This window comes from Terrapene carolina, unplaced genomic scaffold (assembly GCF_002925995.2).
Source record: "Terrapene carolina triunguis isolate 2854851 unplaced genomic scaffold, T_m_triunguis-2.0 Scaffold96, whole genome shotgun sequence".
Lineage (NCBI taxonomy): Eukaryota > Metazoa > Chordata > Testudines > Emydidae > Terrapene > Terrapene triunguis.
Genome location: NW_020664447.1, coordinates 2,997,276 through 3,069,364, shown reverse-complemented (window position 1 = coordinate 3,069,364; position 72,089 = coordinate 2,997,276). Strand labels below are relative to the sequence as shown.

The window sequence follows — 72,089 nt, the reverse complement described above, 5'->3', positions numbered from 1 at the left end:
TGGCTAAAATATTAGCAGGACAGCACTGCAACTGCCACTCTCATGTTCTGCCTCTGAGTCATTTTGCACCATAGAGGATTGTGAGATGGGGTTGGGTTTGCTTTAATTAGTTGGACAAAAATGTGATTATTACCAAGTGCAAAAACTTTGTCTTATTGGCTCAGCAGCAAAACTTGATCTTTGCAGTGCAGCAAAGTTCTTTCTAATATTGCTTTGGCTTTCTAGTGGGCCTATCGCCATCGTGTCTGGGCACCAGATATCAGATGCTGAATTTTTTGAACTTTTCCCAGCACCAACTGCTGCTGTTCATCAGATGAAACAGCACATGAAGCAAACTTCTCCTTTAAATACGCTCGGGGCATTTTAGTTATTTAGCTTTATTCCCACACACTCAATTTTAGGAGAAAAGTAGCATATTCCTTTTCCAGTGTGGCTGCTTCTTCCTCACTCTCATATTCTGGCTGTGATCTCTCTCTAGGATAACTACTGAGATAATGCCACCTTTTAGTTTTACAGGTCACCATTTTATTCTGTTAAATCATTTGAGTCCCTGCATTCTACTTAACTTCCTCGTTTTCAAGGGAAGGCCCTCTGATACCATGGTGATGAGTGCAGTGCAAATTCCTAGGCAGATTAGATTAAGATATGAGAAATTTTAAGATGTCATAAAAAACAAAACAGGAAAAAACCCACTTGTCTAGTTTCAGGCTTGTTACAAACCTGCGCCCAGTTGCAAGCAAACTTGGGGTGGTTAATGTTGTTCTTCATTGAACTCCAATTTTCACGTCACTTTCATGCAAAACCAGACGAAACTTGATGGTTTTACCTGAGTTCTGGGCTTCAGTCATGCCTGAAATGGTTTGTTTTAAATGTTTAAGAGAGTAAGAGGGAGTTGTGAATCCTTCAGGAACTGGAACCAAAGAACCGTTTTGCACGCTGAACCAAAGCTACTGAGTTTCCCCTAACTCTGGTTACTATAGCAATTGGAGTCAAAAACAGTGTGTCAGTCAGAAGGCATAAGGGTAGTTTGGGTCATAGAGACACTGAGACTGTATGTTGGGAGTGGGAAAGGAGGCTGGCAAGACTCACTAGGACATGGTAAACCCCACCCCAGTTACACTCTTTTGTTATAAAGGCTCCTGGTAGGCCAAATTTTGCTTACTCAGGCAAAACGCAGTGAAGTCAAGACAGAGCGCTGGTCACACTACGAGTTTAGGTTGAATTTAGCAGAGTTAGATCGATTTAACCCTGCACCCATCCACACGACGAAGCCATTTTTGTCGATTTAAGAGGCTCTTAAAATCAAGCCTCTGTACTTCTCCCTGACGAGGGGATTAGCGCTGAAATCGACCCTGCTGGGTTGAATTTGGGGTAGTGTGAACACAATTCAACGGTATTGGCCTCCGGGAGCTATCCCAGAGTGCTCCATTGTGACCGCTCTGGACAGCACTCATTGAGGCTGGCCAGGCGCACCCATGTCTGCCCAGGCGCTCCCGACCAACCTAACTGAGGTCGGCCAGGAGCACCCATGGGACGACGGCTAGCAGTTGTATTGTACCATCTGCCATCCGCAAGGCAAGGCAAAGGGATGCTGCTGTGTAGCACTGCAGTACCACGTCTGCCAGCAGCACCCAGGAGACATACAGTGACAGTGAGCTGAGCGGGCTCCATGCTTGCCGTGGTATGTCGTCTGCACGGTAACCCAGGAAAAAAGGCAAGAAATGATTTTTTGCTGTTGCTTTCATGGAGGGAGGGAGGAAGGGAGGCCTGACGACATGTACCCAGAACCACCTGTGACAATGTTTTTGCCCCATCAGGCATTGGGAGCTCAACCCAGAATTCCAATGGGCGGCGGGAACTGTGGGATAGCTACCCTCTCTGAAAGTCGACGCTAGCCTCGGTACTGTGGACGCACACCGCCAACTTAATGTGCTTAGTGGGGACACACACAATCGACTGTATCGGATCGATTTCTAAAAAATCGACTTCTATTAAATCGACATAATTTCATAGTGTAGACATACCCAGAAAGAGCTCTGGGAGCAAAAGTTGGCTCTTGGGCCTTTTGATACCATCCGCTATGTGTGATCTTTCAGCAGAGGAAAAAGGAATTGTCCTGTGATAAGTGAGCATTTCAGATTTGCATCTGCATTGATAATGTTCTTCCTCTCTTTGATAATGTGAACCACAGTAGTAAAAATTGCTTTAATGATTTTCTTAAGGCACTTAAAATTGAGAAAAAGGTGTAGTGGTTTGAGCACGAGGCATTTCAGTGGTCTAATCCTGGTTCTGACACTTAATCCCTTGGTGGCTTTGGGCAAGTCACTTAACATTTCTTACTGTTTCCCTGTCAGTAAAGTAGGGGTAATAATATTTGCTCATAGGGGTATTGGAAGTAGAGATGGATTTGAGCCACATTTTTCCAGAGTCTGGTGTTTATTCAGGTCTGGCATTAGAGTTCAGGCTGTGTTGCAAAGATAAACGAGTTGATAGTTGAAAAGCGAGAAGATTTTTGGCTGAAGATTATTCAAAAAACTCCCACTGACTTTAATGGGCTTGGGTCCTAAAAGCACTAGGTATCTGCTAAGTGATCCTGTTCATTCAGATTTACAGACTCCCTTCTCCCTAGTGCTTTACTTCTCCCTCTGTCCCCTCACCTCAGGAAGCAGAGCATGGATTATAAAGGAGTTAATTTTGCTCATTCTTGACAGTTCTGCCTGAGTGTACACACGTTTTTGTTTAAGCATTGTGAGATTCCTAATTATGAACATTTTAAAGCACTGTAAAAGCTGTTCTGGATTTCTTCTGATTTTTTCCTCTCTTGGGGCTTGATCAGTCAATAGAGCATTTCCATTGTCTTCAATGGGAATTGGACTGGACTTCGATCCTTTCTGAATCAAAAAAAACCCCAAAGTGCATAAAGGTTATACAGTATAATTGCAGGTCTGGAGGCTTTTCTGGTGGCTATCTCTCTTTTTTAGGGCCTGATCCATATCCCATTAAAGTCAAGACTCCCAAAGACCTCAGTGTGAATTGGACTGGGCCTTTTGTCTAGAGCTTCGCAGGACCTGTTGACCCAAGCCTGCCCAAACAATTGGTTGCAGTTCTACTTTTTCTTTTGAAGAAAAACTTTCCATGGGAGGATTCAATTTGTCAATTCTGTACAAGCAAAACTTGCTCTCATAAACCACCAACAATAATTTCATGGTATCAGAGGAGCAGGAGTGCCGCCAGCTTTTCTGCCGCCCTAGGCGGCGGAAGGTTCCGCCCCGAAATGCCGCCCCCCACAGAGGCGGCGGAAGGTCCCGCCGCCGAAATACTGCCGCGGTCACCGCCCCCCAAATTGTAGTGCCCTAGGCGACCGCCTCGGTCGCCTAATGGGTTGCGCCGGCCCTGCAGAGGAGTGACATACAGTGAGAGTCTTGCTGCTCCCCAGAAAAAAATGGCAGCTATCTTGTGTACAACTATCACTTTACTATTTTTTTACCTTCAAGATTAAAAACTTTCAAGATGAGGCTTACAAGGTTTATGGTAGAGCAGAAAATATACATAGAAGAAGCAAATTAAAATTCCATAAATATATTTGCTGGCCAAAATTTACGCATCCTGTATTCCTAGGGTATCTAATTAGAACTACGAAGAAAATAGCCCTGGAAAGGATAGGCATTTTGTTCAAATAATTTTTAAAAATTGAGCTAAATAATGGCCATTTTATACTGCACACAGTATAATTGTTCTCCTTGTATTGGGGAGTAGTTATAAATTATCTAGTATCCCATTCGGTTTTGTTGCCATGCAGAGTTCCAAACAATTGTGAATGTAGTTACTGGGCACGTAAATTCACTGCTTTCTGACAGCTATACCGTTATTGCAGCTACTAACTAACCTTCTGCATAAAAAAAATGAAATTCCTATGAAAGAATGGGCATTTATCTAAGTGCTGACATTGAAACATTCTGAATAACTCTTTGAATCATTTGTACTATTATGGGTAGAAAATGTAATTATTGTAATCAGCCTTGAGTCTGAGGCCATGTTGTAAAAAAAAAAAAAGAAAAAAAAGAGAAAAAACCCCAGATCTGAACAACGAAAATGAACCTTGATAATGGAACAGCCTTGAATTCCACTTCATTTATCACACTAATGGATGTCAAGATGACCTCAATCAAACATTTTGTTTTGCAGTTTCCAGCAATGGAAAAGGCTTGCTTTTTTTCCCCCCTGAAAAAAATGTTATTTAAATTGTTTCTTTATAAAATGATCCTAGTAATTACATTAGAGTAGAAGGTCAAAGTCAATATGAAATACTATCCACCAACCCTTTGATGAGTCTAGCATGGGATCTTTACTGACACAGTCTTGCATATCTCAATAATCCCAGTGACGTACTTGTTTTTTCCCCTCTTCCTATTCTTTGTATTTTTAAAAACAGAAATCATATTTCTTAGTGTTTTTTTATTTTCTTATTACTTCAATTTCCCTGTAATTTTTCACCTAGTATTTTAAATAAGCTAATTGGCTATCAGACATGTCTGGGTTTCCCAGACCATAGCCATGAAAGAAAACATCAAAATCAGAAACCAGCTAGACCCTTCATAATATGAATGCCCTACTGAGCTGGCTTGCATCACTTGGGCCTGCCAAAAGAACCATGTCGATATCACTTTGTGCCTGACTTCAGTGGGGTTTCATGAGGGCATAGGGGGTCTGTCCGTGCAGTTCTCTTTGCAGGATCAAGGCCTAGGTTATTATTAGAGATGGGCCTAAACCAGAAGTCCAAAGCCAGACAACTCAAAGCATTGTGAGGATTAGTAGTATTTAAATCTAGATCTGAATTTTGCAACTGTTTTTTCCTCTGTAATGGACAAAACTAAAGACCCAGATTCAAACACGTCCAAAGTTCAAGGATGGGGAAGACTAACATTTGGATCCAAATTTAAATGAGGATGGTTTGGGCCTGTTTCTAGTGGCTATTACCCTGTGCTGTATTTCTCAAGGCTGTGTCCTTTAGAAATGGATAAATATACTTCTGGAAATGCGGCATAACAGTTTCAGATACTTTGGGGCTGAACCTAACTGATAAATTCTACAAGGTACAAATTTTTAGGCTCCGATATTATAGATTTATACAGATATGTAACTTTATGCATTGTGAGTAGCCTAATTGACTTCCTAAGACTACTCACAGAGCATAAAGTTAAGCATGTGTATAAGTCCACAGAACTGTGGCCTTAGACTCTAAGAAGTATGTCTACCTATATGTCTTTGTAAATTGCCTAGCCCAGTGGGACCCTGAACCTGGTGACGTTGGGAGCTATCACAATAATAATAATAATAATTAATAATTAATAATATCATAAGAAAATGTTGAGATCTTTGATATTTTCCAAATGAGGTCTACAGGTTAAGGTTGGTTTATTCCCAGGCCTACTCAGGTACGTAAATGATAAGGGAAATTGCATGAGCAATCTCCAGCCAGGCACAATCTAATTCATAACCTACCCTGAGTGCAATAGTACTGCTGAGATTGCTAGCTTCCCCATTTGGGCCAGGAAGGGTGCAGTCTTCCTCTCACAGCAAACATTGGGCATAAACCCTGTGCAGGGGGAGCATATTCTGCACTCTGGCCTGGGTGCTCCCATTCCTGGAAGAATTCCAGTTGAGTCACCTAGAGAGCTTCTGGGGACACTTGGTGGTGCAGACTAGAGCTCTTTGACATCTGGCTGTGGCTTAACAGATGTGATCATCAATCTTTCCACCATCTTTGTGGGGTAGGTATGTCTTATAGCAGTTTTAGAAATAAATAAATGGAGACAGAGAGTGGTTAAGAGTGTAGTTTTCAAAAGTGGCTCCTGATTTAGGTGCAGCCATTTTTCAAGGGTCTAAGTTGAACACCCAAAAGTGAAGGCACCCAAAATCAGTCGCTGCTTTGAATATTGTGGCCTGAGTGATTTGTGAAAAGCCACAGAGCAAAGGGATGGCAGAACACACGAATGAGTAGAATCCAGTCCCCTGCTCTTTTCCATCATCTGCTAGCTGTCTATCAGCATAGTATTTGAGCACGTCTAACCTCTCCTCCGTGCCCCTTCCCAGAAATAAGAAAAATTGTCAAACAACATGTGGGTATCTTGTGCTATGTTATCAGCTCCAATTTATTTTGTTACCTGATTTAGTGAGGTGATGACATTTTCACCAGAACATCCTGGTTGCTCCATAGGAGAGCCTGAAAGTGGCATTAATATAATATTAATTCACAGGGAAATAGAACAAGAAAGAGGATAAACAAACTGTAATTTAAGCCAGGTAGTGTTACCTGTCTGAGTCAAGTGGGTACAGAATTTATGCCCTGAGATATAAATAAGTCATTCCCTAGGTTTTCAGGTGTCATCACACACCACAGGAGCCACCACCACCAGGGCCCTGCGCTGGGACCCAGTGAAGAGGGAGGTCCCAGATCCCCCTACACTAGCTGCCACCCCCAGGGAGCAGCCCACTTCCCCGACTCTGACCATTAGGCCATACAGCCCGAGTGAGAAGGCAATTGTATTGACTCTGGCCCTTAGGCCACACAACCGTATTGAGGAGGTCAGTCATACTGACTGTGGCCACTAGGCCATACAGCCCGAGTGAGAGAGCAATTATATGGACTTCAGCCATTAGGCTGTACTGCCCTGATGACAAGGGCGACCATAGATTCTAGGACTGGAAGGGACCTCGAGAGGTCATCGAGTCCAGTCCCCTGCCCGCATGGCAGGACCAAATACTGTCTAGACCATCCCTGATAGACATTTATCTAACCTACTCTTAAATATCTCCAGAGATGGAGATTCCACAACCTCCCTAGGCAATTTATTCCAGTGTTTAACCACCCTGACAGTTAGGAACTTTTTCCTAATGTCCAACCTAGACGTCCCTTGCTGCAGTTTAAGCCCATTGCTTCTTGTTCTATCCTTAGAGGCTAAGGTGAACAAGTTTTCTCCCTCCTCCTTATGACACCCTTTTAGATACCTGAAAACTGCTACCATGTCCCCTCTCAGTCTTCTCTTTTCCAAACTAAACAACCCCAATTCTTTCAGCCTTCCTTCATAGGTCATGTTCTCAAGACCTTTAATCATTCTTGTTGCTCTTCTCTGGACCCTTTCCAATTTCTCCACATCTTTCTTGAAATGCGGTGCCCAGAACTGGACACAATACTCCAGCTGAGGCCTAACCAGAGTAGAGTAGAGTGGAAGAATGACTTCTCGTGTCTTGCTCACAACACACCTGTTAATACATCCCAGAATCATGTTTGCTTTTTTTGCAACAGCATCACACTGTTGACTCATATTTAGCTTGTGGTCCACTATAACCCCTAGATCCCTTTCTGCCATACTCCTTCCTAGACAGTCTCTTCCCATTCTGTATGTGTAAAACTGATTTTTTCTTCCTAAGTGGAGCACTTTGCATTTGTCTTTGTTAAACTTCATCCTGTTTACCTCAGACCATTTCTCCAATTTGTCCAAATCATTTTGAATTATGACCCTGTCCTCCAAAGCAGTTGCAATCCCTCCCAGTTTGGTATCATCCGCAAACTTAATAAGCGTACTTTCTATGCCAATATCTAAGTCGTTAATGAAGATATTGAACAGAGCCAGTCCCAAAACAGACCCCTGCGTAACCCCACTTGTTATGCCTTTCCAGCAGGATTGGGAACCATTAATAACAACTCTCTTAGTACAGTTATCCAGCCAGTTATGCACCCACCTTATAGTAGCCCCATCTAAATTGTATTTGCCTAGTTTATCTGACTCTGGCCATTGGTCTGTACTGCCCTGTGGGCTAAGGGCAGGCTAGCGGACTTAACCGTGGGGCCGTGACGCCCTTGCCCTGCCCCAAGGCGGAACGGGGTATACTTGTGCCATGATACTGCAATTTAATATAATCAAATCAAATAAAAAAACCTAACAACAACCCACTAAACAAACAAGCAAAGAACCCTCGTAAGCACTGGTTAGGCTGGCAGCCAGTAACTACTGAGGACCATGAACACTCAGCTATGCAACACACCTAGCTTCAGTGTTCCTGGTCCCCCACTCCATTAGCCTGTTTATCCACCTGTGGGAGTTGTGCCCCTAACTCCCTTAGGCTGTTTTGAAATCCCCAGCCATAATGCCTACCACAAAGGGGCCTAATCCCTAGCTGATCCTGTAGGGACTACAATAACACAACAATAATGTTATCTGAAGAAAGTTTGTGTGAATCTTAGTATTGCCATCCCTAAGCATTCAAAAAATAGTCAGGCCTCAAATAAATCGTGAGATTGGCTTAAAATTAGGGCTGTCGATTAATCGCAGTTAACTCAAAAAAAATTAATTGCGATTTAAAAAATTAATCACGATTAATCGCAGTTTGAATCACACTGTTAAACAATAGAATACCAATTGAAATGTATTAAATATTTTGGATGTTTTTCTACATTTTTGAATATATTGATTTCAATTACAACACAGAATACAAAGTGTATTGTGCTCACTTTATATTATTTTTATTACAAATATTTGCACTGTAAAAATGATTAAATAGTATTTTTCAATTCATCTCGTACAAGTACCTTAGTACAATCTATTTATTGTGAAAGTGCAACTTACAAATGTAGATTTTTTTTTTGTTACATAACTCCACTCAAAAACAAAACAATGTAAAACTTTAGCACCTACAAGTCCATTCAGTCCTACTTCTTGTTCAGCCAATCACTAAGAGGGACAAGTTTGTTTACATTTACGGGAGGTAATGCTGTCCGCTTCTTATTTACAATGTCACTGAAAATGGGAACACACGTTCGCACGGCACTTCTGTAGCTGGCGCTGCAAGGTATTTACGTGCCAGATATGCTAAACATTTGTATGCCCCTTCCAGGGCCGGCTCCAGGCACCAGACGAGAAAGCACGTGCCTGGGGCGGCACATTGTAAGGGGCAGCATTCCAGCCAATCTTGGGGCGGCCAGTCCAGCCCTGCAGGGGCACGGACCCCGGCCCGGGGCGGGCAGGAACTAACGATCCTCATCGTGCTGCCAGGCTCCCCGGGATGCGCCAATCCCTGCCACCTGCACCGGCCTCCGCCTCCCGCGCCGCTTTGAGCCCGGCCCGGCTGAGCCGCCTTTAAAGGAGCGGCTGAGCCAGCACCTCCTGCAGCTCCCAGGCACCGGAAGAAGGGAGGGTTTTGCGGCGGCCCAGCGGGCAGTGAAGGCAGGGAGGGAGGGTTCTGCGGCGGCCCAGCGGGCGGCGGAGGGGCAGACCCCACTGATCCCGGCGCTGTTTGCATTACTGGCCCCGCACGAAGGTCGCAGACCCCAGCCAGCGCTGCCTGTGTCGGCCCCCTCAGAGCCTGCCCAGCCGGGAGAGGCACCCCAGGGCCGGAGGGGGGAGCCCCTCTCACCCGGCTGCAAGCGGGCTGCAGCGCCTGGCTGCCCATGGGTGGAGGGAGCGGGCGGGTGCCGCCCTTCACCCCCCTGCGAGCCACCTTGACCGCCCTCCACGCGCTCCCTGTGGCTGCCGTTGTTTTTTTTTGCTTCGGCAGTCCGGCCACCTTTTTTTTTTTTTTTCCGCCTGGGGCGGCAAAAGAGCTAGAGTCAGCCATGGCCCCTTCATGCTTTGATCACCATTCCAGAGGACATGCTTCCATACTAAAAAAATGCGTTAATTAAATTTGTGACTGAACTCCTTGGGGGAGAATTGTCTGTCTTCTGCTCTATGTTTTACCCGCATTCTACTATATATTTCATGTTATAGCAGTCTTGGATGATGACTTGGCATGTTGTTTGTTTTAAGAACATTTTCACTGCAGATTTGACAAAATGCAAAGAAGGTACCAATGTGAGATTTCTAAAGATAGCTACAGCACTCGACCCAAGGTTTAAGAATCTGAAGTGCCTTCCAAAATCTGAGAGGGCTGAGGTGGGAACATGCTTTCAGAAGATTTAAATGAACAACACTCCAATGCGGAAACTATAGAACCCGAACCACCAAAAAAGAAACTCAACCTTCTGCTGGTGGCATCTGACTAGGATGATGAAAATGAACATACGTTGGTCTGTAGTGTTTTGGATCGTTATCGAACAGAACGCATCATCAGCATGGACCTATGTCCTCTGGAATGGTGGTTGAAGCATGAAGGGACATATGAATCTTTAGCGCATCTGGCATGTAAATATCTTGCAATGCCAGCTACAACAGTGCCATGCGAATGTCTGTTCTCACTTTCAGGTGACGCTGTAAACAAGAAGCAGGCAGCATTATCTCCTGCAAATTGTAACCAACCTTGTTTGTCTGAGCAATCGGCTGAACAAGAAGTAGGACTGAGTGGACTTGTAAGCTCTAAAGTTTTATATTGTTAAATTTTTGAATGCAGTTATTTTTTGTACATAATTCTACGTTTGTAAGTTAAGCTTTCATGATAAAGAGATTGCACTACAGTACTTGTATTAAGTGAATTGAAAAATACTATTTTTTATTTTTACAGTGCAAATATTCATAATAAAAATAAATATAAAGTGAGCACTGTACACTTTGTATTCTGTGTTATAATTGAAATCAATATATTTTAAAATGTGGAAAACATCCAAAAATATTTATATAAATAGTATTCTATTATTGTTTAACAGCACGATTAATCGTGATTAATTATTTTTAAGCGCTTGACAGCCCTACTTAAAATAATAATACATTTTGGGCTTTGTATTTGCCATCTGGCTTTTGAGCCTTTAGGTTGCACTTGATTGTGTTTAAGCTTTTTTCCAGTCCCATGGATATAACTCTAGGAGCTGGGGCTTTAGGAAAATACTCAAATCTCATCAGACTCCATATAATCATGAGAGACGTGCAACACTGGAATCCATCCTTTCTGCTTGAATCAGTGGAAGAAACTTTTAAAATATTAAAAACAAAACCTAACAAATGAGGCTTTAAAACAATTTAGAGGTGTATATATGTGTATGTCTGTGTTGCACATTTCTAAACTTACCTTGGTGGTTTAACGTCGAAAAATGCCCCTGCGCCCTCTCCCCCAAAATCTCTTCCTGGGATATGCAGGACCTAACTTTCAACCAGCAGCACCTATACAGAGCATGCAAATTCCACATTTGGGTGGCCAGATCAGCACTTAGGCACATTGGTACTTGTTTTAATGGAACTTGGATGCTCTGTCTAAGCACACAGGTTTGGCCTTGTATTTTTCTATTCCTCACTGCAAAGCCATGTTTAACTTTCTTTCATATACTTCAATGGGGTAGTATCACTCTTCCTTATAATGTTCCACTGAACTTTATACCCTCCTTAGTATATCTTGATTGGTGATTTTGGTAAAGACGGTTTATTTAAGTCACACAAACTGGCTATTTAGAAATAAATTTTAATTCAGTAAAAGATAATGGAAAAGTTTGCCATAATGCTTATTTCATGCATGCCTTTTTGCACACTACTCACATCCCATGGATGATCCTTTACAACTGATTGTTGAGTTAAATGTGATGCTCTCAAGTCTCTGTAGGAGAAAATCAACAAAAATAATCAGAAATGGCCCAGAAGGTGGCATGGGAGCTTAACTCTCCTTACCAGTGTCTAAGTGTTTAGACAAATATTGGGGCTTTCAGACTCTGAACCAATGGAGAATGAGGGCATGGAGACACTATGGGTGCTACAGTGGTGCAGCTCTGGTGCTGCAGCCATGTTGCAGTAGCACCATAGTGCAGATACTTCCGATATCAATGGAAGGAGTTTTTCCATTGATGTAGGTAATGCACCTCTCCTAGTAGTAGTAGCTAGATCAATGGAAGAATTCTTCTGCCTACCTAGCCACATCTACATTGAGGGTTAGGTCAGCTTAACTACAGCACTGAGGGGAGTGAATTTTTCACACCCTTGAGCGATGTAGCTAGGTCGCTCCAAATTTTAAGAGTGGAACAGGGCTGAATGTGGCTGAAGAAAAAGAAAGTCACCCCATGCAAAGAGCATCCCCTTGCTGAATAGACACAGGCCAACTTGCCAAAGTAGTGGGCGGCTTTTAGTAAGGATGCAGGAAGTAGCCAAGTGTTGGAAAAAGGAAAGTGAACAAATGATAGGTGAGAAGAAGGGGAGAATTGTATATAAAATATTAAAAGGGATGTATAAAGAAAGAAGGGAAACAGATTTCTGTTCCTTTCCTGGGAATAATGAATGCACTCAGTAGTAACCCCAGGCTAAAAAATAGACCAGTGACTCATCATAGGAAAAGAAAAAGATTGTAGACATTTTTAACTTAAGCTTTTTAAAAATAAATAAATCTGTAGAGTGCATCATAAATCAGCCATCTCCTTCCCCCTCCTTCCCCTCTACCCCCAAACATTAACTGAAGGGATTGGAAACATTTGTTTAAAAAATATATATAAGTGCTTTTCTTTCCTTTTTTTTGCCAAATCATGCAGAAGATGCTGGCAGCTGCAAAGATTCAATTATACACAATGCAAAAAATAATTTAAAAAAATAATGGCACTTGAAAAAAAAATTGCCTCTCCAGAAATTGCGTGGAACAATAAATCTGTTAATTAGCTCATTAATATTCAATTGGGGTCAGTGGGCTTAATAGAACCTTTTTCTGAGACCCAAGAAATTTTCAAATCACAATGTTAAGTCTGCCCACTTTCATTATCATCTAAGTGCAGGCAGTCCTTATCTAGCTGCCAGATGTCTTAGAACAATGCAGTGCCATTATCATCCCATTGCAGTGGGTAAGAATACTACATTTATATGTTGCAGGCTGTGAAGTAAAAATGCTTGAGCATTTAGCGTAATTGATATATGGTTTCTGCTGTATTGTTTAGGGCTGTTTGTTTGCTCTACTGGTATTTAAGGCAGTGGAGCATCAGAAGATTGATTTTCATTGGCTGCCATTTTTTCTACCAAGTCAATGACAACTTGTCAATGCAAGACCCTGACCAATAGAATCTATTAAATAGTCATGACAGCATAGGGTTTATTTGCTATTCAGCTCTGAATTTGGAGGCCCCATATGTGTATGTACGGAGATGCTGGGGCCAATGAACCTTTAATATATTTGTCGGATTTTGTCTGGCAGATGATCTAGGGTAACAGTTGCTTCTACTATTTTCATGTTAAACCACAGTCGCTTTCAAAGGGCAAAATGCAACATCAGGCTTCTTATGGCTTTTTTAATTATCCAAGTAATTACAGCCCTCCACAGTGAGACCAATTATCTCCTTCCTCCCTGACGATCAAAGTGGGGATGTTTGGACCATTATTACAACTTTTGGAGTTCACTGTAGTGAACACAGTTGTTTATGGCATTCCACAAAACTTTATAAAATAGTTGTGATCAGAATTAGATTTTTTGTTTAGTTTGTAGTAAATCTTCCAAGTTAGTTTAGAAAGGCCATTTAGGCCCAAGCAGTTTGACACAGACTCTTTAAATCACTGTCACAGACCCTTGACATGTAATATACTCTTTTGATGATTAGATTGTAAATGAAAAATACAGTCAGCATTAACACTACAGAAAATGAACATGATCTACAGTGCTACCTACCTGCCTTTACAAGGCCTAATTTTAGCTCAATATTATAAGTGACACCAAACAATCTGAAAGTCGCCTAGAACACTTAGCAATTTCCTACTCTAAACTTTTATATTTTTCCCAAAAAAATATGTTTCTCCATGGAGGAACAATTCCTCTTTTTTATTTATTTTTTCCCCAGAAGTTTGTTTGATAAATGATCTCAGAGAGCTGAAAAGTATAAAGAAAATGTTTCACTGAAAGTTCAGTCAGACATTTTTTTTCTTCTGTGAAAGTTCTTTGCTGCCAGTGCTCAAGAGAGAAGATGAATGTTTTAAAAGAAAATGGTGAGAATTTTACAGGCATTTCATAAATAGCATGCTTTGTACTTGTCGGCTTTCTGTGTAGTTAACTTTAAATTAGAAACTCCTAAATATTGATAGTTTTGTACGCAAATCTGCTAAGAGAGAATAACTTTGGAGAGCTTCCTTTCAGGGTTAATCTATAGGTTAAATGATTTCAGTGTGCTGGTGTTTTGTAGTGTCTGCCTTCCTGTGTGACTTATGCAAAAGGAGGTTTTCTTCTGAATTAATTACCATCACATAGGTACTTCTTGGATAAGGAGAAATATGAAAGAGACTAAAATGGGGATTGTGTGAGGCACCATGAGATCCAGCTGTTTACATTTATTCTCTTTGTTCTTTCTTACAGGAAGCAGAGGTTTGTTATTTATTCGTTTATTTTTAACCTGATTTAGCAGGACTCAGATGTTTTTTTAATCAGTCTTTTTCGACTTTCTTGCAAGTCACCAGAATGTTGTATTTAATTCCTGCGTTGCCTGTGTGCAATTGTTCAGATTAGATCACAGTTGCTACCTCTCTGCTATAAAAGCACAAGTATCCGAAACCTTATAAGAAAAGGAAAGCTACTATTTCATATGTTCAGAAATGAAAAGATGTTTCAAGTATTGAGAGATACTGAAAGAAATTCTGCAGTTTGAAGATACTTCAACTTAACTACTAATTGCAGAGGACCAGTGGGCGTAATTTTGGCACTATATTAGCTTTGCCACTCCATGAATAATTTGCATACAAAATGCTTTATTTTGGCAATCTATTAAAGAGCTATACAGTATTTGTGGCTTATCGCATTCACACAGGAAGCAGGATCCTTGGCCATCTCGTTAAATTCTGTTGATGCATAACAATTTAAAGCATGGCACAAGCTGGTATGACATTTAAAGATGCCTTCACTTAATTATATTACACAAATATTTGGTTGTTTATCCTTGGGAATAAAGTCTTTTTGAAGTCAGAGTTGGCATGTGTATAAAGGAGTAAATTTTAACTCATCCCTCAAGTGGGCCTCCGAGCTGCAATTTGGGGTTCTTGCATTTTAAAAATTATTTGTGATAAGAAGCATTACATTTTTGAATAGTCACTGGAGTTTGGTTTATTCTCTTCCCCTCCACCTTCCCCCATTTTTTTCTGTGGTGGAAAACGCTCTGTTTAACAATAAATCATGTCATGAAAACCCTGAGAGGTGAGGGGGGGGAGGGAGGAGGACTGAGGAAAGAGATGGTACAAACAAATAGCACTTGCAACAGCGTTTGTGGCTCCAGAAAATATCAACTTTTGTCTTTAAAAGGAGGTGAAATAGTAATTTAAAGTTACTTCTAGCTTATCTATGCAGACAGAAAAAGAACAAAGAATAGGGTAAAAAAAGAGGCATTTTTTCAGTAGGATAATTAGCATGAAGCAAAAACTGGAGTTTGGGTTTCTCCACAGATAATAAATTGAAAGTCTGATAAGCTGAAATATACATTGTTCGCTTCCAGTGGAGCTGCTTAAATATTCTCCAGTAGTAAAGACACTATTTCATCTTATAACCAGAAAGATGAAGGCAGTTGGACGACAGATAAGAGAGGAGAGGACGCCATCCCAACAAGTCATGCTCAACTTGTAAAGATTGCAGGTGAAAAAATGAAATCATCAGTCTTTCAGTATCTGGATGAGGTCAGGGTCATTCTCGTCCATAGATGATGTTAGCGGAGAAGGGATTTAAATCGTGGCTTAGTGGACAGTAGCAGAAGGGATCAGAGTTTTATTTACCTGCTAAAACACTGTGGGAGGAAAATAAACAGTAGATTGGAATGCAATCTTCCCTGTCATTTTCTATGGGCCTCCTACTTGGACAAGGGAATAATTCTGCACAACTGTACTCCTCTGAGTAGTCCCAATTGACTTCTGTGGAAAGACTTTCATAAGTAAGGATCTGAGTGAGTAAGGGTGTGCAGGACTCGGCTCCTACTACTTCCTATGTAGCCTTGCTATGTGTGACTGGTTAGCTACATCATCGATGTTGCTCATGGATCCTACAGTCTGTCTGATCCTTACTTAGTGCAGGAATGGGAGGCTAGAGAAAAGTGGCTTTAAGCAGCCAGCCAAAGGCTGGATCATTCCCTACTGTGAAGCAGATAAGGGTATAGGCATATATTACACCCATCTGCAATGGCCCTAAGAAAGATAGGCATGTCTCTGCCATGCCCCTTTCCCCTGGACATGCCCCATACAGCAGGGACTGGCAGAGATCATTAGAGGGGTACAAAGAAGCTGTAGCAGGATTGAGGATCTGCCCCTTTACCCATTTTTCCAAGATGCTGGACAATGGGAATCAGATCCCCGCTATGTAACTTCAACCATAAGCGGAGCCTTTCTTTTTACTCAAGCTGAAGTGATTTTACTCTTAGCTTCAACATTTTCCCTATAATTAATTAAAAAATGAGCTGATGTCAAGTAATTTTTTATATCATGGACTATGGATAAAATAAGTCTTAAGTATTTTAGTAATTAGGAAAGTAAGAGGGTGTTAGGAATCCTTATGTCCAATTAAGTATTATAATTTAAATTACTATCCTACCATTATACTCTGCGCTTCAATCTATAAATTGTCCTTTATTTATGATGGCTATGGATAGATGCACTCCCTGAGAGGCTAGAGTGTAACTTGGACTATGCTTTAACACATAGGCACCACAGGCCTGTGCCTAGGGCTCCAGTTCCTCAAGTCCTGTGATTACATCAGAATCTCAGCTTTCTGGGTTTTTTTAAGTCAATTTCTGGCCTTTGTATTGGGGGGAAAAAAAGCTTAAAAACATGAATCAAACATAAGTGAGCAATGCAGACATATCTTCCTGAATCTGCTGACAGTCGGAAACAATAGCTCTGAGAGGTGTGAACTATTTCCAGTATATAATAGCTTTTTCATGGGGTTAGAATTATGAAGGCAGTCATAGTGATAGTGTAAAGGAACAAGGAAAAAGCATTGTGAATGAATTTTAAATTTCCATTCAAATCCAAGTGCTCTGTACTGCAATATAGGAGATCGGCTCTCCATGCTGGCAAAGCTGGGAAACAGAGCCTCACTCAATGGCAACCTCTTTCCTTAGCCAGTTAAGGCCTTGTTTTCAAAGGGGCCTCAACATGACTCACTATTTGTTATGTATTGTGTGCTCCATTAGTGCCCAATTCACAAAGGATGTGAGTGTGTTATAGTCCCCTTTTGGCAAGACGGGTTCTTTAGCTCAAACTGTTGAAACTCATACTTTTAGCTCTGAAGGGGCCTAGTTCAATCCCTGGTTTCAACCAAGATGGCAGCCATCACGTATGCATACAGTTTTGCTCATACAAAGAACTGTGTTTTCAAAATTGCATGCACATAATAAATTAGCCATTCCTGCATTCAGAGAAGCAAGAGCAGAACCTTATGCCTGCATAGAGCCCCATCAGAGCCTTAGGTACCACATTTTGAAAAATGTAGAAACGATGTGGCCCTCAAAGGTAGGCAGAACCTTAGTGTGCCATCAGGAATATGGAAGATGGCCTGGTAGAAGAGGGAAAAATGCAATGTGTTATTCAAGTCTCTGACATGCTCCTTGAAATTCCACTCCCTAGAAGGGTCATTTTATGACAAATTGTACAGATTTATAATTTACAAAGAGCATTTACCAATGTTATGCCAAACATAGGACCATAAAATTACACATCAATGAAAAATAACTACTGTACATAGACCACATACTTAATAATTTCCAGTGACAAAAATTGATGTTGCTACAATAATTGTTGCTCTCGATTCTGCATTAAGTGGTTTTTCAAAAAAAGAGTTAATTCGTATATGCTGATATCGCAACTTTTCATCATTTTCATTAGCTATCCATGTAATATATTTAGAACATGTTAATGGTGGCATAGCAGACATTACATTATTCAATATAATGTTGGCTGTTATAAATACGATATTTAAACATTTTAGAATCTCTGGCTAGATCGTCGGGCTCAGTGGATAGTGATCAACAGCTTGATGTCTAGTTGACAGCCGGTATCAAGCGGAGTGCCCCGGGGGTTGGTCCTGGGGCTGGATTTGTTCAACATCTTCATTAATGATCTGGATGATGGGATGGATTGCACCTTCAGCAAGTTCGCAGATGACACAAAGCTGGGGGGAGAGTTGGAGGGTAGGGATAGGGTCTGGAGTGACCTAGACAAATTGGAGGATTGGGCCAAAAGAAATATGATGAGGTTCAACAAGGACAAGTGAAGAAGCCTGCACTTAGGACGGGAGAATCCCATGCACTGCTACAGGCTGGGGACTGACTGGCTAAGCGGCAGTTCTGCAGAAAAGGACCTGGGGATTACAGTGGATGAGAAACTGGATATGAGTCAACAGTGTGCCCTTGTTGCCAAGAAGGCTAACGGAATATTGGGCTGTATTAGTAGGAGCATTGCCAGCAGATCGAGGGAAGTGATTATTCCCCTCTATTCGGCACTGGTGAGGCCATCTGGAGTATTGCGTCCAGTTTTGGGCCCCCCACTAGAGAAAGAATGTGGGCAAATTGGAGAGTCCAGCGGAGGGCAACAAAAATGATTAGGGGATTGGGGCACATGACTTATGAGGAGAGGCTGAGGGAACTGGGCTTATTTAGTCTGCAGAAGAGAAGAGTGAGGGGGAATTTGATAGCAGCCTTCAACTACCTGAAGGGGGGTTCCAAAGAGGATGAAGCTAGGCTGTTCTCAGTGGTGGCAGATGACAGAACAAGGAGCAATGGTCTCAAGTTGCAGTGGGGGAGGTCTAGGTTGGATATTAGGAAAAACTATTTCATTAGGAGGGTGGTGAAGCACTGGAATGGGTTACCTAGGGCGGGGGTGGAATCTCCATCCTTAGAGGTTTTTAAGGCCCAGCTTGACAAAGCCCTGGCTGGGATGATTTAGTTGGGGTTGGTCCTGCTTTGAGCAGGGGGTTGGACTAGATGACCTCCTGAGATCTCTTCCCACTCTAATTTTCTATGATTCTATACCCTTACTGGTTATTAAAAGACATTTTGGGTGGGATTTTCCACAGTGCCTAACAGGATGTCTAACTGTGGTAGCAAAGAATTTGCCAACTGGGGTGAGAATGTGCCCCAATTATTGTAGCTCACTGATAAATATTTACTTAAAATCATAAGAGCCAAACTATGCAACTCTTTGACTTTGTCGAGCAGTTACACATGTGAGTAATTCCACTGAAGTCATTGGGACTACTTGTGTGACTAAGCACTCACTCGTGTAAGTGTTGCACCACTTAGCCCTAAGGATGGCATAATTCACAAATGTGAAAAAGTAGCATGATTGGCAATGACACAAAAATACTAACGTTTAACACCAGCATAAGGTCTGTCTTCCTTTATGGAGCAGAATCATGGAAATCTACAACAGAAATTGATAAGAAGATCAACACATTCCAAAGTAAATGCCTCAGTCTAGTGGAAAGAGTTTCTTGCAACTTCAGAAATACTAAGTTGAACAAGCCAATCTAAAGTATAAAATATAGTAAGAAGATGATGATGGACATATTTAGGACTTGCTTTAAGGATGCCACCAACACAACTTCTATGGCAAGTGATAATATGGAAACCACCTGGAAAGAGAAGAAGAGAGCAACCTAGAGAAACATTACACAGAACAACTGGGAAAAAAGCCAGATCCATCAACATGACATTCAGAAGCCTGACCAGACCAGACCAGACCAGACCAGCATAAGACTGAAATAAATGGTGGAAACTGGTGGCTGACCTAGGCCCCTGAGGGTGTGGGAGCATAAAGGAAAAAAAGATCATGTACTGCCAAATTGAATTTCATCAATAAGCCACACCTCACCATTATTAAAATATAGTATTATAGTTACATTTAGCAGAAATAGGAGCCGTAGATGTTGCTCTTAGAGAGTTGCCACTGCCAATCTATTGAGGCTGATTTTCTAAGGAATTGGGCCCTCAGCTACCACTGAAACCAAGTGGGAGTTGAGCATGTAACTCCCTGGTGCTCCTCTGAAAGTCCTAGCCACAATCTCTTAGTTGAGTGACGAAGGCCACGTGTGGAGTGTGAATTCCCCACTAATACTCCAGGGGACATATTCTTGAATGAAGATGAGACTGTGAGTAATAAAACAGAAATATTTAAAGGATAATCACTCACTCACTCACTCATGCCCGTCACCCCAATCGGGGTATGGGCCACCAACCACAGATCTCCAGAGTCCTCTATCCTGGGCCATTTGCTCTAACTGGTTCCAGATATAGCCCATTTTTATGCTATCAGCCTGAAGGTCGCGCTGCTGCGACCTGCGCCGTCTTTCTTGACTCGTACATGGTCCTCATGTTCCATGTACCGATGGTAATCCTCCTAGTTGCAAGAAGGGTAATTGGCTTAGTGGCTTCCTCACGACTTTCACCACCCAGCGTCATGCGTCTTTGAGTTCAAGGCCCTTCTTTTTCCAGGCTAAAAGTCGCTGTTATCTCTATCGTTGGCGTTTCTGTAGCAAGTTAATTTTTTACGGGGTGGAGTTGCTAGCCCCACGCCCAACCCTCCTCCTTTATCCTGACTTGGTCCCCAAAGGACCTCTCTGGTGGAGTTTTAAAGGATAATAGCGCATGTAAATGGAAACAAACATTTATCCAAATAAACAATCTGCTGTTTACTAGGACAGATATGAATCTTGTCTAATTTGTGTCAGAAATAATTGCACTGGGGAGACCGCATTACATCAACATGAGGCATGATTTAAGCAGGCTCTTTTTCTATATGTTGTTTTAGGACAGTATTTCTGTACAGATGTTATTTATTGCTGAGACACACCAAAATTACAGTCTTATTCTTTTCATAAATGATTATTAATATGATATTCTATAATGCAGATTAACAATTGAAAATACCTGTTAGCCACTTTTAAAATACTAGCAAATGGAGTTATCCCAGCATAAAACTGGGGGAAGGCTATGAGGATTCAGATCCAGTGTTTCCAATTCTTTTTCAGTATAAAATCAGATATTGTTGAACTGATGCTGGGTTTCAGTTTACAATAGCAACTTACAAACAATTAATACAGAACATGGCAATTGATGAGTCTGATTCCTATTCCCAACCATTATGGCTCACTTGGTCTGCATGTGCATGGACAGTTGCGTATGTTAGTGCCAATGCAGGTTTTCTGTCACTAAGTGGATCAGCAATATTTTAACCCACTGGGTTCAGGGGAGGGGGGGGGGACACAAGAATGTAGAGAGTGAGTGACCTGCTGCCCCACTCCCACCCTTCCCAGCCCGTGGATTGCCAACCCCAGAGTGTACCTGAGAGAGGCTTTTGTGGCACTGGTGTAAGGGGAGACAGTACAGCAGTGCAGATACTTCCAGCTCTTAACAGCCCCTACCCCAGAGCCACCAATTTGTTTCTGCACCATGGACAGAAACAGAAGAAATGGCAATAATTTTCTGAATACTATGGTTGACTGTAAAGAAGGAGGAACTGCTGCTGGTGCTGGTGGAAGTGAGGCTATTTGCTGTTGGATTTGAGAGTAGTTCTTACCGGTGGGTGTCCTTAGCAGCTGCCAGTCACCAGAGCCGTTGTTCTACATGTGTGTGAAATTCCCAGCCGTCTGGGCTTACGAATTATCAGGGAGACCCACTACTTTCCATTGAAAAACCACAACTGCCCTTGAGACCAACAACTGTTGGGTATTTAGCTGGGCAGTTAATTAGATCTTGGTAGCAAAGGGTGTTTCGTCCTGTCCTACTTTAGTCTAAATAGCCAGTTTTCCTCTGGTAATGGGTCAGATTCATCCAAATGGTGCCTTCCACATCCACATTGGTCATGCCCCTTTGCTGGATAACACTGCCCTCTTTGGGACCGGGACTTCCAGTTGTTCAGCCACAAGCGGAGAGAGACTTTAATAGCTTTTCTTTACACTGCCTCACACCTCTGCTCTCCCCCCAACCCACATACGAACACACACGTACACTCTTCTGGTGGACTTCCCACCTTTTGGGGCTACCACTTGGATCTTAAACTGTTCTGCCATCTTAGTTAGAATCACTGATGTTCTCCTAAATCCTCAAAAGCACAGGTTTGAAACGCCTAAAAATTATTTTGTAGATAACGGGGGGCTAAGAATATGTGTGTTACTGCCCCCTACTGGTTTCACTCATGTAGTAAGTTTCCAGGTACATTTGAGTTTTCTTTATATAATCTTGCTGCAGTTCTGTGCTCTGAGCAACCACCAGCTCTCTGATACCTGTGTTAGAACTATTTGGATCTTTATACTCTACTATCACCCGTGTTGCTAACCTCTTCTTTTTCCAGGAGAGTCCAGATCTTATTTGGAAACAGCAATATTGCCCTTCATCCATGAGAAGGCTGGGTTTTCAGGGAGAAAATTTCACTAATTTTGTTCTTTCTCTAACTTCCCATTTCCTTTGTAACATTGTTTCACATCTTCAAACTTATCTGGCATGGCATTGGTCTTATCTAAATCTTACTCTCTCCTGGGCTCAAAGTTTATCACTGTGGGACCTTACACCTGTAGCATTGTTCAAATTGTTTGAAGGGTCCCAAAGAGATCTAGTTCAGATCCTATTTCATTTGCTTTTTTGAACAATATGGGTCATGACATGACTGCAGGTTTCAGTGTTACTTGTATAGTATGACAGCATCACGTAGATACGCAGGCTCAGATCCTCAGCTGATGAAAATTGGAGTAACTCCATTGACTTCAACTATGCACTTTCCCACTAGCTAAGGAGCTGGCCCATTGTTTTGATCTCTGCCAAGCCAGTGTTGGTTTTCTGTGAGCCACATGGCTATGAGTGCAAAATTGTTGTTTGAATGTCCTTTAACTATCTCAGCCTGAATGCAGACAAGACTGAATGCAGACTTGTCACACAATGGGTAGCATTAGTGTGGATATCTGATTTCCTTCTTGATTAGTTCCCTGTGATAGCTGCATTATTTATCCTGCTCTTGGGACACACAATTTTGAAGTTACTTTGATATGGAACATTGTGCTGAACTCTATATCTGATTGTAGAGTTGGTAGAGTCATAATTTGAAAAGCCTTTCTGTGCTGCAATATATGTTGTCATATATGAATGCCACAGAAGATACTGAAACACCTGTTGGACGTGGAAATTCTCTACAGTGACTTTTGGATTCCCTGCTACCAGGGCCGGCTCCAGCGTTTTTGCCGCCCCAAGTGGCGGGAAAAAAAACAAAAACAAAACCTGTGATTGGTGGCACTTCGGTGGCAGCTCTACTGCCGCCGCTTCATCCTTCGGCAATTTGGCTGCAGGTCCTTCCATCCGAGAGGGACTGAAGGATCCGCTGCCGAATTGCCGCTGAAGAGCCGGATATGCTGCCCCTTTCCGTTGGCCGTCCCAAGCACCTGCTTCCTGTGCTGGTGCCTGGAGCCGGCCCTGCCTGCTACTTCTTTCAGACTTGTAATGCAGACATGAGAACCAACATTTCCATCACTTTGCCATTGTGGGGTCTCCAACAACATTGTGAAGAAAAAAACAAATGAGGTTTAAGATTTTATTGTACAAATAAACGTATCACCTCTACTGATTCTGTTCATACCCTACTACAGATAATACCTTTTGGGCCAGATCAGCTTTCCTTCATTAGAGGGAGGACATGATGATATAACCCTTGTTTATGGAATTTCCTTCTATTTTATTTTCTTAAGACTCACTTACTTGACCTTGAATTTTAATTGTTTTCAGCTGATTGTAAAGTTTCTGGGATGTTTAAGTGCAAGAGATTTATTGATTAACTGGCTATTCCTGTTTTCTATGAAAGAGCATTATTATCATGAGAACCAAAACTGGCAAGTGCCATGGGAAATAATATTTGAATTCCTCATTGTAGTAATTCCTGGTTTAGCAGCTAAAAATTCCTGGACACTACTACCAATGAGTTCAAACTCACAGCTTTTGCAACACTTCCCTGACTAGCATGAAGCTGGAATTAATGCCTTTTAGTATGAAATATTATGGCTTGTGGGGCTGCTTCTTGCTGTGGAGTCCAATTTGGGACTATCTGTGATAGAGTGACCAGATGTCCCAATTTTATAGGGACAGTCCCGATTTTTGGGTCTTTTTCTTATATAGGCTCCTATTACCCCCCACCCCCTGTCCCGATTTTTTACACTTGCTGTCTGGTCACAATATATCTGCCAGAGTTAGGCCATTAGCTGTATTGCCACAGTTGCTGCTGCAGTCGATGTGATTGTTGCTGATGCAAATCCTCCCTATATAGTTATTAATGTCAAAAGGATGGTCTGACTCCACAGTAGTGATTTCAGACTGATTTCACTGGACTGAGTTCTGCTCTTTGTTAAACCCTTGTAATCATGTTGAAATCATTGGGGTTGCATGGGTATGACTGAAAGCAGAATTTGGCCCACTGGCTTTCCTAAGAATGCTGACAAACAAGGCTGGGGAAGTTTTCCTAAAGCACAATGACAAAATTCCCATAGCCAAGAATACCGGAGTTTCCTTCGTGCTTGTCTGCACTGAGCAGGCATTTCAAGAATCTACATCTTAATGGTTACAACCTCTGTTGATCTACCAATATCCTTGCGTTACCTCTGGCTAACAAACCAGGGCCTGATGTGAACTCCGCTGAAGTCATCTTTCCCTTGACTTCAACGAGTGTTATTGGATCAGGTCTCAGGTTATTTATCCTCAGTGCACTTACATATTGACTATTGTCCCACAAAATCAAGGGTCTTTTGAAGACCCAATGAACCATATGTATCTTTGCCCCATGCAGAGGAAAATGCACAGCCTTCCAGTGACCAAACAAGGTTGTTCTCCCCTTCAACTGGCTGCCAACTCCTTGAGACAAATGGATTTATGTTGTGAGCTCTTACAAGATGCTAAGTTGGGTACTGAGGGCAGGATCAGTTGTAAACTTTCAGCACTTTTTAAAAAAAAGTTTCAGTTTTCTGGCCTACTTGAATCCAGCTGAATGATTTTCAGGTCAAGGGAGAGGAATTCTAATACCGACTTTGCTAATTTTTGATTCTCGACATAAGGTCTTAATAAAATGGGATGAATTTTGTGTGAATATGTTTTTAAGTATGGAATATTTCTTCACTGGCCTTCTGCCCATGGAAATGTTGTCTAGCTTTTTTATTGTGAAAAGAGCCTTTTGGTAATAAAAGACCTATACAAATATAATAAATGAATGAAAAAAGAAGCACAATCCGTTCTTTTTATTGATCACTTATTTTTAGTAAATCATATGTAATCATAGCACAAACACTACGTGACAAAAAATAATCAGAAATTAACCTCAACCTGTAAATTACCTACATCAACTTGCAGAATACATGAAAGCAGACTCAAGATATTTTAGACAATGTAGTTATTGTACTGTAATCTATTTAGCAGTGTAGTTAGCATATTACTGCAACTGGTGCCGTGCTGTGTTCCTTATTCATTTTAAGTACATTTTTGGGGGTGGGGGGGCGCTAAGGTCTTATGAGCACTGCAAGAAGTGTTACTCCATCCCCTGAAATTGGATTCAGTGTTCAGTTTTACTTAACAGCCACTGTAAGTATTTGTAGTTTTTGTAACACCTGTACTTACAATACCAATTGAGTGTGGGTGAAGGAGAAGATTCAACATACAATGTGAGCATGTGTAGCTAAAATTAATTATAGTATACAATCGAAGTAATAGAAGTGAGCTGCTGCTAAATTATGTCTCCTGTTTCTGTTCAGATGGATTAACGTTTGTCGTGAACCCTTGAGAAACCAGACACACTCCAAAGTTGTAATGAGTGCTATCGTTATTGCCTTGGACATTCATTGAAGTATAATTATCTGATCATCCGCCTCTTTTTAAAAAATATTTAAAATCTGTTATAAATCAGTTCTGAGCTGACAAGTTACAAAACAATCTCCTTCCAATGCTCTGCTTCTTGGTTGTTTACTGTACTGGCACTGCCATCTTCTGGGGAACTTGCAGCATTGCAAATGTTCTAGCTTTCTGGGAACCAAGCTTTCTGTGAACAAGACACTTTGTGGCAGGGGGGTGAGAGAATGGTTAATTTTTAATAGCCAGGACAGTAAAATAGCTGCTGAAATATTTGTTGATACAAAATATAATGGTTGCCTATTGTGTGCGTCATTAAAGAAAGCAAAACTGGATGTGTTCTTGTAAGAAATATTAATGATCAAATAGAGCCTCCTCTGACACACTACAGAAATGAGGAAACTATGGTATGTTTTCTCACAAAAACTAGACCCATGTTGGTCTATATTCTGGCCAGTCCTTATGTGGGTTTAGGGTGACCAGACAACAAGTGTGAAAAATTGCGATGGGGGTGGGGAGTAATAGGAGCCTATATAAGAAAAAGACCCAAAAATCAGGACTGTCCCTATAAAATCGGGACATCAGGTCACCCTATGGGAGTTCACAGTGACAATGTGAATCCTCCCCTAGCCTTGCATTGATGTGTGGCGTGTTGAGCATGGCTTTGTTGGAATTGCTAGCTGTCACTCTAAGAGTTTGGGGTGGGGGGGTGTTCCTGGGGCCTGCTTCCAGGCTAAGAAGTCCTGTAGCAAAGCTTGTGAGCATAGTTAGTTTGGAAACAGACAGCTTAAAGCAAGGTGGGATGAAATGTGCCTCTCTGCCTTAGGGAGCAGCCTCATTTGTCTGTCTGTCTGTCTCTCTGTTTTTGAGTTCTTGTGCATTGTTGTTCTGAATTCTAAGCAATAAAATAATGTTATGTTGCAACCACCAGTGCTTACTTTGTGCCAGGGTCTGAGCCCCAGCACCGCTGGGCTCGCTGCATCTGTTCTGAATGTAAAAAAATTGTTTGAGCCCCAGCACCTAATTGCTTGTGCCCTGGCACGTCTTTCATTACAAATTAAGCACTGGCCACCTCCCAGGAAGAGTATTTTTCAGACTTCTCTGTGTGTGTGTCATGAACATAACAGTCTGCATAAGAACCAGGAAGCACTGCAGTTGCTCAGAATTGCTCTTTAATTATTTCAATGCCACCCTGAAGGGGTCAGGGAGGGATAAGAGAGTACACAGATGCATGGATCCGATGCACCATTCACCAGCCAGCTAGTTCTGTTGGCCATTTGCCTAGAGATGAAGTATGCTGTACCCTTTAGAGGACTGTTGCAGTGTGGAGTGTGCACTAGGGAGCCCCCTAACAGAGCGCCTCCAGCTCTTCCTCTGGCGTGATGATGCCCCACACTGTCCCCGGTACCTGGTGGTGCCAAATGGCGCAATCTAGCCCAATATGAGTAAGACGCCTGACACTGACATGGCAGTTGCAAAAAAGTTCAGAGGGGAGCTGGGAAAATGTGCAAAGAGCAAGTTCAGAATTTACAACCGTGAGTGTTCAAAAAGGAAACCTCTTTGGAAGATTGATACCCATCTACAGGGAATGGAAACCTGCCATATGACACGTGTCCAATCAAAACTAACCGGCAGAGTGTGAATTGTGAATACTTACAACAATCTGCTTGCAAGGCACCTGGGAGCCAAATATTATTTCCAGAAATTATCTGGGAAATAATTTTAAATAACAAGTAAATGTGAGTGTAACCCCCCGGTGGCTGAATATGGGTTGTGTGAGAAAATGGTGAGCTGCTCACAGTCAACTTATGAACAAAAAAGAGGAGCGATTCATTGGATACATTATTCATTGTGGACTATTTACCAGCTCTAGCTCCCAGTTTATCAGAGCTTCCTTCTACCATGATGATGTACAGCATCGCTTGAAAGTGGGAAGTCAACAACCAAAACCAAAGAAATTCCAGAAATGAACAAAGAGAAAAACAAGAATTATATGCAAGTATGTGGCAAGATCCACTTCTGGAAACACTGGGCCATATCCTCAACTGGTATAAATTGGTGTAGCTCTATCAACATCAACCATGCCAGTTTACCTGAGCTGATAATCTGATATATTCAGGAAACTATAGAACAAAATAAAATGGCTGTTTACCACTTCTTTTGGGCCTTTTGGCTATGAGCTAGGGCCCAGGCCTTCATTTCTTTTACACCCAAAACTCCCACTGAAGTAAATAAAATATGTGAGTGCTCAAAAAAAAATTGGATCCCAGATGCTGTATTAGTTTAATATCTAATACATTGTCTACCGTGTGACTGGCCCTTTAAGCAGGATTAGGGTCTAGTGCACCTGTGATTTGTTGGCTGTCTCCCAATTGGGATTCAGAGAAGGCATGTGGGCCATATAAAGAACAATCAAGGAAAGGTGAGCTGCCTGAGAGTTTATTTGCAATTTTGCACACAGCCCTAAGCACCTGACTGTTGGAGAACTAGGGCCTATGTCCTAAGAAAAGCTTAAAGTCTTAGCAGGTTAAAACCCCTACCTCCTAGACAATAGGGATTGGGCTAATAAATCCAGAACCAATGTTAATATTCAAAGGATAGGTTTTATTAACAATAAAATCTAGACATAAGCATTTATTTTCAACAAAAAAGTACAACGGAGGGTCTAGCTTTCTGATCTTCTTGAGCTGAATGCTGGGAGGCTGAGTCATTGGACTATGTTTTGGACAGAAGAGTCATGAGACTAATCATTCTCAGGTGAATGGCCGAGAGAGTGCGGCCCTGGAATAAGGGCAGAAAGGACCAGGGAACCTGTGTGCTGGTGGACTAATGAGTGGATGACCTGGAAGTGATGTCCTTGGAGAGGGGAAATGAAAATGGTAGTATTTTTGTATTGTTTACTGTGGGACTTGGGAGTGTGATTGTACCATGAGGGTTCTATGGATTATTGTATGTGTACACAAATAAATTATGCCTTTTTATCACATAGTGAGAAAGACTGTGCTCTTTTTATGGCTAGACTGAGGGGAAACTGATGCACTTGTGTCATGGCCGTCAGGGGCCACCCATGACAGAGACTATATCATGTCCTTCCAAGGGAGAATAACTTAATGATTTAATGGGTCTTTCCCACCTCTGAGTACTCTGATCGTATTTTAGGAAACAATTCTTAGAGTCCCACTGTCACCAAGTCTGTACTCGCGTGGTCTTTGCTCTGATTACTGCAAGTGTCTTGCCCCCCCCTCCCCTTTTGGCATGGATCCCACCCAAACCATCTTCTGGCTGAGGGCTCAAACTGTTACCTCCAACCTTACGGCCAAAAGTCAGTTCTTGTTTCTCAAGAACGTCCAGCAGTGATTACCCCTGAGCTTTATCACCAGACTCCAGGCCACTCTGTCTTCAGTAAAAGCAGTTTATTTAAGTGCAATGCAGAGAATCTCATATCATAAAACAAGGTGAAGTGAATGTAACCATATCTCAGTCTCCTCCTGCTAAAATACAGTTAGATGGATGAGATAATTAGGGGCAGATTCCACTGGGTGCAGCAGACAGGGGGAGTTTTAAGCATCAAGAAGTTTTAAGTTTTTAAGCATCCCAACTCCACTAGCTGGTGATGTTTCCCATGGCACTGCTCACCAGCTGGGGGCAGCCAGAGTTCAGTGTGCTCTGGCCCTACCCCTGCCCCTCCCCACCCTGACATACAACACTTGGGGCTATAGCAGCTTTGTGCCTACCTGGGAACTGCTGGCGGGTTTTAGTAGCACAAAGGGGCTGCAATGGGCCAAAGAATCTGGCTCTGTCACAAAATATTACCCGTTATCTCAGGCTCCTAAATAGGGTAAATCTTTGATTCCTTCCACATGTAGGTATGAGTCCCCATCTCAGGACATTCTCTCCTTTTAGTTTACAAGCATGTCCAGCTATCCTCTAGGAGTGTGTGCTCAGCAGCCTCCAGCTCCCTCCCAGAAGAATTTCTTTACCCCACAAGAGGACTCATTTTTCTTTTCCACCTCCCAAGAGGTTTAATGAATTTTGCCCATCACTTCTTGACGTGATCTCTTTTCAGTCCTGTTCATATATAGCCATCAGCAGGAATAAACTCCTTGGCCACACAGTCAACATCCTTAGAGAGCTATGTCTGGACAGGTTCCCCCATGCAACACAAGTACAAAATAACATTCACATGTTGAAACAATAACAGTGCTAAATCAGCTGTCCCTATACAGCCATCTGACTCACATACACCTATCATGCTAATATATGTAAGTCACATCCCTACAAAGGAGATTCCTGTAGAAAGCACAGTACAAACAATGGCCCCAGTCCTACAATTAAATCCATACAGAAGAACCTCTGCGCCCACACAGAGACCTGTTGGCTTCAGTGGGACTTCACATACATGCAGGAGTTTGCCCAGGCAGAGTCCACTGAAGTCAGTGGGGCACCACCCAGTGCGGGGGTATGCCTGCATCAACCCAATCACAGGAGGGAGGCCTCTGTATGTAGCTGCTTTATCTCATTGTCCATAAGATAAGCTATATACTTTAAGAAAGGCTTTTTGTTAAGATGGTTTTAATTAACTGTACCTCAGCCACAATGAAAATCAATATTATCATAAAAGTTAAAGATACTTTTTTTTATAACTTAAAATGAAAGTTTTGCCTAGTTTGACATGGTGGGCAGATGGTATAGAGACCATGTTCTCTGGGTTCTACTGTACTAAATGCATCCTCCAGCTGAAAGAAAACAGTGATTATCAAAAAGTCAATTGTCATTCTGCCTCTTTAGAAAAATTCCCATTAAAGATAAAGCCAATTTTAATTAGATTAAGTATCCAATTACTGTAATTACATTTTTAAAAAATTCACATCATGAGGATGACCCTTTTTAAAAGGGTTACAAGAATAATTAGTGTATTCATATTAACCAAAATGTATTGGATAATATTTATACCCAGAAGGCAAAGTACATTACACATATTTCACCTTTGGGGAAAGCCTGCAAATGTTTTGGCAGTGGTATGAATATTTATAGGCAAAAGTGTGCTTTAGCAAGATTATATGAGAAAGCACTTTTATGCTCACAAATTTTTACCCAAGGGTAACGTATACATAAAATGTAGTGCAGAGATTATGGATATGCAAAGTATGATTTAAATAGGGAATTTATATCCGTTTGTTTAATTAATTGGACCAGAAGACTATTTGCCTTATTTTTGACAGAAGCGCCCAAGGAATCCAAGTGTGAGTTTGCTTTCTGCCCATTAACCACAGCAAAGGTAATTGGCAAAGGCGATGCAAGGAAAAGTCCTTACCTCACCACTTGCCAGAACAAAGACTAAGCCAGCCATTTTCACTCATTGCCTTCATTCTTGGTCATAATGTACCCTGTAGAATCCCCTGACTCTCCTTTTTCTGATCCTGGGCTCATCAGGTAGCTGGAAAGTAGGCAGTCTCTAGGGAATTTGCAGCCACATCACTACTAATTTGGGGTCAAATCCTTAAATTCTTAATATGGGGAAGAAGCAACTAAATGGAAGGGGTTTAGGATCTAATCCTCAATCCAGGCTCCCTGTACAGCACTAATATGGCACATGGGAAGACATAGATACAGTAACTCCTCACTTAACGTGGTCCCAGTTAACGTTGTTTTGTTATTACATCACTGATCTATTACAGAAGATACTTATTTAAAGTCTCGCAATGTTCTGTTATAATGTTGTTTGGCTGCTGCTTGCTAGTAGGTAACTACTTTGTGACGAAAGCCAAGCGACGCTCCCACTTCGGTGTGGCAGCCATCGTTGTTTACGTTGTGTCGGTACAAGCATTCCCTGAACATTTCTAACTCATGATTGTATCACCCAGCATCATGAGTCAAAAATGCCCAGCAAGTGATAGTGGAGTGCCTAGCAGTGATGACGATCCTAACAGAGAACGCAGCTCCAAAGTGATTAGAGGAGTTGGTGGTGTAATGAATTGCTATAAAGAAATGTACCAAGAAAAAGAAAAAGAAAAAGAAAAGGAAAGCAAAACAACAATCTCTAGATGTGTTTTTTCGAGTTGGGAAAGTTCAGCAATAACAGCAAGAGGAGCAGCCAGATGATCCACTCTCTGACTCCACTACCTCAACCAAGCTTCACCATCATCATTGGTGAGTACAGTATTAAATTGTGTTTAAAATTATTTAAAACTTATACTGTATAGGGATATAATGTCTTATGTCTGGTGAAAAAAATTTCCCTGGAACCTAACCCCCCCATTTACATTAATTCTTATGGGGAAATTGGATTCGCTTAACATCGTTTCGCTTAAAGTAGCATTTTTCAAGAACATAATTACAACGTAAGTGAGGAGTTACTGTCATATAGCCCACAGCTATCCCTACTTGGGAATCTTAGTGGAACCAAACAGTTCATTAATCCATTGGCTATACATCTGTCCTCCTCACAATAGTCTCTTTGCAGAGGAGCTGCAGAGATCTGCTATGGAGGCTCTCAGCAACCAATGCTGGTGGAGCATTTTGACTGATGTTATCCCTCCCACAGCTTTTAAGAGCTTTGGAGCCTATCACAGATATTTAGGACCGCCACAATTTGGCCTTACATTCTTACTCAGGAAAGGCTCCCACTGATTTCCAAAGGAGTTTGGCCTTAGTAAGAACTGCAGAATTTGGCCTTTTACTTTTAGACTTTTCTCTTCTACACTGCCACTCATCTTGGGTAGCTTTGCCTTTTCCAAAAGTTTTAGTACTGGATTGCAGAGCCAAATCAGCGCTCCAGGAAACTCAAATCATTGGGAGGCACTGGGCCTGGTTCTTTTTTCACTCATGCCACTTTTACATCAGTGTACTACTGTTGAATACAAGGAAATTGTTCCTTATTTACACTGGTATAAATTGGAGCAAAATTAGGCCCACATTTTTAAGTCCGCTCTCAGATATGATGAAATGAAACAAGTAGACCCAAGATGATTCATTCAACTAATTTCACACCATATTTCTGTTCACAAAATTATCAACAATTGAACTTTGATTTTTATGGATTTCTGTTATTCAAGAATGTTCAATTAATGTGTTACGTGAACAGATATCAGCCTATATATTGTTCAGGTGCTATCTGTTGTTACTCTTTTTACTTCAAGCTGTGCTGTGTGATTAGTCACCAAAATCACATGGAAATGTTTCTGCTCTCTGGATGAGTGAAACTTTTGTAAAGAGGAAAAAGGCTTGAATAAGTAATTTGTGGTGCAAACATTTGCGCAAACACGTATTTGCATGAGTATTCAAATACGCAGTGTAAATATTTGTGTTGCATACGGATTAGCACATTTTCCGTTTCTATGAACTTTTTTTGCAAACAAAAATATCAAACGAATATTCTCAGCAAATGAATAAAAGCATGGAGCAACAAAGCAAATTCATGCATCTTAATGGAACAAATGTTCTCGAATGCGTTTTCAGTATTCACCCAGTGCTAGGGATAAGTTGGGATGATTGGAAAGCAAGGGTCAGCAGGAGGGTGGGGATGGATGGGGTCAATGTCAGGAAAAGAGAATAAAAAGAGAGAATTAAAGTCTAATTTCAGAAGTTCAAGATAAACCATTTTGGCTTTAATGGTTGGAAGTATTGCTATTAATATCCATTATATGCATACATACACACATTACAGTAGCTGGAAGTTGTTTTGCCACATAAATCCTGCTAGTTTGAATACCATAAGGACTGTATTTGGAACACAGTACAATACAGCAGATTCATGAATAAATATCAACTCTTATGCAGACATCACTTCTTTAAAAACACCTCCTTCTATGTGATGGCAAGCAACATCCAATGTACATTAACTGTAAAAAAAACCTCACTTCATGAGGCTGACCCTTTATAAAAATGTTGTGGGAATAACCAGTGTATTCATATTTGTGAAACTCTGTATTGGGTAATAGTTATACCCAGAAGGCAAAGTACATAACACATATTTACAAGGCTTTCATCTTTTTACTTATTCTGTTTGTTTATTATCCTATTTCCATACCTATATTTGTATATGATAAGGACCAGCTGCTGTTTTCGGTTTAGTTAATGGGAGTTTTTCCACTGACTTCAGTGGATGTAGGATTGGGTCCCTAATACTCATGGAGTTTGATTCTACATACCTCATGCACCTAAAATTTTTACTGAAGGAGATGAAGATTTGGGTGAAGGAGGAAAATTGTTCTTCTAACCATAATTTTGGTGACAGAAGACTTTATACTGGGTCCTGATATCCATACCAGTATATCTTGTTTTCCTTGTTATGGTTGACTGTTCTTCCATTTTACTAGTTGTTGAATCTTTGTTTATTTGCTGACTGTATTATAAGTTGTTAAATAAAAAATATAAATAATAATAAAAAATTGCAGCAACTGTCTTGCTCCAACTAAACAAACAAACTAGAACAACATTTATTTCAGAAAAACCATTTTTGGATGGTCTTATGTACTCAACTTGTTCATCTTCCTTACCCTACGAGCTGCAACAACTACCATATGCTTCTTCAGTGGTCACTGTACAGTGCTTCCATAGTCTGACTGGGGATTTGATTATCCAGTGTGTGGAAAATGAGTTTTAGAGCATAGTGAGTATTTCCATTCCTCTCTATTGTGAAAAGTAAGGAAGGGGAAGCTAGAAAACAAGCAACCTTTGATAGGAATTTTCTATTCCTTCTACTTGTCTTATGTCAAGAAGAGTCCACTAGCAGTGATACTACCCTCTGTTCCATGCTGTTAAATGATTTCCTCATGGAAAAAGACCCCGACTTTCCATATATGAACCATCACTGACTCGATGATACTCTCAGGACTGCTAATAGCGCAATTGTCTCCTGACAGTTATTCATTGCAGCCTGACATAGGGATGCTCATAGAGGTGCTAGAGATCTGTTAGTTGCCTCTGACCTGTTACAGATGGTCTCACTATCTATCTTGAGTGCATGTCCTAAGACAGATTTAAAATGGAAATAGTGCTGACATACAGGGTGCCCTGATATGGTACTGATTTCCTGATTGAGTTGACTGATACTGTTTCTGGAATGGCAATGGCTTTGTCTTGTGAAACTTCAGCTTCATGTAAGCTGATTCTTCTAAGCTGGTGCAACATTTCATATCCATCCTGATATTGTTAGGCAGATATTTGTTCTGACTCAACACACAAAGCTGTCATCCAGTTTGATGTTTGAATGACTATAGAAAGATAACTTCAAATCTAAATGTAAACTGAAGTCCAACACTTTTCAAAATCAAAAGTTACACGCTATTTCAAAGATTTCTTGCCATGTGTATTAAAACAGCAAATGTAGTTAATCTACACCATACGTTGCACTCAGCACAAAGTTTACTTAATTTCAAATGGATGATACCTACACAGGAAAATGTATAAATACCATATTTTTTACTTGTAATCACAAAAACTCATTCTACGGCTCATCTCTATATATTGCACTTTTAATTAAGCTTAAACGGTATTTTGTTGAGTGCACATTACCTTTTAATCTTCAGAGATAAAGAAAATAAATACCAGTAATTGATCCATAGATTGTGCTATGTAGCTATAAAGTCATTTAAATTCTACATCACTAGAAGACATTTATCAATGCAACCGAAGGGAGGGCCACACTCTGCCACCTAACATTAGGGTGGCAGAATCTGGTCCTAAGTGAGTAGTGGAACACCAACTACTGGCCTGTCTCCAACCCATCCTCAATAAAATCTTTCTGAAGGTAGCAGCAAACATGTGTCAGTCATGATGGGCTCTCCTTATCCTCCCCAAAAATTCTCATTTGTGGGTTCTGCAGGGATTGATTCTGTCATATACATTAAATGTCTTGGAGAGACGTCTCAGGGTAGCTGGCCCTCTGTCAGGGGGTGCCAGAAGACAGACAGCTCCTCAGGAAAGGGACTTCTCAGGGAACTGGCTAGGGAGCTCACCAGGAAAGCGAATCCAGGAAACATACTCCTAGAGTTAAGAGGTTCTGAAAGGGGAGAGTTACAAGTGTCAAGCCCATAGGAGACCTGGTCTCAGTAGAAGGACCTTACCAGACAGAAGTTGATAGTCCAGGTCCCAGAGGAATTACACACTGTTCCAGAGAAGAGCTGCAGTGATTTGACCTCTGAAGGGGCCCTGATTTCAGAGAAGGAACCCTTTGCTGGGGCAGGTGGGGGCTGGGTCGAGAGGGCCTTAGTGGTAAAGAGCCTATATGGAGGAGATGGGTGGACTCAAATGGGGCAAACAGACTAAGATTAACCCCCACTCCCTCCCCCAACTAGGACACTCAAGTGAAGCCTTCCATGTGTTTTTGTTTGGTCTTTGATTAAATAAATTAGACCCCCGAAAGGGCACCATTCAGTCTGTAAACACTTAATTGAACTCATTGAAAGCCCATTGGGGAAACCGAGGCAGAGCTGTATCATGCAGTTCCATACTGGGCCACAAGGGGGTGCTCCATGGGTGAGTGCCCACCACAACAAGAGCTCATAAGACAAAACCCAGCTCCACATTTCTTTCTCAGCAAATAGGACAAATATTCATATATGGACTTTCATAGTGCCTGGAAGAGAAAAGCATATTGGTGAAGCAGCTGGTTCAAGCTAAATGCGGAGAAGACAGAGATGATGCTGTTTGGAAGCATAAGACTCTTTGAGGAGCGAGCTAGGATACTAACCTCAGTCACCTGCCTCTGAAGGAATCTGCCCTCCTATTATCAAGAGAGTCTGCAGTCCAGTGTTAAATTCTTCATTGTTCCAAAACAGACAAAAAACAGTGGTGAGTGATACCTTCTGTCGTATTTTTTCTTGGGATTTTTCAAAATCTGGGATGCCGTTTGTGTGTGATGTCACTAAGGTGAGCAGCGTGACTAGACATTCTGAGTACTCCATATCATTTTTGGTTTGCAGACCTTTATCAGTACCTGCTGAGGGCATAGGAAGTGGTGAAGAAGAGTCCCACGGGGAGGAAGAAGTCTGCACAGAGTGGTGAATGAATCCCACTAGGTCTGTGACAAGGCCATTGAGAATTGGTAAAAGACCTACTGGGCTGTTGAAGGAGATAGTCCACAGGGGCTCTCGTTAATGGGAAATAAGCTAAAGGCTGCCCTCTCCCCAGAGGTGAAGCATTGTATAAGAACAATTACTGGAACCATTAGAATGGTTTTCAAGTGTTCAGAAGTCCTTGCACTGCGATTTTACTTTTATAGTAACTTGAGACCTTTCAGTGTTGTGCCTTCATAGTGGTCTACTGTGCCTTAGTGGAAAGCAGGTAAGTCCTCAGTTCAAGTTCAATTACTTGTGGAAAGTGAGTTAAAAACAGCAGTTGCAACCCAGACCCTCTGGAAAATAGTCTAATTCAACTACAGTAATCTAGTGTAATATAAATATAATGGAAATACAAAACCATGACATTTAATTTGATGTGACACAGTTTCTGCCTATGATTGTAAGAATGAACCAGTATAAACACAGAACCTCTCTCACCCTAGCAATAAAGAGTGAGAGCAGAGTAGAGTTTATTAGAAAGGTAGTGTGAGAGACGGCTTTCACAATAGCAGCCCAGGCTTACAAATTATTTGCAATCTTCAGATTTCAGACTTCCTCCTGAAAAAAATCACTCCAGGAAGTGAGTATATTCTAGGAAGTTTTTGGCAGTTTTAGTAGTTGGGACAGATTTTTTAAAATTCTAGTGCTGCTTGGCACATTTCTAGTTCTGTCCTTTATATTTAAATAAATGCACTCACGGAAGGATTCAGTAAATACACAGTCCAGAGGGACCCAGTAATCAAGACAGTGTCTAAATTAGCCTTTTTTTCCTGCTATTTTTTTCCACTGTAGCAGCTCCAGCTGTGCTAGTAACAATTCGTGAGCAGACAAATCCCAGGCAGCTGCTGGAATTTTAACCACTATGTCATCAAGATTCGTTCTGAATGGGGTTAGACAGCATTGGGAAATTTTAAGGGGAAATAGCTAATGTAGACCCCTTTCAATGAGTGTTTCTTGGCGCAGTTAGAAAAAAACATTAAAAAAGTATAACAAAGTGCATTAAATACATCAGAATACATAAATACACGAACAATACTCTGTATTGTAAATAGTGGATCCAAAATTACTCCTTGCTGTAATCTTATTGCACTCTTTCTTCCTGCACCTTTCCTTCAGAAAAGTATGATCCATCGTTTTTTAAAAGTTTGAACTGGCATTCTACTGAGAACTTTGTTGGATTTGTCATCAAAATATGCATAAGTGGCAATAACCTTATTAAGTGTTGACTGCTTAGTAAATTTTAAATACAGACTTGCTGCAAAATCCTTTAAAAATCTCAAGATAGCCTACTGGATTCTGAAATAATTAAGATCATTTTTATCCAAGCTGATATACCCAATGTTAGGTTTTTCCTCATATAGTCCACATACATTATGTGTGTGTATTCAAAACTAATGCTTCTGTTGTTTTCTCTAAAAGAGAACTCAAGGCCCGATCCTGAAAGGTGCTCAAAGCCACTTGAGTACTGTTGAGTGCCCCCTAAAATCCTATAGAAGTGAAAAAAGAGTGGAGAACACCCAGCAGCTCAGAAGAAATGCTTTACATCCTATAGGGACCAAACAATTTCCCCTGTGTATTAAGGCTGAGGGAATGAAAAACCCACAGATCCCTGTGTGACCAACCAGAGAGGCCCCACACAGGCAATGTGAACGGGTTGAGGAGGCAAACAGGCTCTCCGCTGGTAATGAAAGGGTTAGGGAATGCCTGTGGTCCTAGCTGGCCCCACCCCACTACACCTGCACCCAGTGTGAGGTGTGGACCAGGGAGATAAGAGAAGGCGGCCTACCCTAATTCAAGGCTGATCAGGAAGGAGAACAGAGTTCTAATTCTCTTGGTGGGAGAGAAGTTTGGTTGTAGGCCTGAGATGGTGCTTGCTTGCCAGCTGGATTGGCTCTCCTGGAAGGGATGACCAGATTTTAGGATGGGAATTGGCAGAAGCAAAGACTGGGAGACAAACCTTGAATACAAGGGTGGGGCCTCACTGAAGGTTTATGGGATGACCCTGGATTTGAGTTATGCTTATTTTTGTTCCTGAAATGCCCCAGCCAAAGCACCACTCTACTGGACCTTGTTGGGACAGACAGACACATACAGTAACTCCTCACTTAAAATTGTCCTGGCTAACGTTGTTATGTTGCTGATCAATTGGGGAACGTGCTCGTTTAAAGCAGGGCTGCCCAGAGGATTCAGGGGGCCTGGGGTCTTCCGCCGAATTGCCGCCGAAGACCCGGCACTTCGGCGGAGGGTCCCGGGGCGGAAGGACCCCCCGCTGCGGGTCTTTAGGGCACTTCGGCGGTGGGTCCTGGGGTGGAAGGACCCCCCGCCACCGAAGACCCAGAGCGGAAGAAGATCCGGGGGCCTGGGCCCCACGAGAGTTTTCCGGGGCCCCCGGAGCGAGTGAAGGACCCCGCTCCAGGGGCCCCAAAAAACTCTCGTGGGGGCCCCTGTGGGGCCTGGGGCAAATTGCCCCACTTGCCCACCCCCAGGCAGCCCTGGTTTAAAGTTGTGCAATGCTCTCTTATAACGTCATTTGGCAGCCACCTGCTTTGTCCACTGCTTGCAGGAAGAGCAGCCCATTGCAGCTAGCTGGTGGGGGCTTGGAACCAGGGTGGACCAGCAGCCCCCTATCAGCTCCCCATTCCCCTAAATTCCCTGTGCAGCAGCTGCCCAGCAGGTTAGCAATTTATTTACATTCCCCTATTTACATTCATTCTTATGGGGAAATTGGATTCACTTAACATCGTTTCGCTGAAAGTCGCATTTTTCAGGAACATAACTACAACGTTAAGCGAGGAGTTACTGTACTAGTGGAGATCTGCAACTGGGTGAGTTGTGTCCAGAAGGACCAGGGGAAACCTGGTTACATCCTAGCTTGGGGATGTAAAAGGAGAGAGTGTCACCTCTGTTGCATTGTTCTTCCCCAGACTTAGAGATGGGGATCAGCAGATGGGGAGGAGGTGGGCAAGGGACATGCATAATTCTCCCTCTAACTTGCTGAGATCCAGATTTAAGTACTGATCCCCTGCAACACATGAGAGAACTAGAAACAGGAGTTTTATAGTGTCTCTTGGAAAGAGAAAAATCTCACTTTTTCAAAGGGATAGAGCACTTGCTAGCCTTGCTCACAAAATATTGGACCTGAACACTATACTATTATATCATACTGACAGAGAGTCTGGGGTTTGTCCACAATGTTTCACAGTAAATGGGTCTGGGGGATTTATAGCAAGAAAAATCTATTCTTACCACTTGGAGAGGCCACTATACAGACTGGATACAGCTAGACAGAAGGCATGATGTAACATCTATTGCCAGGGACAATGGATATTACCCTAGAATCCCACCTGCTTTGACTAGTGAACATGGCTAAAGTACAGAGTTGCGAAGTGGCCTTTGAAATACTTAACTGGGAGCCAGGAAGATAGGGGATGTTATCAGAATGAAGGGAATGGTCATTGTATTTCCTTGCATTTTTTCCAGATGGCACCCCTGATTTCAGCCACTAATTGTGGAAATGTTTATTCTCTCAACCTGATGAGAAACTCAATAACCAGGGATCTGTCCTGGATCAAGGAACTTGATAAGCAGGTCTGGAAAGCTCTCTGGGACAGCCAAAATAAGGCTGCATCAGGTTGAGGAACAAATGGCCAGAAATATATATTTAATAAATGATTTTTTGCTGTACCTTGGGCATCCCAGGCTTATGAGATGTGTATATCTAGATGTGATATGCAAACCACTTCTGTTTTACTATCCCTTCCTCTGTTTTCAATAAATCTCTTAACCCACTTAATTGACAGGTCATCTGTTTGTAAGGTAACTTCACACATACAGCCCAAAGAGATAAGTTGGCAGAAGTACAAATGACACTGGTGTTTAGAACATGGATATCCCTCTCCTTGAGGTCTGTACATTTGGATTCATGATACTGAGGAAATTTGGCATTACAAGTGGAAGAATACAAAAAAAAGTACTGTAATGGTTTTTAAACTCTCAATATCATTTAGGGTGTGTGCCATTCTCTCATTCACCGGGAAGGTGAGGTTACTAACAAGTTGTAAACCACAACTGCCAATAAAACGTTCAGGCCAGACCCCACCATCATGTGCTCTCTTACATGTATTATAGGGGGTGCAGCAGTGACCTCATAGTTAGGCTACCTATCAACTTCCATTATAACTTTTTTTTTTTTAGTCTAATACTTCCAGTGTATGCAGCAACTCTTTGACATTTAGCAGAGGGATAGTCCTAGGGCCAGGGAGGCAACTTTTGCTGTCCTCATAAAGAATAATTTAGGTTAGGCCAAGTTATTAGTTGTCGAAAAGCACTGTTTCCCATTTGCATTTTGGTTTTGTTCTTAATGTGTTGCTAAGACTTATATGCACTTCTTTAGCGTTGCACATACTCTATCCTGCTGCCTTTCTTAGCATAGGACACAGAACCAAACCTCTGGATGGGAGTGAGGAAAAGTGTATAGTGAAAAAAAATTACATATCGAGATAGACTAATAAGCATCCCTGTTATGCTGAATAGCCTATGATAATGCATTAACCTTACATGCCAGGTACACGGAGTGAGCTGGATCACTCATTCCTGGGGTAAAGCCTGTAGGATAAGGAAAACTCCACAAGGTTCCCCTTGCAGTTGCCCCAGAAGGGCATTTAGCAGCAAAGTGACGAGTTTTACTCCAGTGAGTGACCCACACGCGATGCCCCCCCCCCCATCTACGGCCCCAGCGATCAGTTTGTAATGGGCGGCGAGGCTGTGGGTAGATGGGAAGCACGCGGCGGCCGGGTCTCTAGGGAGACGCTGTCCAGCTAACGGGAGAAGACCCTTCCGAAGAAACTGGAAACTCCGCCTCCCCCCTCGGCGGGCTCCGGCTCGCACGGTCGGTGCAGGGGCGCGCTGGCGAGGCGTGGCTCTGCTCGGGGACGGGAAGCAGCAGAGGCTGACCCGAACCAGTCAGGGCAGCGGACGGCACCAGCCCAGCAGTCGCTAGTGCGCATGCTCCCACCGCTCGGACACGCTCGATGATCAACCGATTGCGAGGAAGGCGGAGTCTGAGTTTGCACCTTCCTCAGGCAGCACGTGCCGGAAGTACGTCAGGGGTCACAGCCCGGATGTTACCCTTGGAGCCGGCTGCCGGTTCCCGTTGCGCTCCGCGGTTTCCGGTCGGTTGGGGGGAGGACGGGCTGTCTCTGGCGCGTGCGGCCGTTGGGGGCGGCCATGGCGTATCCGACCGTCCGGAAGGTGGCGATGGTCTCCTGCCTGGTGCTGTGCGTCTCCCTGCTCCTGCCTAGGACCTTCCTGTCCCGGGGCGGGAGGCAGGAGCCCGGCAGCGCGCCGCCTGCCCCGCCCCAGGGTAAGAGGCCTCCCCGGGGCCTGGCCCCTCGTCCCCTCCAGGGACGTGGCGACCATTCACATCCCTATCAGGGGCTTCGGCTGCTGAACTGCCACCCTCACGGCTGGGGCTAGTCTCCGTCCCGTCCCCCGTCTATGCACCCCCTTCCTCGCTGAGGGCCCCTCGCTCTGTGTCGCTCGTGGGTGCAGGGGGTGGGCGGCCCGCTCTAGCTGTGGGTCCCTGTGTGCAGAGGGGACGGAGCAGGTGTCTGCTGCTTACTGTGTCTGAGCCCAGCAAGAAGCCGCCCTGCTAGAATCCGACCATAGGGAAACCCTGGGACTAGCCTGATCTCGGCCCCAGCCACAATTGGCAGCATTTTATTATTTGTGTTACCTACCGCTTAGGAGCCCTAGTCTTGGACCGAGGCCCTGTTGTGCTAGATGCTGCACAAACATGGCAAAAAGCCGGTCCCAAGGCGCTTTGTGCATTTCAGTGGATGGTGTTTATAATTCCAAGATTCTCATCCTGCATTTTGCATTAGCTGGTAGTAATAGAAGCTTACGTACTAAGTTTAAAATACTACTGTAGGTAGGCATAGAGTCATTTTAATACTTTGCGTTTCTCACTTATGGGTGTAAAGTACTATGGGATCTTCAGATTTTCAAGTTGAAATGATCATTTCATTGAACTGTTTTGTAAGAATATGTTTGCCTGGCCAAAAATTCCCCCCTAGTATTGTATAGTGTCTGGCTGGCTGCAGCTCTGCTCCCCCAAGGTTACAGCTTTCATTTCGATGGTGGTGTTGGTGCAATGCTTGTATAAAATGTGTTGGTGGCTTTTGAAATGAAAAGTATTCTATAATTCACCCAAATGTTTTTCCATCTCACCTGTTCTTGTTCTCATTTCAGAGATCTTTTGTATACCGTGGAATTTCAAAGGCGGAGTAGTAGCTCATTGTTCCCATCTCTGACATGATTTACATTTCTTCTTTCCCAAAAACCTTTTAATCAAAACTCTCAAGTTTCATTTGAGTTTTATTTCTTAATGTGTGTAGTAAATTTTGTCTGAGTTATGTAAAGGGAGATCAAATTACAGTATCCTTCATTCATTGTGTTCTGTCATTTATTTGAAAGACATTTTCTTATGTTGTTTTTACATTTTGCTTTTGAAGTGTCATGAAATAAAAGTTCATTTAAATCATCTACATTGTTTAGTTTCCTACTCCAATATTATTTCTGATTTTGTTACCAATATATCAGGTTTTCATAACACATTTTACATGACATATAGTTAGGATTATTTATGTACAGTAAGAAATTATTTTTTTAAATATTGTGCTAATTGAGGTACATTTACTTCTTTGCCCCTTACTATGCAATCATAATGCACTAGAGAGGCCCCTTGTGCAGATTCCTATCTTCATCAGTGGGGCTCTGCAAGGGGGCAGGGATCCAAGCTAGCAGATCTAATTGCAGAAATGGGGATTTAATAAGGTGACTTCATTGTACACCACCTTTGATAAATTCCGTTTTCTTCTAGTTCTGTGGCATCGATATGATCATATAGTTAAATAATCTTACTAACTCTACTCTCCCTGGGATAACCTTTGTAAGCAACTGAAAGATGTTCTTATAAAGGCAAACTTGCTAGAAGACTTCATTTTGTATCCGGAGGACTAACATAGTGCTTATATAGTAGAGGTACACAAATCCAAACTTGTTGCAAATGTTCATATTTGCAAATGACTTCAGTACAGATTTACAAGCTTTTTCTGTATGTAGTTTTGTCATCTCACTTTCAACATGGAAGGCAGAAAGAACGTGCTTATATGTCTAGTATTAGTTTTTTTGGTAGCACATTAAGGACTGGAGCTAGCAAGGTGCTGAGCTCTCTGCCCCCAATCGATCAAAACACTTAAGCACTTGACTTCAGTAGGGCCACTCTCATGCTTAAAGTTAAGCTTGAGTTTGTGTGTTGGTGGATCAGGGACAGTGCTCAGCAGCCTCCAGGACTGACCTTACTCTGATGCCTTACAGATGCCTTACTCTCAGGATGTAACCTCTGTCAGCTGCACAACTTCAGTTTAAGTTTATAGTCCATTTTTCAGTTTGATGGCAGTGGTTTCATTACAGTTGTTACACAGACTAAACTTTATTTTTCCATAAAAAATGAAGTAAATCTTGATTAAACAGCTGTGATTCATTTTCTTGTCACTAGTTGTCCTCTTAAACAGTAACTACAATATCAATTTTTTCAATCAGATATTATTTTAAAACCTAAAGCAAATGCCTCAACGCTAGCCTGAATAAAACATGCTTAAAGTTTTCTGCTATTTGTTAGAATCAGACATTGTCCAAAAGAGATTTATCATACAAGTCTATAACTTAGTGGGTATGTCAACTACTGTAACAGCAAAGAAGTGTTCAGAAGTATTTTTTTATTTAAGAAAGCAGTAAAACACACTACTGTAGGAGTTAAGCAGCAGGGGTGATGTATCTTTAATGTCCACTATGCCATCATACAAAATGCTACTTTAATTTTATTTCGGAAAACTCTTGTATCTACTTAAATCGGCAGTGCCTGTTTACATTATGTACAATCCTCAAATATTTTTTAAGAGTTTGAAATAAGTTATTGGTTAGAGGAGAGGAATAAAGCCTATATTGACATTTTTAAAAAGTACTTTAAAATATAGTCTTCAGCAGTGCATCCTGTGTATTTTATAACATTGGTCCCTTTTATTCACTGTTGTTTAAAAAAAAAAACTTTGCATCTGAATGGCAAAAAATATTCCTGAGCAATGGATTTGCAGTTAATTTGCAATTAGTTCTGTATTAAAAATTCTGAATCATAAAATCAAAATCATTCACCTGTATTTTGAGCGTACAACGGATTCTACTTTAGATCAGTCTTTTGAGCAACTGGATCTTGACACAATTAGCATTTGAATTTCCTTCAGTCAGGGAGGTTCTAGGTAGTGAGCTTTTCTGTTAAGGGTAACTATCTTGTCCTTTACACCTTCTCCCCCCCACTCCCTCTCCTTGCAGTGTTTATGCACACATTTTATAAGATCAAACAAAAATTAGTCATTTGGCAACCTAATTTCATAATATGTAAACAGCTTAATGTGTTTTTTTTTTCCAACTTTAAACTTTTAAGAACACAGCAAGAACCCTTCCCTAAAAAGCAGTCCTAAGCCGGGTTTCTATAAGAAATATATACTGCGTCTAGTACATTCTTAGGAGAAATTACACCAATTGCTCATACCAAAAGCATATATAGTTGTCTTCACCATTGCCTTAATAATTAGCAATAGCTCAAGTGACATAAGGTGTGTCAAGAAAATAAAACAAGTCATTTGGGGGGAAAATGTAAACTAACACGTCTGAAGAAAAATAAAACACAGATCTAGTGGGAATTGAAAACCTGGAAAATAGAGGCCTGTTAATGATCAGTGATTTAAACATAAGCTTGTAATGTAAGGCGGCTTGAAAAAGGTTAACATAATTTGGGCCTCCTATAGGTAGAGATATGATCTTTGTTTGGTTTGACTGTGCCTGGAATAATGCATTCAGTTCCCAGTAGAAAGATATTGGCAAACTAGCGAGAGTTCAGAGAAAAGCAATAAAAATTATTTGGTGGCTGGAGGAAAAATTTAGATTAAATATCAGGAAAAACTGCATTAGTTTTTAGTGAGGTATTAGTTTGTAGAATGGTCTCTCAAAAGCAAGTGATAGAAGCACCCTGGCTTATAACATATAAAACTGGACTGGAGAAAACATGAGAAAATATATTGTAGGAAATGGGAGGGAGATGTACTGAGTGATCTGAATTTTTTTTTTTTTAATTCCTAATTTCAATGATTGTCTGAAAAACAGTTTTCTCTTTACTCCCTATAGTGAAAAGCTCAAAGGAAAAGAATAAATAGTACCGATGCAACCCATAATTATGAAGTGTCATAAGTATAATTTGAAGGTAGATTTCTCATGATACTAGTATTTGCATTCCTAAAGTCAAGGATGTTTTTGTATCTCACTGCTATTCTTGCAATTTAGGGTAGTGGCAGAATGTCTGACGGAGTAGGTGCCTCCTTCATGGTTTGTTCTAGCTCTTCTGTGCTATGCATGGGACTTGAAGTTTATCATGAAACCACTTTTCAGATAGCTGGAAAGTTATATAAAAAACTTTACCTTGTATATTTTGATTAATATAGAAGAGTTTTTGTTTTATTATTTTACATTTCAGAAGTTAATAGCTAAAAGTTAGACACAAAAATCTCATTTATGTTTTTAAAGGAATTAACTGTTTGGAGTTTAATATTAGGATCACTTAACAACTAGCACTTATATAATGCTTTCTAACCTTAGAACTCAAAGCACTTTACAAAAGTAAGCCAAGTTTATATTAGAAAACTGAAACACAGATGTGAAGTGATCTGACCAGTGCCACACAGTAGGCCAGTGGCAGAGCTGTGACCAGACCCTGTCTTCTGACTCCTAGGCTTTTTACCCCAGGTGCTGCATCGTGTGTCTGTTTAACTAGTGCTGTTTGATTGTTCACAGTTTGTGGAGTGGTTAGGACACTAGCCTGGGTTCATTTCTGTGCTCTGCCACAGACTTCCTGTGTCATCGTAGGCAAGTCACTTAGCCTCTGTGTGCCTCAGTTCCTGATTTATAAAAGGAGGATAATAGTACTTTCCTCCCTCACAGGCGTTTGAGGATAAATAAGTTAAAGATTGTGAGCACTCCAATACTACAGTAATGAAGCCATATAAGTACTATAGTGGTCTGTATAGGTGGATTACAAATTTAACGTGACAGTGGGTTATATATACTTTCTGTGTGTCCCATTGATATCAAAAGTTAGCACTTTGCAGCTAGCCAGCTACGTCCGAATCCTGTATTACACCTTAAATCCAGTTTTATGATTTAAGCAGTTTAATCTTAATGAGAAATAAAAGGTGTAGATATTGATAAATAGGCAAGCTGGGTATAGTAACACTCAATAAAAGAGTCTCGCTAGCTGTACCACATGCAGTATCCTTACAGAAGTAGCTGTTACTGTGATCTGAATGTTATCACTTGGAGTTTGAAGTGGATTATTGTATCCTTTTCCTTAATCACATTTAAATTAGAGTAGATTGTTTAAAACTTCCTTTAATCAGTTTTAGGATGAATAAACTCTGTGATTATGACATGCTGTCGAATTTCTAATTAGGATTTCACCTACAGTCTAGAGAAAACTCAACCTCTTAACACACACGGATACAGTGCAAATGTCAGTTTGACACTTACCTCTTTTATTTGAATCTGTAGCCCCACTAAATTAACAGGGTTAATGGGAGCTTGCCCTTAATATCTAATTTTAGCTAGTATGAAAGGTGATGTGATGTATTTATGATTACGTAACTAAAGTTCTGATTTAGGTTAACTAAACTGCAAAGACATTCAGGGAGTGGTATGTGAGGCTTCCATACCTGGTATCTATCTCTGCAGGAGTGTAACAGTCTTAGTCAGGAATGAGTTAGAAAACCATTTAAAATGGCCATGGCATGATATTTTTAAGCTTAAGAAAAGGCTGCATAAAGCCTACCATGAGATAGTATTTTCCCCTTCCCAAAGCGTTAAAAGGACCTATAGAAGCAGTACTTGCTATCAGTATTGGGGACTAGATCCTGCAATGTTACTCAGATAGCAAAGGGGACAGAATAGGAATGTAGCTTTGGGCTCTATCAGGATTTGTATTTTGGTTAGGGGCAGGAGGGAAGAGGGAGGTGTGTCATCTTACTGAGGCAGAATATTTAATGAGCTCAAGTTGAAAGAGAAGGAAGACAGTTTAATAACTTCTAGATAAAAAAAAAATGTAATAGACTATTTGTGATGGGTTCACCCCCCCTTCTGGGATGCAACCTGATGCACTGGGATTTCACTGAGCCTGCCTGGTCCACTAGCCTGGGCTCCCGCTCCCTGTTTTGCTGAATTAGGCACTCTGGCAGCGCGCACACACATATCCCCACCCCCAGAATCACACAGAGTCTGCAAACAGCTCTCTATGAGAAGACTCACCTAGGAAATTGCTCAGTGCTCAAGTACAGCTCCCCTCTGGAAAGTACACCCAAAATAATATTGTCTTGCACTGTAGAGAAATCTATACAATGTAAGCTCATAAATTCGCCCACTCCCTCAATGTGGAGGAAGATATGCACAACTTCTTGCCCCCAGTTAGAAATTGCACAAACTGGGTTTAATACTAAACAAAACAAGTTTATTTACAATAAAAGGCAGATTTTAAGTGATTATAAGGGATAGCAATCAGAACAAAGCAGATAACTAAGCCAATAAAACAAAACGTGCATACTAAGCTTAAGATCTTAAAGAGACTGGTTTCAAGAAGTAATTTCTCACCCTAAATGTTGTTTTAGGCAAGTTGCAGAGTTTCTGTAGCTTAGAGTTCCAGTTATTTCTCTTTACTGCCCTTGCCTTTCCCGCCACTCAATTCCTTTGTCTCTTCAGGTACTTCCAGCAGTCTTTCTTCTTGGGCAGGAAGGCAATGGAGAAGAGTCACGTTTGCCTTACTACCTGGCCTTAAATAAGATTTACATAAGGCGGGAATCTTTTGTTTCCCAGTCTTGACCTCCCCCTCCTCTTAGTGGAAAATTACTAGAAGTCCAAGATGGTGTTTAGTACCAGGTGACAGGACCACCTGACTTAGTAGTGTCACAGCTATGTCCCAGGATGCCTCTCAGAAAGGCGAGAGATTAGTATCTTCAAAGTCTTATAGTTTCTTCCTAATGGCCCATCAAGGCTGGTGGCCTGTTGTCTAGTGGTTGTCTCCCAAATACACACACAGTTGTAATTGTTACATGGTCCATATTCCTAACTTTAGATACAGAAATGATGCATGCCTGTAAATTGGATAATCACATTCAGTAAATTATAACCTTTCCGATGATACCTTACAAGACCCATCTTGCATAAAATATCTCAGTTATACCATATCCATATCATAAGCATATTTCCATAAAAAATATGGAGTGTAACGTCACACTATTCTATGAATGTTTTGGTCCTGGAGGGCAGAAGTCCTTTATTGCCTGGTACCTACTAACTAAGAATAGCTATCAAGGACTATTCTGTTATCCTCCTGGCTGGGTGCTAATCTGGAAAGATATGAACCTTTTGGAGTAGGGGATTTAATCCCACCACATGGTGATGTGGCGATACTGACTCTTAGCACAAAAGAGGTGGAAGTGCATCTAGTGAATCTAAGGGAGTCTGTCCAGGTGTTACACTAACACCACTTAGTGCATCACTTCTGAACTTGGTTGGCCCAGAGGACCCAACTACTCCTATGTGGTGCTGGGTTCTAAACTAAGTGTAACTACTCAGGAAAGAGGGCATTAATGTGGATAGGTCATAAAAAGCCCTGCTACTGTATAGCCATGGTGTAGAAAACAATGTTGGAATGCATAAGAAATAGCATGGGAAATACTGACAATGTTATAATACTATTATATAAACTAGCGATACACCATTACACAGGCTATTGGGTTTGTTATGGTCACCTCTCTCAGAACAGGTGTTGCAAAAATAGTGTGTGGGGTTTCAAAGACAGACAATGAAAAATATTAGAGTTGTAAAGAACTTCCATCTGAAGAGAGCTTGAAAAGATTGAGACGATAGTTTAGAAAGGAGACCTGACAAAGTATACAAAATAATAGGTAGTATTGAGAGAGTAAAAGAAGATAAAAATTAACCCAGACAAAGTTGTGGCACTAAAAAGATGTATGCTTATCAATCTACAGACCTGCTTTATATTCATCTTCACTGCCCCTTCATTCATACACCATCTATTTGGATTTGCAAGCTCTCAGGGCAGCAATCTTTTGTATGTTATTTTTTGTAAATCAGTTAGCACGCTGTTGGGGCAATGCAAATAATAATAATAAACATTCACCCTCGTGGGTGGCATAAAGGAACTTGGAGAAATTAAAGTAACATGTAACGAGTGAATAGTAACATGTGAATAGTGTAACCAGAAGGACCCATTTCAAGTAATAAAATCTGGAACCCTTCACCAATCATCAATTTGCATCCAGCCTAGGACAGTAGTGAATTTAAGTTTTACTGTCTGATGAATGCTCAGCAGCCGCTGTGAAATCTGGTGGTCTCAGTCTAGTTGTCCCTGGATGACTGTGCATATCATAAACCCCAGTACAATGGTATCAATTAGTAATCTTGTTGATAGCCTCCGCAGAGAGGTCAAGGAGGGAATGAGTATGGAAACTGAACTACATCCAATGGCAGAGCTGGGTAAGGAAGCTCATGCTGGAAGAGCATAAGTTGTAGCTGTTCTATGTGTGACGGGTTGGATCACAGAAACCCCCTTGGGAACTGCCAGACTGATGTGCCAAGACTACTTCTGCCCCTGCTTTCCCTGCCAGCTTGGGACCCCAGCACCCTGTCTTGCTGAGCCAGACACGCCCGTCTGCTCCAACACAGACCCAGGGTCTGAATTACTTGCCCCAAAGCTGCAGACTTAACTGAAAGCAACTTACAGAAGTGAGTGTTCCTGTCTTTAACACTCAGATGTCCAACTCTGAATGGGGTTCAAACCCCAAATAAATCCATTTTACCCTATATAAAGCTTATACAGGGTAAACTCATAAATGGTTCGCCCTCTATAACACTGATAGAGAGAGATGCACAGCTGTTTGCCCCCCCCAGGTATTAATACATACACTGGGTTAATTAATAAGTAAAGAGTGATTTTATTAAATACAGAAAGTAGGATTTAAGTGGTTCCAAGTAGTAACAAGCAGAACAAAGTGAATTACCAAGTAAAATAAAATACAACACACAAGTCTATGTCTAAGAAACTGAATACAAATAAAATCTCACCCAGTAAGCTTCCTTTTACAAACTAGTCTCCTTCTAGTCTGGGTCCAGCAATCACTCACACCCACTATAGTTACTGTCCTTTGTTCCAGTTCCTTTCAGATATCCTTGGGGTGGAGAGGCTCTCTCTTTAGCCAGCTGAAGACAACATGGAGGAGTCTCCCAGGGGTTTAAATAGACTTTCTCTTGTGGGTGGCGATCCCCTTCTCACTCCTATGCAAAGTCTAGCTCCAAGATGGAGTTTTGGAGTCACATGGGCAAGTCACATGTCCATGCATGACTCAGAACTACAGGTAGCAGCCATGGTTCACGTGCTACCTTGAATGTCCTCAAGTAGATTTCTTATGTGAATTGGAGCATTCCAAGGTCCATTGTTCTTTAAGTGCTTCTTGATTGGGCACTTAACTTTGCAAATTCCTTTCTAAAGAAGCTGACCAAATGCCTTACAAAGCTTACGTACAAATCAAGCAAGTATACAACTAATATTCATAACTTCAAGTACAAAATTGATATAGGTGTACAAATAGGATGAATAGATTCAGTAGACCATAACCTTTACAGAGATAAGTTACATGGCACATGTAGCATAAAACATACTCCAATTACGTCATATTCCCATAAAGCATATATCATCACACTGTGGATAGAGGATTTCATTTTCTAGGGATGTCAACCAGGCATCTTTTACAAGCACTACATTCAAGTGACATACACACATCACTGAAAACTGATAATAGCACCTGTTTATCAGGGTTTGTTGTAATTTTCACAATCAGCTGTGTTTTAGGGAACTGTTTCAAGTGGCATTGGGCTGAAATATTGGCTCAACGCAAATTTTCTTTTTTTAAAAATCAAGGTATTTTTAAATCTTTTTCTCATTGAGATGAGCAACTGCATAACATACTTATGTGTTTGTATTTTTTCCTCTGTCCTGCAACCAAGGGCTTAATAGGGAAACACAGTCTTTTATAAGCAACTAATACCAAATATGAAATAATGTTTTATATTACATATTTATGAAAATTGCTTTTTAAAACTACTTTTCATTACTTTTTTACCTACTATTGGCACCAAAGTTTACTAGAGCTGAAAGAGATTGGAGGGGGAAAAAATCTCTGTTTCCCTTTATTGACTGTGGATTTGACAGCACTTTGAACTCCATCATTTCACATTCTCCTGTGTAGTCAATTTCCTCTGTTGTTTGTGTGTGGGTGTGGGTGTCCTCACAAAGTAAGGGAAAGGGATGGGGAAGTGATTTTTTTTAAAAACAGAAAATATTGCCAAATTACAAAAATTGGCAGTGAAACTCAGGGGCAGGCGTAATATAAGAAACTACTTCAACTCCTTTTTTGTAAATGACTAGATTTCAAGTTGACCGTGTCCCTTTAGCTCTAAGTTTATTTCTTTATGTAAATTTAAGTTTTTAAAGGGTGGTTGATGCTTCATGGAAGATGTAGAAAAATAATCAATTTAAAACAGTTCTGTCCCTCACATATTTCTGTCCCCTCCACCCTGCAACTGATCGCTTTTATAAAGGGCATTTTAGTGAATATGAGATCTTTCCTAAGAGTTTTTCCACTCCTGCTGCTTACTCCCCACCTGAAGTGATAGTGCTTTGTGTATGACATCGTAATTGTTTCCATAGCAACCTGTTGTTACAAAACATTCCTGCTGTATCTACAAGACTCTTCTAAATAAGATATTATGTCTTACAAGGTACACTTTTAATAATTCAATAAAATAGACTATAGTAACTCTGAAAGAGCTGTTAGAGCTGTGTTAGATTGAGAATTCTTTGGTTAGTGACATGCACACCCCCAGCTCGCTTTAAGAAAAAGAAAAGCTGCTACTCAGTCAGCAACTTTTAAAATAAGGTCTTAATTAGTTTTAAAAAATAATTTCCTCTAAAACAATCTTTCTACTCACTATAATTCATAACCTAGACTCAGGGCCCAGGTGCTATGTGGCTTAGTGGGATGCTGGGGCAAGCACCCCTCAATTCAGTGCCAATGTTAATTTATTCCATTTCTGTGAAATACCCTTCATTCCACTTCCCACCCCCTGCAAAAATACTTCCCTGGCTCTTTGTATCTATCAATCTCTCCATTAATATTTTGTAAGTAAATACTTTGTGCAACCAACACCTTTCTTGAATTAAAAGTTAGTAATTAAAATAAGACCGTAAATACTAATTTATTACATGAACTGTAAAGAATCCAGTACAGTTTACTGTGCCAAATAACATCACAGTCCTGCAACAAGATCTGCCAGCATGGATTCCTGCAGAGTTCCTTGAAGTACATGGGCACTGTGTCTTGCTAACAGATTCTACTGCAGAATTAGGCCTGTCCAGGAAAGAGATGTATATTTAGTGACCTGTAGCGCACAGAACCAGGAGTAAGAGTTTCTGAGTTCTAATCCTTGACTTGCTCTATAGTTTGGGCAAGTTAGCTATCTGTTTATCTCAGTCCTTATCCAGATCTCTATTTCCCCATCTGTAACATGACAGAAATTATAATTACATATTTGACGATATTGCACATAGTGAATTATTGGAAAAATAGTCCACAATTTTATCTTCAGTCCACTACACTTTCATCGATGCAAATGTGGTGCTTTAAAACAAGAACACAGAAATGAAGCCAACCCTGCAAACTACTATTTCACTTCTATACAGAAAAATAAAAAGTAATGGAAGAAAAATCTTCAACTTGTTTTTCAGGGAAGACAAGTCGTTTTCCACCAATGATGCATCACCAGATGTCCCCTGATGGCAGGTCTTCTGGTGCCCATTTTCCAAGGTCTCACCTGGCAGAGGCAGTTGCCAAGGCCAAGGGTGGTGGAGGTGGTGGAGGAGGAGGTGGCAGTGGGAGAGGTCTCGTGGGGCAGATCATACCCATTTATGGATTTGGAATCCTTTTATACATACTGTACATTCTGTATAAGGTAAGAATAAACATCTGTTTTGAAGACACTGATGCATCTGTGAAATCTCCTAAAAAGTCTAACTTTGGGCTTGTTTTAAAAAATTATTTAGACAAAAATATTTTTAGTTCAACCCAGCTCAGAAGAGGATACAAATTAGTGAGTCAGCAATTTATGGGACAGTGACAAATGGGCATATTCCATATGATAGCTTTCACAATAGCAAACACGGTAATTAAGGATGTGCCTATATTACAGACGCGGGTGTAATATCCATCTTGTGTAGATGTACCCACGCTAGCTTGCTAAATATAGCAGTGGGGACGCGACAGTGCGGCCCTAGCTGCTGCAGTGTAGATGTACCCTTAGGTTGCAGCAAAGGTCTTCCTATAATTTAGATCCCACTATTTTCTGGGTTCATTACAATTCTTGTTTCTCCACAAAGTCTGAGAGACATAGTTAACTCTATTTTAACTATTTAAGGAAAACATCATTAGCTGGTGTAAATCATTGGAGTTGCATTAACTTCACTAAAAAGCAACAGAGAGTCCTGTGGCACCTTTAAGACTAACAGATGTATTGGAGCATAAGCTTTCGTGGGTGAATACCCACTTCGTCAGACGCATGTAATGGAAATTTCCAGAGGCAGGTATAAATATGCAGGCAAGAATCAGTCTGGAGATAACGAAGTTAGTTCAATCAGGGAGGGTGAGGTCCTCTGCTAGCAGTTGAGGTGTGAACACCAAGGGAGGAGAAACTGCTTTTGTAGTTGACTAGCCATTCACAGTCTTTGTTTAATCCTGATCTGATGGTGTCAAATTTGCAAATGAATTGAAGCTCAGCAGTTTCTCTTTGGAGTCTGGTCCTGAAGTTTTTTTGCTGTAAGATGGCTACCTTTACATCTGCTATTGTGTGGCCAGGGAGGTTGAAGTGTTTTCCTACAGGTTTTTGTATATTGCCATTCCTGATATCTGACTTGTGTCCATTTATCCTCTTGCGTAGTGACTGTCCAGTTTGGCCAATGTACATAGCAGAGGGGCATTGCTGGCACATGACGGCATATATAACATTGGTGGACATGCAGGTGAATGAGCCGGTGATGTTGTAGCTGATCTGGTTAGGTCCTGTGATGGTGTTGCTGGTGTAGATATGTGGGCAGAGTTGGCATTGAGGTTTGTTGCATGGATTGGTTCCTGAGTTAGAGTTGTTATGGTGCGGTGTGTGGTTGCTGGTGAGAATATGCTTAAGGTTGGCGGGTTGTCTGTGGGCGAGGACAGGCCTGCCTCCCAAGGTCTGTGAAAGCGAGGGATCATTGTCCAGGATGGGTTGTAGATCACTGATGATGCGCTGGAGAGGTTTAAGCTGAGGACTGTAAGTGATGGCCAGTGGAGTTCTGTTGGTTTCTTTCTTGGGCTTGTCTTGTAGCAGGAGGCTTCTGGGTACACATCTGGCTCTGTTGATTTGTTTCCTTATTTCCTTGTGTGGGTATCGTAGTTTTGAGAATGCTTGGTGAAGATCTTGTAGGTGTTGGTCTCTGTCTGAGAGGTTGGAGCAGATGCGGTTGCACCTCAGCGCTTGGCTGTAGACGATGGATCGTGGGGTGTGTCCGGGGTGGAAGCTGGAGGCATGAAGGTAGGCATAGCGGTCGGTGGGTTTTCGGTATAGGACCTAACCAGATCAGCTACAACATCACCGGTTCATTCATTGACACCATCAGATCAGGATTAAACAAAGACTGTCACAGTGTTAGTGCAAAGCCAGAAAAGTACATAAATGCCAGAAAACTTTTGCCAAAGAAAGAGAGGCAAATAGGTTGGAATTAATTCCCCCCCCAGTATTTTTAAAGGCCAGTCTTTGCCCAAACAAAACCCCTTTTAGTAGTGGGTCTCTGTGTACAGATGGATTATAGGATTGGGGCCTTTAGAGTAATGTACGCAGTTTTTAAATGTAAATGTGATATTTTTCAGTTAATCCTTATTTTTGGTTAAAAAAAATTGCCAGTTATAAATACGTCATAGCAGTTTTTGGTTAGCTAGGTTTCCATAGTTTCTTTCATGATCACTGTCTGTTTTTTCCTCTGGTGGTATTTTCTGTGATTAGTTTCTAGCATAATTTTAGCTTTCTCTCTTTTTCTTGGTGTGATGCCTGTGGGGCTTCTGTACTTCTGTTGCTGTAAATTCCTATAATAGTAATTTTTTCCCACTTACAGCTCTCTTCCAAGGGAAAAACCACTACAGTGGAGAGGAAATCTCCTTCTTCTATACCTGGAAACATGAATAGGAAAATCAGTAAGTATTATTTCCCAGGTGATTAGAAATTACCCACGTAACCATACAGTTGGACAGTGTCTTTGTCTTCTGGATACATTGTAAATCTGCTGTTCCATGTAAAGTTGATGTTGGATAGTAGTTTTTAACAAGTTGTTTCCCTGAATTTATTCTGGAACCTTCAATGCCAAATAGGAAAATACAGCAGCAAGCATTATCTTCTATGTTGCGGTGGGATAGAGGAGATGATGTAAAGCAAATTACTGCTCCATCACTTTCTAAGTGAATGTTTAAAATCAAAACGTTTAAAGGATTGACATGTTTACAATAAAAGGTGAAATGTGCAATGAGTGGGAGCAACACAACATAGTACACGAAGTGTCTGTTCTCTTTTCTTTGTTCTGCTTGAATAAACAATTTAGTGAGGGTTTTAGCTTAATATCACAGTGTTTTAAAAAAATGGTTTTTTTACCAGTGCTCATTAGTAGTATAAAAGAACACTCCACCTACAAAGAAAAAAAAAGTGCAATACACATTGCAAAATACAAAATCCTCAGTCCACCTGGCTCTGAAGTGGCTCTATGCAACATAATGCCCTAATACTGCAAGTCATTGCATGTGGGCAAAGTAAAGTCAATGGGGCCCTCCAGACTCAGCGTGGAATGAATTTGCCAAGTCCCTAAAATGATCACGTATGAAACCTGCCAATCAAACATATAAAGAAATAAAGCTTCATGATTTAGAGTTCCAGTAAATAAAATGTTTTTCCACCTTGCCTGTTTAGTAATAATAATAGTTAGTGCTGGTATATGCTAGCACTTCACACCTTCAAAGCATTGAACAAACATTAAGTACTGAGTATGGGCCTGATCTAAAGGTACCTGAAAGCAATGAGAGTTTTCGCTGACTTCGTTGAGTTTTAGATCAGACCGAAGTGCTAAAAGGCCAAATATTAATAATAATAATAAATAATAATAACAATGGAACTAGCTCCAAAAAGAGCTTTCAATCTAGGATAATTCTAAAAGCTGAGAAGCAAAGTTCTCACAACTAAATGCCTTTTCTTAATGTGTATGTTCTGGGCAATTACCAGGCTGTCTGTTACATTCTCTTCCCATTGGCATACTGTTTAAATTGCTGAAACATTTGATATGTGTAGGTAAAGGAAGCAGCCAGCTTCCCCCCTCCACCCAGCTGTTACTGTTTCTTTTTCCCCAAGTTGTATGGTCACAATACCAATGAAATAACAAATCTGCCTATTTCTAAATATACACGTTTGCTGGATAATTTAATACATTAGCTTTAAAGCTCAGGTGAGCAGTTGTTTGTAATAACATTTAAATGTATTTTATTTAGTTGGCTAAATTCTCATAGAAAACACAAATACTTGATAGGGTATTAAAAAGACAATATTATCACAGGGTTCAGGTAATATTGTTGTAATAATCATGACATAAATGCACATCATGATGTTTTATAGAATCATAGAAATTAGGGGTAAATAATATCTGTTGACTCTGTTTTCTACCATCTTTATTCCGGCCCCACCTCTTCCCCTGAGCGCCCCCCCCTCCCTTTTGCTCCTGTTCCGTCCCCCACCCCCCACGGGTTGGGAGGGACTCACCTGCGGAGCCGGGGCTGGGAGCTGCAGCCACCCAACACAGGTAGGAGGCGACCCCAGCTGAGTAGGGGCTGGCGCAGATGATGACCTGGCACCTCCCCGCCTCCCCCGCCCTCAGTAACTTGTCCAGTCAGTAGTACTGGCTGGACACTGTCAGGTCCCCTTTGGTCGAAAACCAGGCACCTGGCCACCCTATTAAAGAATCTATCACTAGTCAGAGGGGGGGCAGCATAGTGGATAGATCATTGGACCTGAATCCTTGTTCTACCATTAACCTGCTCTGTGACCTTGGGATCTCACTTTACCTGTCTCTGCCTTTGTTCATCTTCCCACCCTGTGTCTACTTGTCTATTTAGGCCTCAATCGTGCAAAAGCTTGAAAACTCACAGTGCATAAAATTAAGCAGATGCTTTGTGGAATCAGGGTCTTTGCAGAATTCGGGCCCTGACTGTAAACACTTTGAAGAAGGGACAGTTTCTCATTACATGTTTGTGCAGTATATAGTACAAGGGACCCAATCTTGGTTGTGGCCTCTAGGTGTTACAATAATACATATAATAAATGGAGAGACTGCTTCCTTCTTGCTGCCTGAGAGCATATGTGCCACACGTGCCAATCAACAGCGTTAGTTTGCTAGTGCACTGGGGTTGTGGGGGGAAAGAAGAGGAAGTTCAGAGACAGCAAGTTGCTTCGCATGCAGGGCTGTACCGTACAGGCACGATTAATTTCTGTATCTGGCATCTGAATGTTTCCTCCCCTCCATCACTCCATTCTCTTATGGGCACTAGGGAAGTGTATGCTGCACTAGCAGCTCCACCATCCTTAGAAGGGGTCCAGCCTTCACCTTTGATGGGTTAGTAATACTAGCCAGGAGGTTGGAGCCATGGCTATATCCCCCACCCAGATTGTGGCTGGCTCATGTGCTTAGGTGCAAGTTCCTTGAGCTGTCTCCCTATATCCTTGCACATCATGAAGAGCCAGACATTATCTGACAGCAGAAAATATATTAACTTGAGTGGCTTTGAATCTTTATTCACAGGAATTTAAGAGGTACATTCCATGAGAACTGTTGATTTTACAATAGGGCAGCATATCACTAAATTTCCTGTAGCGCATCAGATTAGGTGGCTTTTTTCTGTCAGATCATTTCAATCTGCATATCAAGTGGTTGCTTGTTAGCCGTTCTGAGAAGTGCTTTCGGTGCATCTCTGTGCCTTTGGGAACCTCTCTGCACTCCTTTTGTTATGCCTGGAGAAGTGAAAGCGAATATTTCCAATAATTCTATGGAGACTGAGCTTTCATCTGCTCTTGTTAGATCCCTCAGAACCAGTTTTGGCTTAATACTGTGTTTGCTGAGACAACCAGTCTGTAATACTACCAGAGGAATAAGTTTTCAGAGCTGCTAGTGATTGTGTTTGTTTTTCAGCTGACTATGAGCTCACGCAACTACAAGAAAAGCTGAGAGAGACTGAGGAGGCTATGGAAAAATTAATCAATAGAGTAGGACCTAATTGTGACAGGTATGTTTTATATTACAGGAATTTAAAGAAGAACTCCTTTCTGTTTAGGGTAGATAAATTAAACTTTCTCTTGGAAGAAAATCTTCTTTTTATCAAAATGTAAATCTCTTGTATATGTTAAAATAGTAATTGTGTTTCTACTTCACAATGTTGACACAATATTTTGCTCTATTTTTTTCACATTTTTCTTTTCACGTTCTATATTCAATTATTTTTTGCAATGTCAATTTCCTTAAGGGGAACACCCGGGCCCCATTGTACTATGTAATTTGGAAGATAAAGACAGATACGTCTAAACTGAACATGAAAATGTCTTAGGCCCAAAAGCAAAGCAAAGCAAAAAAAGCCAATGAGTTCGCCCAAGATGACTACTTCATTTTCTGTTAGCTTCTAGTGTTCTGGATCTTTTTATAAAACAGTAATACGGTTATCCTTTACATAGATGCCTTTTTGAATCTCTGTAAAATGTTTCCTTAGAGGCAAGGCTGCATATTAATCTGCTCCAGTAAGCAATTTCCACCAGTTTAACTTGCAAACCCTCTTGGTTAGTAAATATGAAAAAAGAAAATTTGCTAAATTCGTATTTTTAAATTTGTTTTTTCTTTGATAATTTGCTCACTAATATTTGGTGTAAAACTTATTAACATATACACTGTTTAAAATTATTTTGAAATAATGATTGCATATTCTTCCATAAAAAGCTAAATTATTAAAAATATTCCAAGAAATATGCTTTGTATTTGGCTGTAATATGAAAGTTGAATACAGCGAGATTTCGTTACACATTTTACAAAATTACAAAATAAATGGTATGGGCCATTTTTAATTTGCTCCCATTTCCTTTTGATTTTAAATGTATACTCTTTACATCCAGAATGAAAAACCTTATCCCTGCTCTAATTTTGTTTCTAATTGTTTATATGTTATTTTTAAGGGCTTGATCCAATGCCCAGTGAAGTCAATTGGGGACCAGATTGAGATTTTGAAAACCTCCTAAACTGGGGTTTGAAACTGGAATTTTTGTTTGGGCCTTTGTAAAAATAGGGTTGATTTGTAAAATTTGTTTCTGGATTCCAATTTTGATGTCCCCTAGGTCCCATCTGCACAAATCTCTGGGTTGATCAGTAAAGTGCAGTACTTTGTAGCCCACGAAAGCTTATGCTCTAATAAATTTGTTAGTCTCTAAGGTGCCACAAGTACTCCTGTTCTTTTTACTTCTTGCAGGTCTGGCTTGATGTGAGTAATTAAACATGGGAGAGGCCTAATTTTTTGGAAGACAGGATTCGGGAGGTAACTAGGTCAGCAGGCTGAAAATGGAAGGTTTGTGCTAAGATAAGTGAATGGGTCAGTAAACTAGAAGACAGAATGTTTGAGCTAGCTAAGAGAAGAGGGGGGAAAGGATTTTTTTATAAGTATTAACAGAGAGGGAGGTAAAGAAAGATCTGGGATGGAAGAGGCACAAGTACAGGGCAATATAACAATGTCTAAACCAAGAAACAGATGACATTAGTTACATAATATAGACTTCTCGATAGACACATCTGATTAAGGGCATCATGAATCATAAAGCTTTGAAACAATCTCAAAATTCTCTGTCTTCTCTTTTGAACAAATGTAATCCTTTCCCAGTTTGTGAATTCAGTCACGCTGTTATAATTTATTATAGCATCCAGTTAGGATCGGAGTTTTCTTAACATTTAGCTTATTTGCTGGTTTCCATTTCTTAGCATAGACCTCCTGGCCACTGCAAAATCTCCCTGCAGGAACTACTCATCTAGATTGCTCAGACCTTTGCTGAGATTCTGATGACGGAAAACAAAGATTTCTGGGTGTGTAGGGCTATTATCTCTGTTGTTCTTCCAGGCTCTTACTAGAATGTTTTAATATGGGGACATGGCTGCAATATGTGCAAAATCTTTCCATACGCATTCCCACAAATATCTAAACCATATGTCATATTCCTGTTTTCATCATTCTGTTCAATGTACAGTATATCTTGAAATATTTTTTTTGCTAAATTTCTATTCAAGAGCTGTTTTATTCATAAGTTTCTATTCAAGAGATGTTATTTGGTATCTAAATGACCAGCACATGTTAATCCACAAAAATACTACACAAGTGTCCTTGAATCTATCTTTAATTCTCAGAAAGGACAGTTTAAAACACTCATTAACTCACCCTGTTGTGCCTTACCAAGAGGTTTAGCAGCACATGCAGTATATTGCGCAAGAACTTAAAGTGCAGTTTAACTCTGAAAAGTGATTTTCATATCAAATTTGCTCAGGTTACAATTAAAAAAGATTTTTCTAAGTGCTCGTCCCAGAAACTCAGCCTGGGATCTGAAGGTCAAGCTAGGGTCTTTCAGGCTACCGCATCATAACCAGTAAGAAAGGTTCTATAGGTCAAATGCTGCCCTCAGTCACACCTGTGCAACCCCAGTGGCCTCATGTTATATCCCCCAAACCTATTGGTTTCAGTGGGATTGTACAAGTGTAACTGGGGAAAATTTGCATACATTGAACTGGTGGCCCTACAGTTGGAACTTAGTTAAAAATTCTGTTGATGCAAAGAATCCATCTGTCTTTCCTAAAGCAATATGGCTGTGCAGGAATGAGTATAGCAAACAGTAAAATCTTCTTTTTACACTGAAGTAAAAAGGTCTGACTGACACACGGAGCAGCTATGCAGGATAAGAAACTGCATTTGCTAGTTACTTTTCATAGTGGAACTGCATTTTCATTTGACATAGTTTTGCAGTTTAAATTTGCTTTAGACTTAGATAGTTTTGTTTCTTCTTTTGTTTAATTATAGTTAGCAAAGAGAATGTAAAAAATGGTATGTTGTCATTCAGCATATCTGCTCCAGTGGGCTTGCTTTTCAGACCTGGATGTCTGACTCTAACAACTAGTGGCTCCACTCAGGTGGGCCCTAAGATGCCCAAATATCTATTTGATACACCCATATGCTAAATGATGGCTTGAGTTTCCCTAACACTCTCATTTTGGAACCCAGCTTTCAAACTTAGGCCTCAGAGTGCTGGGGAGCCTATCTGTTTATTGACAAGAACCATCTAATTTTCTCTCAACAGTGCAGAGTCAATGCAACTAAAGAGCTGGATTTTATTCTGGCTTGTGCATCAATGAAATTGTCAGCTAATGTTCAGCTGCAAAAATCTTTATTTCTGATGATTAGGTAGGAGGTAGAAATGACCCAACTTCATTGTAAGGTACAAAGTCACATTTACAGAGATGGCAATTAGAAAAACCATCTTTTTACCACAAACTGAACAAATGTGCAGTGGAAATTGAGAGGGAATAAATATAGAACTCCACGGAGCCATTTTTACAATCTCTCTTCTGCCTATAGCTGTGTTTTAATGGTGCTATTTTAAGAGGATGAAGGCCAAGAGCTCCAAATTGAAGTGTATGAGACACCAAGTTAGATTACGGATTTTCATAGCAATCATGATAGCTCCTTAGGAACTGTTATGATCTCAGTGTAAGTATATAAAAACATTGCTGTACCTGCCAATGAGTATTTTGGGATTCCACAATGCAGCATGTGCTTCATTGACATGATAAATTGTAATAGCTCTTTTGGAGCTACAAGCATGCACAGCAAGAACGAACACCTGCCGCTCTCTGAAATGATCATTTCTGCCAGTGCAAACAGTCTGCCGCCTCCTATTATGCAGTGTCCAGGCATTCAGTGTCTCCTATGTGAAAGTCTCCCTGTACAGAAGACCATCACATAGCTTATGCAGCATTTAAGTTTCATTTAAGTCCTAGTTTGAGGGCTTTGGTGGGATGTAAATAGTGCATAAGGACTTGTGCTGCCCCTCTGCATTGTGGTGAATTTCACTGTTTGAGCAAGACACTTAAAGCCACACTGTAGAACCTTACTCAGGAGTTTCAAATACAAGTAGTATAGAGTGCTGAACACCTCTTAATAGACTTTTCCTTGTGCTAGGGCCCTGCCTCAGCACCAGGGCCGGATTAACCTTTTGTGGGCCCAGTGCCAAACATATTTGTGGGCCCCCATGGAGGCAGTGGAGCATGATGCAGGGACATCAGTCCCCAGAGCGAGGGGCCAGCCGAGGCAATGGGGCATGGCACCATTTACAAACCGGCAGTTACCAGACGCACAGTGGCCCGCCCGGCCCTGTGCTGCCAACATGCCCCTTCCCCTCGGGGGTGGGCCTATCCTGCGCCACACTGCCCCCCCGGCCAACACCAGAACACCACCAATCCCCCGATTCCCCATGGCCAGAGCTCCCCCACCCCACAAATGCACAGCACCCTGCACAACACCACCCTTGCCCAGCGCCCCCCCTACCCACAGCCCCACCACCAGGGCCGTCCTTAGGATACACAGTATTATTAAACTGGTGCCCCTATGCCCAACTTGGGGCACAGCCACCACCCCCGCCCGTGGAGCCCCAGAAGAACCCCCACCCATTGCTGACAAACACTGAGCTTCGTATGCAGCAGACGCTGCGGCAGCCTGGGCTTGCAGCCCAGCGGGGAGGGATGAGGCACCAAAGGATACTGAGCCTCACGGTGGAGGAGAGTCACAGCTCCCCACAGAGACCCCTGTACCCTCTCCCTCATGCAGAATGTGCCGCGCTGGTACATTCAGCTCTGTGAATACGGCCCCTGCCTAAGGAGACTGCAGCGTGCTCCGGGTGTGCAGGAGCCGACCCGCTCTTATTTGCTGTCCCAGTGGTGCCCCAAATTTTTGGGTGCCCTACGCAGCTGCGTATGCTACATATGCCTAAGGATGGCCCTGCCCACCACAACTGCCCAGCACCTGCCACAGAACTTCCATTCCCTAGTGCCCCACCCATACAGATCTTCCCCACCACCTCACAGCCCAGCATCCCCCAGAGACACACTCCCCACCCCCTGCCTCCTGGCTGCACTCACCGGCCCTGCTGGGAGGTGACTGTGTCTGCCAGGCTGAGCCAGCAGCGCAGCCAGAGCTGGTCCCGGGGCAGAGAATTGCTCTGGCCACTTGGGAGTGGTGCAATCAGCCCAGGCACGTTCCCCCCACACTGTCACACCCCCCGCCCCCACACCTGGCTGAGATTGGCCAGGCTTCTCCACCAGTCACAGGCGGTTCAGCTCTGGGGAGACAGATGGGGCCCCACAGGTGGTGGGAAGCAGAGACTGCCCAGAGCTTGAGGTGCACTGGGGTCCGGCCAGGGGGCAGAGAGGAGTAGGGGGGTAGGGCCAGGGGGCGGAGAGGAGCCAGCGGCCTGAGGAGCAAGTGATGGGTGGTGGGGAGCCAGTGGGCTGGCAGGGTCTCGGGACGCAGTGCAAGTGGAGCAGGCCGGGGCCCCTTCTGAGCATGGGCCTGGCTCCATGGAGCCACTGGAGCCACTGTAAACCCGGCACTGCTCAGCACAGAGTCACGTAGGCTCTGTGGCTGGCTGCTGTCTCAAGGTGATATTTCTTCAGTTTACATATTTTTTGTCTCTGGAAAAGGGGGATTGGGCTGGCAGTTCTATTTCATCCACAGCCCAGGGTAAACAACTGACAAAACCCATTTCATATAGTATGATACATTCATCTCAAATACATGTCTTCAAATTCCACAACTGCACACTTCAGATATTTATCATTTGTGATCTTAGAACCAGACCAATTTTATGGAGCGAATTCTGCCATCAGAATGTGTGCTGTTTCAGGAGCTCTCCCCCACCCCCCGTTAGGTTTGATATTCATCTTACAGGAATACTTAAAAATAAGATCTTCTGTTACTCACAGGGCCAAGTTTTGATCTCAGTCCCTGCGATGCTACCCAGCGGTACCCATGGTTGTGGGGCACCTTGCTACCATCTGCCCCCATAGCGAGAGGGAGCCCTGTCTATGCCTGCTAGGGGTCAACTCCCTAACTCTCCCAGTCACAGGCAACTCAAGCACTCCCCTCTCAGCCCATGCGGGCTTGCTGTCCCGTATGCAGGCGAGCATATAGAGTGTGCACACGCCAACCCGAGTCCAGCATCTTGCTGCAGTGGCCAGCCCCTGTTCCACTGGACACTCCCAGAGAAACCGTACACCTCAGCTTAACGCACAGCATTTAGATTTGTTTATTGAAAAAGCAAATGTAAGTTTATTTAACAAAGAATAGAGAGTCATATGATAGCAAATAGAAATACTGGGGGGGGGAGGGTTATACAGTAGAACCTCAGAGTTATGAACACCTCAGGAATGGAGGTTGTTCGTAACTCTGAAATGTTTAGTATCAGAGGGGTAGCCGTGTTAGTCTGGATCTGTAAAAAGCGACAAAGAGTCCTGTGGCACCTTATAGACTAACAGACGTATTGGAGCATAAGCTTTCGTGGGTAATACCCACTTTGTCAGATGCATGCCATGAAATGTTTGAAACTCTGAACAAAACCCTATGGTTGTTCTTTCATAAGTTTACTACTAAACATTGACTTAACACAGCTTTGAAACTTTACTATGCAGAAGAAAAAGGCTGCTTTTAACCATCTTAATTTAAATGAAACAAGTACAGAAACAGTTTCCTTACCTTGTCAAATCTTTTTTTTAAACTTTCCCTTTATTTTTTAGTAGTTGACATTTAACACATCACTGTACTGTATTTGCTTTTTTTGGGGGGTGTGTCTGCTGCTGCCTGCTTGCGTACTCCCGGTTCCAAATGAGTTGTGTAGTTGCCCAGTCAATTCATAACTCTGATGTTCGTAACTGAGGTTCTACTGCATAGCAAATAGAATCATAACACATATTCTACTGCCTAAACTTAACTCACACAATGCCCTCTTCGCGAATAACATACTGCTCCCCCCCCCCACGAACTCTTTCTTACAGCGTTTTTCAGCCAGGATAGCTGAGCGCCTTCTTTCATGAAGCCAAGTCCTGTGGCAACTTGTTTCACCTTGATGAAGGACAAGCAGGTGTTCATTTGCACCTCAGATGTACTTCCAAAAGTTCATTGTCTTTGCTCCAACACAGGATAAACCCTGTTTTTTCCCCCACAAATCTATTAACATTTTGCTCAGACTGTAAATGGGCATCCATTGTGAACCATACAGTACTCAATTTCCTCACTGCCTAACAGGAGGGTGAGGCTCACCTTTGGGTGTCTTTCCTTAACTCTCAGACCTAGATAACATATCTTTGGCGAACTAGAATGTAGATCCCAGACCCAGAGGATCCCTGTACCCTTATGCACCCTAGCTGGGACAAAGAGGTTCCTGAGTTACAGTCATACAGTTTAAATTCAGAGTACTTCAAATGAAATCAATGGGCTTACTCTGGATTTACACCTCTGTAACTGAGAACAGCATCTGCCCACGATCCCTAACCACTCTGACAGTTTTACCAGATGCACAATTCTAATTTCACACTGCTTTTGTGCTAGCATAACTCCATTGACTACAGTGGAATGATTCCTGATTTACATCAGCGTAAATGATAGCAGAAGCAGGCCAATCATTTTAAAATCACAGCTGTGCTGTATGTTTATCTGTTTTTAGAAAGACAGTAACAAAAATAGTTTGCTCAGACCAAGTGCTTCTCTGTTCATGGCATTTAATCAGCATGGGAGAAACTGACGACAGAAACAATGAATCAATTGGTTTTAACCAATGGGTGGAAATATGAAAAACCTGCTGCCTGAATATTTTTTCCCCCGACCAGACTGAGATTACTGTACAATGAGCAGTTATAGCAAAGAGCTTGTATTCACTGGATAATAAAATATATCAATAAATGCTGTGAAATGATGTGCCTGTAGAGACTATACTTTTGACTTAATCCTAAAATAACCTCATTTCTCTCACCCCTATCCAAATCCAGATGCCCCCGTTAAGGTTAAACTCAAAAACACCCTAATTTTTCATCTCTCCCTCCTGCCCCATGGAGCTATCCTGCCTTTGCTGTTTGATGATGACATTATGTTGCTGGCCAACTGACTTAATGACGGCTGCCAGGCTGCAAATAAAATACTTTAACTTGCCAATGAGAAGCTAGTATTGTCAAAGCAACAATTAAGGAGCTGCTTGAACAGCTGCCCACAGTCAGTGAGGAGTTTTCATGGGGTGCTACGCACACTGTGTCATACGTTGTTTAAAATTTAGTGTAGATCCTGAATGAAGCAACATGACAGGACATGCATTTTCCTGTCGTTTCTCAACCAAGGATCTGCCAAGTCTCATTCAGCCTTTTTTAAAAAACCCTTTAGAGTTACCATGCTGCATTCTCCAACAACCAAGCACCTTCATAACTCTAGTTTGCGTATGGCGTTCTCCTAGCCCTCCTGCTTGTTGTGACCATCCTATTGTACACAAATATTAAATACTGATAATATTGCCATCCAGACTCCTTCAGGGTTGGTGTTTGATGTTTTCTAGCAGGGCCCAAAATGTTACAACAGACCAGGAAAAGAGATTACTCCAGCAGCTCCGAGAGATCACTAGGGTCATGAAGGAAGGTAAACTCATAGATGGCATCTCTCCAGAGAAGGAAGCTGAAGAAGCTCCTTATATGGAGGACTGGGAAGGTAAATGCGGGCTTTTATTTCTTCTTTACTGTCATCTGAACAAAGTAGTTTTGCCAGAACCTGAATATTTCCCCCCAGATGCAAACAGACTCCTGCACAATTGCCTCATTTCTTTTCAGAAAGGTGGCCTCCAAGACTTTTCAATTATATTAATGAGCAAATGGATTTTGAACTATCCAGCATCTCACATTGCCTGTATAACAGTATCTGTTGCCAGAATTGGCAGATGAGCTTGAGTACACGCCATTTGTTACTTTGTCTTGGCTGACAGAGATTTATTTCTGTGCTTTTCTTAATTTGGCCAGGTTTTATTTTCTTCAGTGTAATACCACAGAAATAAGAACCAATATATTTTGCCTTATTTACTTAATTTTGGTTTTGTTTCTTTGCTTGCTCTAATATTGTAAAGATAATTGGAGACGTTAACTCCGGGAGTTCTGGCTTTCTAAAATTCTGCTTTTAAACTCATTTTGATTTCTCATTGCTGTAAGTGTTGTATGATTGTGTTTTAAAAACATCCTGACGGTGTTGTTAACTTGTTGAATTTTAAAGGCTCCCCCCGTAGGCTTAATTTTTTGCCCTTTAGGAAGCTTTCAGAATCGTTCAAAACATAAATGGTAGCCTCAAGCTCTGCTTTCTTAGTCTAGTTCTTCATGCATTTTTAAAAAATGAAATAAACAAAAGCATTCGGTTTCATCTAGTTATCCAGCTTTTTAAAGGACGTTGTTTAATTCTATATCTGAGGTCTTCAAAACATGTCTTAGAGAGGCACTGAGGTATTCAGAAATGTATTTACTTAAAGAGCTATGACCAGATTTTCAAAATATCGTCACCCAGCAGCTCCCATAGCTCTCACTCTAGCCCCAGTAGTGGGTGTGGAGTGCTTTTGAAAATCTGTTGAAAATGGGAGTTTTGCCATCGACTTCAAAGGGGCCAAGATTTCACCCCATCCCCTACAAGTTTGGGATGGTATTAATTTGAATTAGCTGTACTTTAGGGAGCCTCAGCAGAGTAAAAACTAAGTGTTGCTCTCATAAGACTTTAACATTCTTATGATAAACTCTAAATTCATTGAACAGATTTGTCAGCGTGGTTTTTGTATCAGGATGGTCTATTCCTTTTAAAATTGGATTTAATATTTTAAGGTGCATGTCACTTTTGTTCCTAAGGTTATCCAGAAGAGACCTATCCTGTCTATGATAATTCTGATTGCTTCAAGCATAGACAGGACACAATCCTTGTGGATTACCCTGATCTGAACGAGCCCTCTGCTGAAGAGATAGCTGAAAGAATGGAGGTTATGGAAGATGAGGATTATTTGTGTAGTGAAACTTTACTGTCTGATCTCACTACAGAGTGTGAAAGCCATGATATGGGACAGAAAAAGGACCAGCAGATCAGCTTCAGTGACCAAGGTGGTGTCCTCCATCACAGCCATAACTTTGAGAAGTGCTACTGTTGCCACTGTGACGAGGATGATCCTGCTGTCATAGCAGAGAATGCTGGGTTCCATGCTGACAGCTGCAGTGAGGCTGAAGACACAGCCAAAGATGATCTCTTCATGGATTCTGACAACGAAAATGCAGGACTGAAAAGCCAAAAAGCCAATGATCCAGATGCAGTAGGCACGCTGAGAAAGCGAAACACAAAGGGACTTGAGTAATGAGGACCACCATGTGTGGCTATAGCAAGATTCCTCAAACTCTCACACCTGCGCTCTTTGTTCTTGACCCACATTTATCTTCTCCGTTTCCAGCTCTTGGCACTATTTCCAGTCCCTTGGCCATGATCGCACCACCACCACCATCTGAAGTGGAAGCTAATGGCCCTCTTTAAATTACTCCATTATTACCTCCAGCACTTGCTTGCTAGAGACTGTTATGAACGGGAACAGAAGATGATTCTGTTCCGATATCCACTCTCTGTATTTACTTAATCCTGTGTGATTACTGCCTCTGAATAACCACCTCTTCCTCTGAAATGTTAGCTGCACTGTAGTGTCCTGCCTTGCCAGTATTAGGAATGGACTTCCTGCCCCAACTGTCCAGAGCCTACCTTCTGACTTTGACAGCTATCAGTTATGAACACAAGACCATTTGCATCAGATTATTTAGGAAGATGGAGAGGACAGTGTTAAGTTTTGTAGCTTCTCTTTTGCTCTGAAGCAGATGGTAATTATCTCCTAGCCTAACCGGCAAGGAGATCTGCAGGGACACCATGAATGACCAACTCCTTTTTCAACCACATGGCTGTCACAGTAATTAATTCATATATACGCCACAACAGGATATGCATTCCTTGACCACTGGGGCACTCTTGGCCAAGTGCCTGCATGCACTTAAGAAATGAAACAGTGTCTCAGGGCTGCACATGCTCACATGGCTGATTGCCTTTATCATGTGGCTCCTTAATTTAAACCCCTCACAAAGTGTACACTAAGGTTTACATTGTACATTATTTACGATAGCTTCCCACTGGGAAAATAGTCCATAGAGGAACAAAAAGGGAAAAATCATAGCGAAAACATTGTAAACTCTTTTCTTCTTCTAGTTGGAATATATTTATTTTTAAATGCATTCATTGTAAAGTGTTGTGGACTCTTTAGGACCCCGTCTTGCTCCATCTATGCCTTGAATAGCTTGATTACTTTCTGAGTATGTGTCCCAGCAACATTTAGCATGGGCCTCACTCAGAGAGACTGAAGGGAAGGTGGCTTTTACCCCCACTATAACTTGGAGCTGGCTAAGGGTTGCTTAACTTACCTCCTGCTAGGCCCCGTTCAGCGGGGTGGGGATTGCTAGCACACAAGGCACGCCAGTCATCCCACGCCTGGCCCCTGCAGAGCCCCAAGCCCATCCCCTATGCCAGAAGTGGTTCGCATAGCACCAGTCACTCGGAACATGTGGACGCCCCCTTCACCAATGGAGCAGCTTTGTGCTGCTACTGAAGGTTTGTTTGTTTTCCTCACCTCTATTTAATGAAGTGTTAAGCTGGAGCAGTAATGGCAGGTGATTACCAGACCAGAAGTTGTTTCATGCGCCCTGCCCAATAATACTGTCATGTGCTTGCAAACAAATGCGCTAAGGAGCTGCTTGGTCTCTTGTTTGCCTACATACAACCCAGCTGCTGAAAAGGGCACTGTTCTCAGTGGCAAGACATTATGCCACTTCATTTAGGAAATATGCTCCCACCCTTTACAAGCAGCATTTCTTCTCCATGTAGCTCCAGCATCAGTGCTTGTAAAATACTTTATTCGCTGTACTAACACTTGTGTGAGAAGCAAATACTCCAGGGGAGGGAGCGGCAGTCGGGGGGACTGTGGACACTTCTGGCTGTTAACAGAAGTCTTCATATATTACTCCTGGGGGAATTCTGCGCCAGTGCATGAGCGCATATGTCTCGTGCCATGCTTTTTTTCCTCCCACCGAAAATAACGCCTGCTGGAAAGTTGCTGCAGTTCCACCTTTTGCCCACCAAGGGGCACTGTGGCACTAGAGCAGAGCAGCCACTCCCGGCCAGCCCCAGCTACCATAGGGAAGAGAATGACCCTGCCTTCTTCCCACTGTTGGTCACGAGACAGGGCCTCAGACAGCATGGGGTTGCTGGGGGATCACAGACATGGGGTCATAAGGGCTAGTCGGGGAGAACAGCTTGTGGCAGGGGCTGAATGAGTGTGGAGGCTGAGGGCCACAGGGGGGTGAAGTAGCTCTGCCCCCCCCACTCCAGCCCCCTCCCACTGTCGCTCACTCTCCCCCACCCTCGCACGCTCATTTTCACTGGGCTGGGGCATGGGAAGGGGTGAGAGCACTGGCTCTGGGTTGGAGCTGGGGATGAGGGGTTCAGAGTGTGGGAGAGGGCTCTGAGTGAGGCAGGAGTTTGGGGTGTGGGAAGGGGGTATAGCCAGAAATGAGAGGTTCAGGGTACAGGAGGTGGCTCCAGGCTAGGGCCAAGTGGTTTGGAGTGCAGGAGGGGTATCGAGCTGAGGCCAGAGGTTGGGGTGTGGGATGGGGTATGGGCTCCAGGGTCGGGCCAGAAATGAGGGGTCAGAGATCAGTAGGTTGGAGGCAGTTTGGGGTGTGAGCTTCAGGAAGGAGTTTGTGTGCAGGATGGGCTCACGGCTGGGGCAGGAGGTTGGGGTTTGGGAGGGGGTCAAGGCTGGGGCAAGCGTGCGGGCGGGGAGGTGAGGGCTCTGGGTGGGTCTGGCCTGCAAGA

The 72,089-nt window shown here is 42.0% G+C and overlaps 1 protein-coding gene across 1 annotated transcript; it reads left to right on the top strand.

The window, feature by feature from the left end:
* The first annotated feature begins 41,911 nt into the window (after nt 1–41,911).
* Nucleotides 41,912–71,743, top strand: RIC3 (RIC3 acetylcholine receptor chaperone). The gene is made up of 6 exons (XM_024196473.2): nt 41,912–42,139; nt 53,738–53,961; nt 56,150–56,228; nt 59,255–59,348; nt 67,729–67,877; nt 69,047–71,743. Exons 1-6 carry the CDS (start codon nt 42,004–42,006, stop codon nt 69,538–69,540), a joined length of 1,176 nt encoding a protein of 391 aa, XP_024052241.1. The 5' UTR covers nt 41,912–42,003; the 3' UTR covers nt 69,541–71,743.
* The last annotated feature ends 346 nt before the right edge of the window (nt 71,744–72,089 follow it).

Coding starts and splice junctions, on each gene's coding strand:
- RIC3 (XM_024196473.2), top strand. CDS start 42,004: ATGGCGTATCCGACCGTCCGGAAGGTGGCGATGGTCTCCTGCCTGGTG. Junction 53,962..56,149: donor TACTGTACATTCTGTATAAG/GTAAGAATAAAC, acceptor TCCCACTTACAG/CTCTCTTCCAAGGGAAAAAC. Junction 67,878..69,046: donor TTATATGGAGGACTGGGAAG/GTAAATGCGGGC, acceptor TTTGTTCCTAAG/GTTATCCAGAAGAGACCTAT.